Source organism: Malania oleifera, chromosome 10, assembly GCF_029873635.1.
Source record: "Malania oleifera isolate guangnan ecotype guangnan chromosome 10, ASM2987363v1, whole genome shotgun sequence".
In the NCBI taxonomy this organism is placed as follows: domain Eukaryota; kingdom Viridiplantae; phylum Streptophyta; class Magnoliopsida; order Santalales; family Ximeniaceae; genus Malania; species Malania oleifera.
Genome location: NC_080426.1, coordinates 40899780 through 40971868, shown reverse-complemented (window position 1 = coordinate 40971868; position 72089 = coordinate 40899780). Strand labels below are relative to the sequence as shown.

General features: G+C 35.3%; 2 protein-coding genes across 3 annotated transcripts; both read left to right on the top strand.

Moving 5' to 3' along the window:
- The first annotated feature begins 40828 nt into the window (after positions 1-40828).
- Positions 40829-42995, top strand: LOC131165878 (beta-amyrin 28-monooxygenase-like). The gene is made up of 3 exons (XM_058124021.1): positions 40829-41952; positions 42094-42281; positions 42472-42995. Exons 1-3 carry the CDS (start codon positions 40995-40997, stop codon positions 42769-42771), a joined length of 1446 nt encoding a protein of 481 aa, XP_057980004.1. The 5' UTR covers positions 40829-40994; the 3' UTR covers positions 42772-42995.
- Positions 42996-50448: 7453 nt separating this feature from the next.
- On the top strand, positions 50449-70420 carry LOC131165877 (protein AE7). 2 transcript variants are annotated; one of them, XM_058124020.1, is made up of 6 exons: positions 50449-50684; positions 52115-52245; positions 54051-54154; positions 54299-54365; positions 60216-60261; positions 69993-70420. In XM_058124020.1, exons 2-6 carry the CDS (start codon positions 52120-52122, stop codon positions 70091-70093), a joined length of 444 nt encoding a protein of 147 aa, XP_057980003.1. In that variant the 5' UTR covers positions 50449-50684; positions 52115-52119; the 3' UTR covers positions 70094-70420. The 2 variants fall into 2 exon arrangements, with proteins under 2 accessions (XP_057980003.1, XP_057980002.1); XM_058124019.1 differs by having other exon boundaries at positions 54266-54365.
- The last annotated feature ends 1669 nt before the right edge of the window (positions 70421-72089 follow it).

Here is a 72089-nt window from a genome sequence, read left to right as displayed (position 1 = left end):
GCAAAAGTTTGTAAGTACGATGGGTCTGCCTCTATTGGTCCGTACACCAGGGGCGCCGTCACTACAATAAAGCACATCGGCTGCCATTCTTCCACTGCCCCGTACAGCTAGCGGTAGCACTAACATATCATGATCGTGATCATATAACTACGGTACCGTGCTCATGTAAGCCTAAACCAAGCCAACCAAGTTCCGATAGCATATAACATTTTTTTCAAATTGTGATACGTAGCTATTTCATAATAATAATTGTCAAGTCAATATCATCATATCATTTCATAACATAATATGAAAATCTTTGGCCCTTACACCGGCATTTCGTATTTTATCAATCACGGCCCGTACACCATATTACACGTTAGATAAAATTCTCGGCTCGTATGCCGTCATATCATATAAAAGGCTCAGCCCATATGCAAGCATATGATATAGGAAAACCCTCGGCCCGTACGCCGGTATATCATATAAAACTCTTGGCCCGTACGCCAATATATCATATAAAAACTCTTGGTCCGTACACCAAAATATCATAGTAAAACTTTGTATCATTTTAACATTTTCCCAGAAAAATTAAATCATAATAAATTCTATTTATGCCACACAAAATGAGTATTACACATATTTAAAACATATCATCATTTACAGCAGTATTTTCCCAACCAGAGTACTACATGTTTTCCAAAATATATACATACGTCTGTTCCCCAAAATACCCTTAACTAGCTAGGGTATACAAAAATACTCTCAAAATGTACTCACTCTCCACTGGCAGGGCAGTACAGAAGTCCCTCTATCTGCGAGCCTGGTTTGCTTGCCTACCTGGATCACCTGAAAAATGTTTCAACACTGGGATGAGCGAACGCTCAGTAAGAAGAAATATGTTATTACTAGTGTGTGGCAAATGAGCTACTATATCATGAAAATATGTTTTCAAATAAACGTGTATAACTGAATATATAAATAAAGTATAAGTGATAAAATCCACCATCCCTGTCCCTATTGCTTAACATGTTAGTATCGGAGAATATTATTTAAAATACTTCTAGTATAAGTAAATATGTTCCCTGTTTCCGCAAATCTATACATACGTAATAATAACTAAAACTGTTCCCTGTGGATATCTGTGTGTCATGACTTACCCCCCATGACAGGGTTGTGCGGCCTCTAGGCGAGCTTTATCCTGGCTGGCCAACCAGGAATAAATCACTATACTCCATCGGTCAATCTGCCCACGTCAACCCATATCTGGATGGGGAGCATAACCTCTTTAAAGGCCTAGGTGATCGACCTTACCACGTATTATCTAAATAGGTGGTTGCACTCAAAAGTAACGTAATATCTGTAGGAACGGTACTGTGCTCTGTAGCTGCATAGTCCAATAGGGTCTGATATCATATAATATATTTCTATATATATATATATAACTAATTTACCATGATTCTGAAATACTAAAATAACCATGATACTGCTTAAACTGTACTATAATTCTGAGAACTGTTTAATTATAACACTGAAATTACATAATCATAATACTAATATTCATATAATCATGGTACTGAGATTCAGAAAATCATGGTACTGAAATATCGTAAATCATATCTTCGTACTATATTCATATTCACAAGCCACACGATACTGTAATACATAATTTTCATCATTTAATAAACTGTATAATATTTTAAAAATACCTAGCATAGCATATTTCCCTTACCTGACTACTAGAAAGCCCCTATGGGATTCTAGCCTAACACCCGCAGGGCCTCCTACATAACACCCTGAAACTAACATATGCGTGAACAAAATATCAGTATTTCTTCACTTACATCATTTCTTATAACTGTCATAAGGCCAAAAATAGGCTAAAAGGTCTTACCCTGAATTTGGGATGAAATCCAACTTCGATTCCCCAACGATTCGCTTCGGTAGACTTGTAGAGAACTTCACTAGAAGCGTCGTGGTAGCCCCAAATCTTCAATCCGACGACCAGCGGGGCCAAAATCGAAGAGAGAAGGGAGAGTGAGAGATGTAGAAGAGAGAGAGAGAGAGAGAGAGAGAGAGAGAGAGAGAGAGAGAGGAGCGTTAAAAGTGAATAAAAATCCGATTTTTAGCTATTTATAAGGCCAGATTCGTCGACGAGACACATCACCTCGTCGACGAGTCCTTCATTAAATTCGTCGAAGAAACCATGTATTCGTCGACGAAATTCAGAGCAGCCAAAAACCTTGCTCGGTATTTTCTCGTCGACGAAACCCTGTATTCGTCGATGAATTTTCTTATGCACTCGTTGACAAAACCCTGTATTCGTCGATGAGTCCAGGCAATTTCTAAATATATTATTATCCCCAAAATGCGATGTCGTCGAAGTCTACGGCCTCCTTCTATTCCTGTTTCCATTTTCCTCTATTTTATTTATTAGATTAATATTATTCTTCGGGTCACTACATAACATAACCCTCACCCCCTAACGGGATGATCAACACTGGTGTTGCTCACAGCTATCGTCCCATTCAAATCTAGTGTTCTTCCTCGTCAATCGTGTCAAAGGTCCTGATAGCGCTGAGAATCCCTCAACAAAATGACGGTAATACCTAGCTAACCCCAAGAAACTCCTGATCTCCTAGATGTTCCTTGGTCTAGCCCAATTCACTACTGCATCAATCTTACTAGGATCCATGGAAATTTCATCCCCTAAGATGACGTGCCCCAAAAGCACAACCTTCTCGAGCCAGAATTCACATTTGCTGAACTCTCGTGCTCCTCATAATTCCTCGAATAGACCAGTACATCATTAATAAAAATAACAACAAACTGGTCCATGTATTGGTGGAAGACTCTATTCATCAAGTCCATAAATACTGTAAGAGCATTCGTTAGACCAAATGGCATAACAAAAAATTCATAATGCCCATATCTGGTCCTGAAGACCGTCTTCGATACATCCTCTGCTTTCACTTTCACCTGATGATAGCTTGATCTGAGCTCAATCTTAGAATACTCCCATGTACCCTGGAACTGGTCAAATAAATTATTTATACGGGGTATAGGATGCTTGTTCTTGATTGTCACTTTATTAATCTCTCTATAATCTATACATATTCACATAGTCCCGTCTTTCTTCTTCACAAATAGAACTAGAGCTCCCCACAGAGATACACTAGGTCGTATAAAGCCCTCATCAAGAAAATCTTGTAACTAATTCTTTATTTCTACCAACTTTGCTGGCACCATTCGGTAAGGTGCTTTAGAGATCGGTGTTGTACCTGGGAGCAAATCAATAGCAAAATTTATCTCCTGATTAGGTGGCAAGCCTGGTAACTCATCTGGAAAAACATTCGTAAACTCCTTTACTACTGGTGTAATAGTGAGCTTCACTTCATTCCCTATCATTTCCTTCATAAATGTCATAAATCCCTGACAACCACTTAGTAGCAGTCTCCTCACCTAAATAACTGAAACTAACTAGGGTGGGGATTGCACTCGTGATCCTATAAACTTGAATTTTGGTTTTCCCGAAGGTCTGAATATTACTTCCTTCAAACGATAATCTATGCTAGTGTAATTGACTGCCAACTAGTCCATATCGAAAATTACATCAAACTCATGCATGTCTAGCACTATCAGATCGGCAGACAAAATTTCTCCTTGAATATTCACTGGATAACCCCAGAATACCCTACTACACCTCACTGCTGATCTGGTCGGTGCAGTCACTAATAATTCAATATTTAACAATTGTGTTTCTACCCCACACAATTTAATACACCCCATGGACACGAATGAGTGTGTGGCTCTTGAATCAAACAATACAATAACTTTAAAAGAAAGCATGCTAACCATACTTGTCACCACATCGTCAGCTGTCTCAGCATCACCTGGCGTCGAAGCGAAACTTTGGCTAAAGTCATATTCCTCTGTTGGCCGCCACGTGACGCCTGATAGCCTCCCTAGTACGGCCTAGGAGCATAAGCAGTATCTAGAGGTATAGGGCAGTCTAGCATTAGATGTCCCTATCTACCGCAGCAATAACAGACAGCTCTCCCTACTCGACACTTTCCCCAGTGTCTCCTCCCAAAGGTCTGACATACAGGAGGATTCTGCACTGTTTGAACCTCACGATCCCCAATCTCTTACCTCCACCCTCTGCCATAGTTTCCTCTCCTCCACTGACCCTGCCTACGACCCTGCTAGTAGCCTGAAGATGCAGATCTCTTCTTCTATCTTATTTCCTCTACATCCATATGCTCACTGACCTCTACCAAGGATGCTCTGTAGACTAACTCGGCAAAGTCTTGTATCTTTAGCACTACCACCTGCTTGTATATGCCTTTCCTTAATCCTCTTTCAAACTGTCTCGCCTTCCCTATCTCATCAGGAACAATATATAGAGTGAAGCGAGAAAGCTCTATAAACCGCACCGCATACTGCTGGACTAACAGCTGTCCTTGCTTCAGACTCAAGAACTCTTCCACTTTATCTTCCCTTACAGTAGCTGAAAAATATCTGTCAAAGAATAATTCTTTACATCGGTCCCATGTCATCGCTATCGGCGTCGTCCTCTGCTTCTCCAGAAGTCTCATAGCAGTCCACCACCTCTCAGCCTCCCCTATCAGTTTATAGGTGGTGAAGAGGACCCTCTATTCCTCCGTACACTGTAATATAGCCAGAACTTTCTCGATCTCTTGCCTCCAACATTCGGTGGCTACAAGATCAACTCCTCCTAAAAATGTCATAGGATTCATCTTAGTAAACTTCTTTATCGTGCACCCATGACCTGCAAATGGACCTCCCTGCTCTCTAGAGCTCCTAGCGATCTCAACCATAACCTGCTGAGCCACGTTGCGTAGTACTGCATCAGAATCAGTCCCACCTGCACTCGAGGGCCCTGCTCCATCACTGCCACTCGCATGGGCACTACCTCCTCCTGGATCCATCCTGAAAAACAATATACATAACTTAGAAACCATATACTTATAGTTTACACGCCTAACATAGTCTTAACTTCCTCAACTCATTCCTAACTCTAGTCCTACATTCTAGGAACACAACCCGACAATAGTTTTGTGACGCTCCGACCCTTAAACCTGGGTCCGACGCGTTATACCTGATAAAATCCCTGATAATCCATAATCCATAATATACGCAACGGAATACATAACCATAGTCTCCACATAATATAATACCAGAGTTTACTAATTCTAACTACCAATCATAATAAATTAATCATCCATCAGTATTCAAATATATGCATGTCTCCAAAACATTATCCACTAATATCAGTATGTTTTACAACTATCCTTTCATAACTGAGTTAAAGCATAAAGATATAAAACATAAAATATACATATCAGAATTAACATAAAAATATACTCTTTTTCTTAAATCTTCCAAAAAATGTTATAAAATCTCGAGCTCTCAAAGCTCGATCCTGAGAAATCCTAAAAAAAAATGAATTCATATTTGGGTGAGACACATCTCAGTAAGGGAAGAAACAATATATTAAAACAGTGTGTGGCCAACATGAGTTTATATATGACATATTATTTAACATTTGAAAATCGTTAACATAATTTCTGAAATCATTCCCTGAACCTAATCGAACACATGCAAATGTTTAACCCACGAGATTACCCGAGGATAGGGGTGATTACCCACCCATACAAGTAGCACCCCTCGGCTCTGATACCTAGGCAACCCAAAGGGCGCAGCTAAAGCATACCAGGGCACTCACCTTACTCAGTAAGCCCTCAAGTGTTAAATTAATCTCGTATTCACGTATTCAACAATAGTTTATCAGCAAAGGCCCCAAGGATAGGGAATTCTACCCGCCCATACAAGTAGATTCCCTCTGCCCTAGTGCGTTATGCAGCTACTGCCACATCTGAAGCTACTAGTGCACTCGCCTTACTCAGTAAGCCCTCAGGCGAAAGGTACGCCTCACCCAATCTTAACATGTTCTACGTACATACATACTTCTATTATCATAATACATCATTCTTTTCTGTCATTATACATTCATGCACATTCATTCCTGTTCATAACTTAACTTTGCATTTCGTTTCACTTTAAGTGGCTCTTTCCCATTTACATCATTTACATTTGTCATTTCATTTCATTGCCATTTCATCGTCATTTCATTACATAACATTTCATTTCATTACTTCGTACTACAGCTGGTCTTTAGCCATCATCAGTTAGTCCACGTAGAAACGTGCTAAATCTGCTAACACAACTCCTTTTAACTGTCATCAGTTAGTCTACACAGAAGTGTGCTAGATTTGCTAACATGGCTCTCTTTCAGCTGTCTTACATTTACATGGTTGCATTTAACATACACAGGCAACATTGTCCATATCATATTTTATTTTTATTACTTTACCTACTTAGCCTGCATCTCATACATTTAACATATATTTGCACAGAATCTCATGCCACACAATTTAGCAATAAAAATTCGTACACTGCCTGTAAAATAAGCCAACCAACATTTAATGTTTATATCCTGAAAATAGCTTTATATTTTTTACTTAATTATCCTGAAAATATTTCCCACTTTCATCAATTCATTTTTGCATATACGTATCTAATAAATAGCCCTAAACTCAAAAAAATATAATTTAAATAGTTGGCATTTTACCCATACTGAAACATATACACGTACATATAACACAATTTATTTTTCCATTAAATTCATAAAAATTTTGATTTAATATATACTTTTCCCCTTACCTGGTTTCTTGGACTACACCAACAGGGACTCCGAAAAATACCTGCGGTGCTCACCCGGACCCTGAATCAAAAATTCCTAACTCCAATAAATTATTCCTGTATAAAATATTATTTAAATATTTCCTAGGGTCATAATTCCTAAATAAATAGATATACCCTTAAATTTAGCCAAATTGCCAAATTTCCCAAATCCCACTCTCGCTTTGGAGTAGGGCCTCGAAAACCCCAATTGAAAAATTACCTATGTTAAAATGACGACAACGACGATTAGGACCCAGTGGTGGTGCCTGATCGTCGATTCAATAGTAGATTTAACGAGAAATTGAGAAATCGGGGAAAAATTACCTTTCCCCCGGAACAGTACCTAAGCCGTTCCCACGACAAATCCGCTCTAGTAGAAATGTCGGTGGCGGAATTAGGAACCCAACGGCACCTTCCGTTTCCCGATCGGTCGAATATTTATCAAGAAATGAGGGGACAGAGAGAGGCGGAGACGGAGGAGTGGAGAGGCGCAGAAGAGAGTACAGAGAGACACAGAGAGAGGTTGGCGCAGCATTCTGCTTTCTGCAGACTTCTTCTTCTTCTTTTATTCTTTTTTTTTTTTAAACCTTACTTAACTTAACTTTTATATATATATTACTTTTACTTTTACTTTGTATATATATAACTTATACTTTAACTTTTATATATATATATATATATATATATATATATGTTAAGCTTACATATATATCTTTATTCCATTATTTTTTTTTACTATTTATTTATTTATTTAATAACATTTAATTAATTCATTAATTAATTAAAAATAATTTTTTTTTCATACTATTTATTTTTATTTATTTATTTAATACATTAATTTAATAGTGTTTAACCAATTAATTAATTAATTATTGTTTTTTTTTTTCGGGTTATTACAAGTTTACTATGATTTTCTTGAAACCATCACCTCAGGAAAAACAGAGAAACCACCACTGAAGTCCTACCTCTAGACTATAGAACAAAACCTTAAATCATTTTCCTATGCTTTGGTATCGTTTTTGCTGCACTCTAAAGTCTACAGAACCTAGCAACGTAGGCTCTGATACCAAACTGTAATGACTTGTCTAATTTATCATATTGATTTTTTTTCCACATAATAATAATATCTCGGTAAACCATAACCCACCTGGACCCAAGGGTACCAGGGGTAACCTGAAATTCATCACCATTACCTAAGCAGCAAGAAACGTGAAATCATATACAATCAAAATACCATACAACCCAATAGCAGAGTTTACTACAACCATCATATAAATATACATATCTCAAAAATACCCAAAATAGTCTTAGGATCGCCACCCAAAAATCCGTCTAACCCTAGCAAGTACTTACCCTTCAAGTAAGATAGGACTATTGAACTCTAGCGCTACGAAACTTTGTCCGCTCTTCTATCTGGGGCTCCTAAAATGTTTATATAATTTGGGGTGAGACACCTCTCAGTAACGGAAAATAAACTAATACCAATGTGTGACAACATGAGTATTTTCGTGTTATACATATAATCGTATATAAACATACTTGGTACAATTATCTATGTCATATTTGGGAAAAACATGTATACAATCATATCATGGTGGAACATACTGAATTTTCATAAACATATTTCATCTCATATAATAATAATAATAAACATCCTGGAAGGATAGCTGGCTAGTATCATGTCTTACCCCCATATAACTGGGTTGTGCAGTCCCAAGGCGGGATCTGATAATGGCTGGCCGACCACTGCTGAATCAAAAGCAAAAGTCTCTAAGTACGATGGGTCTACCTTTGCTGGTCCATACACCAGGAGCACCAACACTACAATAAACTACATTGACTGCCATTCTCCCGCTGCCCCCGTACGGCTAGCGGTAGCACTAACATATCATGATCGTGATCATATAACTACAGTACCGTGCTCGTGTAAGCCTAAACCAAGCCAACCAAATTCTGATAACATATAAAATATTTTAAAATTGTGATACATGGCTATTTCATAATAATAATTTTCAAGTCAATATCATCATATCATTTCATAACATAATATGAAAATCTTTGACCCTTACGCTAGCATTTCGTATTTTAACAATCACGGCCCGTACGCCGTATTACATATCAGATAAAATTCTTGGCACATATGCTGTCATATCATATCAAAGGCTTGGCCCATATGCTGGCAAATGATATAGGAAAACCCTCGGCCCGTAAGTCGAAATATCATATAAAAAATCTCAGCTCGAACGCCGATATATCATATAAAAACTATCGGTTTGTATGCCGGAATATCATAGTAAAACTTTGTATCATTTTAACATTTTCCCAAAAAAAGTAAATCATAATAAATTCTACTCATGTCACACAAAATGGGTATTACACATATTTAAAACATATCATCCTTTACAGCAGTATTTTCCCAACCATAATGCTAATATATATTTATTTTCCTAAAATTATATGCTATAAGATTATACATATATTTTCATGAAAACAACTAGCTTAATTTATCCCTTTACCTGATTCTTGAAGAGCCCCAAAAATATACCAGTCCTACACCCGTAGGGTTCCTCGTTCAACACCCTGAATCAACATCTCCCAGAACAAAACTTCAGTATTTTCTTGACTACTACAATTTATATAACTATGGGAAAGTCAAATACTGAATAAAAAGTCTTACCCTAAACTTGGTATGGAATCCAAGCTGACGATCCACTCCTGCAAACTTGAAGAGAACTTCCCCAGGAGTGTCATGGCGGCTTCGGATCGTCGATCCGATGAAGAACAGACCCAAAAACTTAGAGAAAAGGGTGGGAAACCCAAGAGGAGAGAGAGAGAGAGAGAGAGAGAGAGAGAGAGAGAGAGAGAGAGAGAGAGAGAGAGAGGAAGTTTTGTGCGTGAATTTTCAGCCAAAAAATGAAGTTTAGGCTATTTATACACTGGCCTTCATCGACGAGCCACGTCTCTTCGTCAACGAGGTCAAAGTAAATTCGTCGACAAATACTTACCCTCGTCAAAGAAATTCAAAACTGAGATATATCCTCTCAGTATCTTCTCATTGATGAGACATGTCCCCGTTGACGAGCCCCTCATGTGTGCCCGTCAGCGAATCCCCTGTCTTCGTCGATGAGAGCCTGTTTAGATATTAAAATACAATTTCCTTTTCCCCCTTCTCTCATTATTTAAATACCATAATTTCTCCGGGTCACTACAGTTTGAGGTAAGAGATCTATGAATAGGTGGCAGTTCTGAAGGAGTAAGACTTTTCAAAGTTGGCTGACAGAGCCACTGTAGCAAGAGTGAGCAGGCAGAGGGGCACTAGGATACCGAGCCAGAGAAAGAGGCCCACGTCTCCTGGGTTTCAGGCAAGTACTAGCCAGGGGCCATGGAGGGGAGACTGGTATGGCGGAGGTCAAAGGCAAGTGATGGGAAACCATCGATATCAGGGCGAGCAAGCTTATCCTATCTGCCCTAGATGTGACAGGAGGCACATGGGAGATTGCCGAGTATGAGAGAATGTCTGCTATCAATGTGGACGGCCTGGACACATAGCGAGAAACTGCCAAGCTCGACTAGTTAATTTATCAGTTCCTAGACCATTTCGAGAAAAATAATTAGGCACCCCAAGAAGGCTAGCAAAGGAACACAGCATCGGTGAGGGTCTATGTGATGACACCAAGAGACGTTGAGGCTGCGGGTGATGTAGTGACAAATACTATTACATTTTAATCATATAAAACTATTGTTTTATTTAACTCAAGGGCCACACATTTTTTCGTGTCTATGGGCTACGTCAAATTATGTGGAGTAGAAACCCAGTTGTTAAACACTGAGTTATTAGTAGCTAGACTAACAGGGTCAGTAAAGAGGTGTCAAAAAGTGCTAAGAGGCTATCAAGTGGGTATTCAGGGAAGAGTATTACCAGTCAATCTCGTGATATTAGATATGTAGGGATTTGTTATAATTTTGGGCATAGACTGGCTAGCCACTAATTACGCTAGTATTGATTGCCATTAGAAAGAGGTGATATTCAGGCCTCCTGGAGAGCAGGAACTCAAATTCGTGGGGTTTTGTGTGCGCGCCCCACCACAGTTGGTGCTATCTATTCAAGCAAGAAGATTACTCTAGGGCAGTTGCCAGGGGTACATAGTTTGCATAAAGGAAATGTTAGAGGGAGAATTGAAACTTGTTGATATTCCAATAGTTAGGGAATTTTTAGATGTTTTTCAAAAGGAATTACCTGGTTTACCACCGGATCATGAAATTGAGTTTGTTGTTGATCTATTTTTAGGGTCGGCGCCGATTTCTAAAGCACCCTACACAATGGCCCTAGATGAATTGAAAGAACTGAAGGACCAGTTGCAAAAACTATTAGACAAAGGGTTTATCAAGCCTAATGTGTCGCCCTAGGGAGCGCTAGTTTTATTTGTAAAGAAGAAAGACAGGACAATGAGGATGTGTATAGACTACAGAGAGATAAACAAAGAGACAGTAAAGAACAAGTATCATCTTCCCTATATTGATGACTTATTTGATCAGCTCCAGGGAACCTGGGTCTACTCTAAGATTAATCTTCATTCGAGATACCATCAAGTAAAAATTAAAGCAGAAGTTGTTCCAAATATAGCTTTCCAAACTAGGTATAGCCACTACGAGTTTTTGGTTACACCCTTCAGATTAACCAATGCACCAACAGTGTTTATGGACCTAATGAATAGGGTATTCCACCAACATTTGGACCAATTCATTATTGTTTTTATTGATGATATTCTAGTCTACTCAAAGAGTTTTGAGGAGCATGAAGATCATCTTAGGATGGTGCTACAAGTGTTGAAAGAAAATTAGTATGCTAAGTTAAAAAAATGTGAATTCTGACTGAAAGAAGTTACCTTCCTTGGACATGTGATCTTCGGGAATGGTATTTCGGTAGATACGAGCAAGAAAGAAGTGGTGATGAATTAGACAAGACCAAGGAACGTTCAGGAGATCCAAAGTTTCTTAGGTCTAGCGAGGATACTACCGGCGGTTTGTAGAGGATTTTTCCAGGTTATCAAGTTCTCTAACATGGCTCACAAGAAAAAGTATGAAGTTTGAGTGGATCGACTAATGTGAGCAGAGTTTTCAAGAGTTGAAGAAGCAACTCGTCACCGCACCAGTTTTGACCATTCCATCAGGGGATGGAGATTATGTGATTTACAGTAACACGTATCTGAGAGGATTTGGGTGTGTATTGATGCAACAAGGAAAGGTTGTGGCATACGCTTCTTGACAACTCAAGGAATATGAAAAGAGTTACCCAACGCATGATTTAGAGTTGGTTGCAGTGATGTACACCTTAAAAATCTGGAAGCATTACCTGTATGGTGGGAAATGTGAGATCTTTACGGATCATAAGAACTTGAAATATTTCTTCACACAGAAAGAGTTGAATATGAGGCAAAGGAGATGGTTGGAGTTTATTAAAGATTACGATTGTACCATCAATTACCATTCAAGAAAAGCGAATCTAGTAGTTGATGCCTTGAGTTGGAAATCAGGGAATGCCTCTATGTCAACAGTGGTGATGTAGCATTAGATTGGAATGGATTTGGAAAGACTTGGGGTAGAGCTAGTAGAGGAAGATCACCAGGCATTTACTGCTAGCCTAGTACTTTAGCCAACTTTACTGGAGAAAATTAAGATCACTCAGATGCGCGACATACAACTAGTACTTCAGCCAGACTATTTGTACCTACAGATACTAAAATTAAAAGAATCATCTTGGAGGAGGCGCATCGATCCTTGTATACAGCGTACCCAAGAAGAACTAAAATGTATAGGGATCTTTGGGAATCCTTTTGGTGGAGCAATATGAAGAAAGAGATAGCTAAGTATGTAGAGTAGTATTTGACGTATCAGCAGGTAAAAGCTGAGCACCAGAGACCGGCACAATAATTACAGCCACTCCACATTCCTGAGTGGAAGTGAAAACATATTTCTATGGATTTTTTTACAGGATTGCTGCCAGCACTTCATGGTCAGGAGGCTATTTGGGTAGTCGTAGACCGGTTAATAAAGAATGCCCACTTTCTTCCCATTAAAGTTGGCTACCCCATGAGTAGGTTGGTAGAGATATATATATAAGAGATAGTAAGACTACATGGAGTGTCGTTGTCCATCATCTCTGACCGAGACCCATGGTTCATATCGCAATTTTGGAAAAGTTTGCAAAGAGCCATGGGTACATAGCTGACATTTAGTATGGCCTTTCATCCTCAGACCAATGGATAAATGGATAGGATGATTCAAATACTATAGGATATGTTGCGAGTATGTGTATTATATTTTGGTGGTAGGTGGATCTAGTACATGCCACTAGTAGAATTTGCTTATAAAAACGGCTATCAAGCTATCATTAGGATGGCACTATATGAGGCGTTATATGGCAAGAGATGTCGATTCCCGCTATATTGGAATGAAACTAGTAAGAAACAGGTTTTGGGGCCAGAGCTGGTCTAACAAACTTCAGAGAAAATCAAACTAATCAGAGATAGAATTTGAACAGCTCAAAGTCGGTAGAAAAGTTTTGCAGATACTCGTCGGCGAGAGTTGGAATTTGGTGTAGGAGATTATGTATTTTTGAAAATTGCACCAATGAAAGTGGTGATGACGTTCGGGAGGAAGGGTAAGCTGAGCTTTAAGTACATTGGGCCATTCGAGATACATGAAAGAGTGGGTCTGGCTGCCTATAGGTTAGCCTTACCACCATTTCTATCTAGAATTTATGATGTATCCCATGTATCTATTTTGAGGAAATACGTCCCGAATCCCTCCCATGTGATCAAATATGAAGCACTGGAGCTTAATGATGTCTTATCTTATGAAGAAGTGACAGTGCAGATTTTGAATCGAAAGGATCAGGAACTGCGCACAAAAAAAATTCCACTAGTGAAAGTACTATGGCACAATCATGCCGTCAAAGAGGCTTCGTGGGAATTAGAGGAACTGATGCACCAGCGATATCCACATCTATTCAGTGGAGATCAGAGATGAGATGTTAAGAGTAGAATAAATAGCAGTGTATGTATTTCTTTGACTTGTATAGTATAGGGTAGGATAGTTAGTGTTTTTTAGTTTTAGGTTATAAATGGTTTTGGGAGAGTTTTCTTTTTCTTTAAATGATTGTAATCTCCCAGAACTTTTTCTTGTAACCACAGTATTCATCCGCCATAAGTGAGGGTAACTAATAAAATTGTAATGAGTTTTCCTCAGAGATTGGTATATAATATAGATAGCAAATTTCGAGGATGAAATTTTATAAAATGGGAGAATGTAGAGACTCGAAAATATAATATTAAAAATAAATGAGAAAAAAGATAAAAATGGTTTGGTGAGGAGAAAATCAGCGACGATTTTCTGGAGTGTTAAGAAAACCATCGACGGTTATATAGTTTTACCGCAGTTGGGTAAAAGGGTAACAATGAAAATTGGGTTGGTTAAAGACAAAATCGGCGATGGTTTTTTGGGAGCCTATGAAAATCATCGACGGTTTTTGTCAAAGATAGAATGCTATATAAGGCTGCATGGTCATTTTTCTTTGTAAAAATTTTAAAACCCTTACTCTCTCTCTCTCTCTCTCTCTCTCTGCTACGAACCTCCCTCTCTCTCTCTTCATTTTCTCACTCTAGACTCGCCCCATCGACAATCAGACTCCGTATTTAAGGCCTAGTGGTGATCCTCATCATTTTGACCTAAGTAGAATTATGTTTTGAGGATCCCAAGCATCATCCCAAGCTGAGGTGAGGAAGTTGTTTATGAGGTTGATTAGTGTTTAATTAGTTTAATGGGTGTATAGGTCTAGGAATGTGAATATGAACATAATTATAGGGTGAACTAATAAATTGGGATTTGTGGAATATAGGGTTTTGGTGTGAACGTCGTAGACATGGGTTTAGGGTTCCTATCGGCGTTTCCTCAGGAAATGAGGATAAATAGTTAATTATTGATGTTTCATTGATTAAATAGAGTATGTGGATCCGAGAAAAATGTAAATGTGATATTATACTAAGGAATGTATGATTTCAAGGTTTTTGAGTTACGAAGCCGCGTGCATGAGTATAGTATTTTTAGTAGGCTTTTCGATAATCAGGTAAGGGGAATAAGTTACGCTAGTTAATTTTTGGGAATTTTATCAATTAAAGTACAACATGTGTTTATGGGATTTGAATTTTATATCCATTATATGTTTGTGAAAATTCAGAAATTTGGATTATAGGAAGGTTTTACAAATGATACATATATTATTTTTATATAGCAAGAAAATACAGTTTTTCTCGTGCAGATTATAGTATAAGAGTTTCAATTAAATTGTGTGGTATGAGAAATAGCAGATATAGTATACAGATTTAATATAGGAATTTTTACATCTTTTTACAGAACCATGATTATATACAGCTTTTACAGAACCATGACATAAGTTATTACAGAGCTATCATATACAGTTTATACAGAATTACGGTATTATCGTTTATTATAGACTCATGGTAAAACAGTAATATACAAACATAGTATTATATAGTATCAGATCCCTGATGGACCAGCACAGATTACAGAGCACGGTACCATAGTTAACATAGTATAAATAGTGCAACCACACATCTCAGATAGAGTGTGGAATAGTCGATTGTGCCCAGAGGAGAGACATGGAGCTCCATGGCAGGACTAGGTTGAGGGGGCCAATTGTACTCAGATATTTATAGTTTGACTTAGCTCGGTAGGCTAACTAGAGTTAAGTCCTGTCCACGAGCCGCACAACCCGAGCATGCAAGGTTAATTCATGCATACAGTTATCCATCTAGGGAAGCTTTCACAATTAAATAAACAAATGTATATAGTTTTTACAGAGAACAAGATCTATCTATTACAGTTAAAAGTATGTTCAATAGAAAACTTATTTTAAAAGGCATAGGTGTGAGTTATGATATGTTTTACACAGAAATGTTATCATAGTTATAGTTGAATTAATAATTATGTTATTAAAACTCATTTGCCACACACTGGATGTAACTTATTCTATCTTACTGAGAGGTGTCTCACCCCCAGAATTCTAAACATTTCAAGTGATCTAGATAGGTGTGCGGAGCGTGCTCCGAGATAGAGGGGACTTTTGTATTGCCCTAGTTGCATGGTAAGTTTTTTAGTTGGGAGTTGTATTTTTGGGTATGCCCCTAGGGCATTGTATTTGGTTTTGAGAGATGTATATTTATATTTTGGGAATTACTGAAACTCTAGTATTGTAAATAAGTTTAATGTATTTTTATGCTTTCCGCTGCATAGATGGCCTATTTTGTGAATAGGTATCCTCGGTACCACTTGAGGTCCAAGACGTGATAGTGGATAATATTATGGGTATCAGAGTAATGTTATTTTCTTTTAGGATATATATATATATATATATATATATATATATATATAATAAAACAAAATAACATTACTCTGATACCCATAATATTATCCACTATATATAATGGTAGTAATTTTGAGGTCGTTACAATGTGTTTGATCTATTACATACACAAATATATTCCGCTATGCAATTTTGGTTTTTCACAATAAATTGGTATCAAAATATTGTTGTAATGGCCTCTAAATCTTCATCTGGGAAATTTGACGTTGTCAAGTTTGAGGGAACCAGGAAATTCGGGTTTGTGGGAGAGAAGAGTGAAGGATCTTTTAGTGCAGCAAGGCATGGGGAAGGCCTTATATGGAATTCAACTAGAAGGTATAAATGAAGCAAGTTGGAATGAATTGGAGGCAAAGCGAGTATCAACCATCAGACTGTGTTTGGCTAATGACGTGTTGTATCACGTCATGGATGAGCATTCTCTGGCAACATTTTGGCGTAATTGGAAAATCGGTATAACTCTAAGTCTTTATCGAACAAATTATTTCTTAATCAAATGTTGTATTGGCTTAAGATGGTGGAGGGTTTGGATTTGAGCCAACATATCAACGCATTCAATTAGATAGTGAGTGATTTTATGCATGTTGATGTAAAGTTCAAGGAGGAAAACAAGGCGCTGATGCTATTAAATTCCCTACCTGCATCTCACACTTATGAGAATTTGGTTACAACTCTTACATAGGGCAAAGAAAGCCTAAATTTGGAGAGGTGATAAGCACATTGCTTGGTTTTCATCAAAGAAAAATGGCCAGCAATGAAGTTTCGCATGGTGAACGGCTTGTGGTGAAGAGTAACCAAGAATGTGGAAGACGTAACTCCCGAAGATCCAAGAAGAGGAAGGACATAAAGTGTTTTAAGTGCGGTAAAATTTTGGCACATAAGACCATAATGTCTGGAGTGAAAGCAAGGGAATGCTGAAAATCAGCAGGGTAAATCAAAATTTGCAAATGTAGTGGAAGGAGACTCAGGAAATAGTGATGGTGATATGTATGTGTTTCATAGGGTTTGGAGTGCCTCGCGGATTATTCTTGGATCCTAGATACCGGATGCTCTTATCACATGAGAGAAAATAAAAAATGGTTCAACACCTATAGGTCAATTAATACTAATTGTCTTTTGATGGGAAATGATATTTCATGCAAAATAATTGGTATTGGAAATGTCAAAATCAAAATGTATGATGGTGTTGTGAGAACCTTATGTGATGTAAGGCATGTACCGAATCTAAGGAAGAATGTAATTTCATTAGGCATTTTAGATTGTAATGGATATAGTTACAAGTATGAAATTGGGGAAATGAAAGTGTATGAAGGCAACTTGATGGTAATGAAAGGAGAAAAGGTAGCGGGAAATATCTATGCACTATAGGATATTACAGTTGTAGGTGGAGTTAAGGACTGCACGTATTCAAATGTTTGGGAATCATTGAGGCTAGCATCACAGGACAGACGTATTAAAGGTTTTGGTTTATCTCATGTGGTACAAGCCTAAAGTGTTTAGGTTTAACTTGTGGTTGAGGTAGAGAACCAGACTAGGAGAGAGATCCTCAGGTCATACATTGGGACTGAGTACCTTGGTTTCGTTTAAGGAGTTTTGTGAGCATAGTAGGTTATACGCAAGGATTGCATGGAACTTCTTGGTGAAGTCAGTGAGTATGGCGCGTTTCTTGTTTAACCGATCACCAAAGGTAACACTAGATGGGAGAGTTTGTAGAGACCCAAAAAATTTAAATAATAAGAAAAACACAAAGAAAAGCTAGAAGATGGTTTGGTGTAAACCAAACCATCAATGGTTTGGTGGGGGGCCAGAAAACTATCGACAGTTTTGTGTAACCACGGCCCAGTAATGGTAAAACAGTGAAAAACAAGAGGGTTAAAATCTCAAATCATTGACGGTTTCGTCTGGCAATGCTTAATAAAAGGAAAATCTTGCAGCTTGTTTAGGTTTAAACAAAATAAATCTCTCTCTCTCTCTCTCTCTCTCTCTCTCTCTCTCTCTCTCTAAACCTACGAAAAACCTCTCCCTTCTCTCATCGATTTCTCTCCGATTTCATTCTGATTCGACGATCAGACATTACCACAAGATCCTATTAGCGTCCCTTAGCAAGTTAATCGGAGCAATTTTATGTTTTAGGGTTTCCAGGCACCACTCCAAAGTTGAGGTAAGGATGATGAATTTGTTAACTGTTTAGAATTTAACTATTTAATGGAGTGTGTGGACCTAGGAAATGTGAATATGATTATAATTCTGGGGTTGTGCTGATTAAATTGGAAAATGTAGTTTCAAGGTTTTGAGCTCCAATCACTGTAGACATCGGTTTAGGGATCCTAGCAGGCACCTTCTCAGTAAGCAAGCAAGGGGAATAAATTATATTAGATATTTTTGGGAAATTAACCAATTGATTTAAAGTATGTGAAAATGAGAATATTGTATATGTTTTGGAAAAACTATGTTATGGATATTTTCCCTATGATTATTATATTACGATTATCAGTCTAAAATTGTGTGGCATGCTGAATATGAAATAACAGTTTTATACTGTAGATGTGCTTGATACTGAGATATATGAATTGCACTGAGAAATGATGTATGAGAAACACAAATATGATTTTATATAGTAAACAAAGTTATGAGATATACGGATATGTTTTTTTTTATATATAGATATGATAATATGAGATATACTAATATGTTTTATACAAATATGAAAGATATGAGAAACCCAGATATATTTTATATAGATTTGATGATATGAGAAAATACAGATGTGTTATATAGAAATGATGATATGTGATATACATAGAGATGTTTTATACAGAAATGATGAAATGAGAAATATACAGATATGATGAGAATTATACAGATATGATGAGATATACAAACATGATGAAATATGAATACAAAAATATGGAAATGAGAACTCTGAAGGACTAGAGATGTACAGAGAGCACGTACCGTTGCTAGCATATGTGTTAGTGCAATCACACGTCTTGTATAGAGTGTGGCGAGATAGTCGAATGGGCCCGAGAAGAGTAGAGTTACCCCCTAGGGTCCAGACCAGGATTGGGTAGGCCAATCGTACTATAGATGCGTTTAGTTTTGATCTAACCTGCTAGGCCAACCACGGTTAGGTTCCACCTACGGGCCACACAACCCAGTCATTTAGGGTGAATACATGACGATGTGACATGAATATCCTCAGGATAGTTTCTCATTACAGACGCGATAATTGAATGTTACAATACAATGAACAGCCATAAGTTACAAACGTGTTGTGTTATATGTTTGTGAATACTTATGGGCTAAAATATGAATTGAGAAATGAAATGAAAAATGATCAGCCATGACTTACAAGCGCGTTGTGCTATATACTGGTGGATACTCATGAGCTAGAACCTAAATATGAGAAATGACATGAAAGTTTATGAAACTATGATATATATATATATATATATATATATATATATGTTTATAAGTACATATCTGTATGTTTTTCTCAGTTGATATAATTATATACAGACATGATGAAATATGAATACAAACATGATGAAATATATAGATATACATACATGATGAAATATGAATACAGAAATATGGAAATGAGAACCCTGATGGACCAGAGATGTATAGAGAGCACGTACCATTGCTAGCATATGTGTTAGTGCAATCACACGTCTTGTATAGAGTGTGGCGAGATATTCGATTGGGCCCGAGAAGAGTAGAGTTACCCCCTGGGGTCCAGACTAGGATTGGGTAGGCCAATCGTACTATAGATGCGTTTAGTTTTGATCTAACCTACTAGGCCAGCCACGGTTAGGTCCCGCCTACGAGCCGCACAACCAGGTCATGTGGGGTGAATACATGACGATGTGACATGAATATCCTCAGGATAGTTTCTCATTACACACGCAATAATTGAATGTTACAATACAATGAATAGCCATGAGTTACAGACGCGTTGTGTTATATGTTGGTGGATACTCATGGGCTAAAATATGAATATGAGAAATGAAATGAAAAATGATCAGCCATGAGTTACAGGTGCGTTGTGCTATATGCTGGTGGATACTCATGAGCTAGAACCTGAATATGAGAAATGACATGAAAGTTTACAAAACTATGATATATATATATGATTATGAGTACCTATCTGTATATTTTTCTCAATTGATATAATTATTTAAATGAATGTGTTATGATATAACAAAACTCATGTTGCCACACACTGTCAATAATTTATTACGCCTTACTGAGAGGTGTCTCACCCATAATTTAAACATTTCAAGAAATCAGGATAGACGAGTGGAGTGAGCTCCAAGATAGTGGAGATCTTGTTACCCTAGTGTTTTAGAGTTGGGGATATGTTTTGCATAACCCCGAGAGTATTTTGTGAATTTTTAAGGATGGATATGTTAATGTGTGGAGGTTATAGCACTCTGGTATTGTATATGGGACCCAGACAGTTTATGTACTCCATTGCATGGATAGTATATTTTGATGGACAGACTACCTAGTACCCCACTTCAGGTCAGGTCATATTGATATATGGTATCAGAGATATTTGATAAATGATTTATTATTGCTTATAAAAAAAATGGTAGAAAATCGAGTCATTACAGTTGCAAGTGAATTGTGGACAGGTTTTACGGTAGACTACTCGAGTGTGAGTTGATGTCCACTGGTGCACTATTCTAGTGATGGAGGATCTAGGCTTGGTGTTATGTTCGGACAGTACATCTTTATGTGGTATAAGAAAAGTGGGTGCAAGCTGGGTGATCCTGTGGCAAACAAAGCGGTGATCAAGGACATGACTTTTGGTGAGAAAGCCATGGGGCAGCGTACTCAGGTAAAGGAAAAGAAACAAATGCCAAAAAACTGTGGTAACAGCAAACATGTAATTCAGGTAGAGTTAGATACTCAGGGCAGAAATGGTGGGAGTTTTATCTCAGGTCAATAGTATCATAGTATAAATGGGCATGTGATATAGGTGGATCTGCAAACTCAGGGCAGAGATGACACTATTCATATTGTAGGGAGTTTCAACTTGGGAGACCAGCAAGATAACGATAAACCCAAATGCACTATTTTACCACCACTCAGGTACAAGTTTGGCATTCTGGTGTATTATGCATTCATTATTACCAGCAACAAGGTTCCTACTATTTTTCAAGTTGCAGTGCACAACAAATGAAAAAATATATGGATCAGTACTATGATGGAGGAAGTGGAGTTATTACATAAGAACCAGGTATAGGAGTTGGTGAGGCTTCCAGTGAGGAAAGGGGTGATAGAATGCAAGGAAGTGATCTATCTGTTATGTGTGAATGACATATTATTGACTGGGAAGGCTTTGATTGAGGTTAATCAGTTGGGAACTCTGTTGAAAGGTTTTGACATGAATGTGTTGGGAACAGCAAAGAAGGGTCTTGGTTTGAAGATTCGCATAAACAAAGCTATAGGGAGATTAGTATTATCTAAGGGTGGCTTTGCGGACAGAATTGCAGGGAGACTTTGTTTGTTGTTTCAGGTAGGGTTTTATGTAGAATCGATGTGAAATATCTAATGCTCGGTACCCAATGATGGACTGTGATGTCCAGGATATGTCAAAGGTCCCCCTATGATGGTGCAATAGGGTGTTTCGGCAAGCAATAGAGTGGTCCGTCAGTTGTGACATTTGTTGAAGACTGTGCAGTGGGCTTTGATGATAGAAATCTTACAACAGGTGTTGTATTTACTGTTATGGAAAGACCTTGTTTGAAGCTTAGGGTGCAGTCTCAAGTTATTACATCTACAACTGAATTGCGGTTCATAGCAGAAGTCGAAGCTATCATAGGCAAGTTCAAGCCTTGTTTGGACTTGGTGTTTGTCTCTAGTCGCTAAACAAGAGGTGGTCCCAACCTAACGTCCCAAGTTCAAGGTGGAGCAACGGGTTCATATTTTCAGTTTCTCCTAAGGGGCATATGTTCACCAAGGTGGAGATTGTTGTGAATTGTGACTCACATTCTGAGTGGAAGCATACACAAAGGAGAAGCATAAAGGAAATCAAGCATTAGTAGGGGAAACCGTCGACAATAAGACTATAATTGCTGACGGTTTGGAGCAAGATTTCATACAATTAAATTTTACCTATAACCGTTGACCGTTTGGCTCAGGACACCCAACGCAAATTTCAAATTTTGAAAGGGGGATGTTATTATGGTTGGGGTTTGGAGGAAAAACCTATGGGAACAACCCTATTTATATGTCATACTAGATGTATTTTTAGAGAAATGGTTGTAAGAGCAGAGAGGATTGATGAATTGTTCTTGTAATTTGGACAAGAAGATAGTGAATCCTTGACGTTTGCTCCCGTGGATGTAGACATTATCAAATCACATAATTCCTTGTGTTATTTTTTGTTCTTGATTTCATATACTTGTTGTAGTTGTGGATTGTTCTATATATTCATCATTTACTACATTGTGTGTTTGATCCTTTACGTACACAAATATATTCTACTATGCAATTTGGGTTTTTCACAACAGGTGCCCTTGATGATTCATTCCTTGTCTTAAAGCTTTTTCCTCCACCACACCATATAAGTTCAACCCCATAGATTGGTGCCCTTGATGATCCATTCCTTGTCTTAAAGCTTTTTCCTCCACCACACCATCTGATCTCAACCCCATAGACATCGCTTTAACTTCTTCTTATTGATTCCACTCTCCTGTGTCCCTTAGTTGAATCCGGCGGATGTGCATAGAATATCATTTGGTAGTCGGAACTTCATCATTGCAATCCTAAGTGCCACAGTTTTATGACCTTTTTGGCTTGGCTAGACAGTCGTTCTTCTTTGTATATTTCTATAAATTTGTTTGTTTAGATCAATTATCCATATCGAGCTTGAATACTGGAAATGCACAAGATAAGGATTAAAGTTAGGCGAGCATTTCCAGTATTCAAGCTCGATATGGATAATTGATCTAAACAAACAAATTTATAGAAATATACAAAGAAGAACGACTGTCTAGCCAAGCCAAAAAGGTCATAAAACTGTGGCACTTAGGATTGCAATGATGAAGTTCTGACTACCAAATGATATTCTATGCACATCCGCAGGATTCAACTAAGGGACACAGGAGAGTGGAATCAACAAGATGATCCAGATTCACCTGAGGGGACGTGAGACATAGGAAGCTAGAAGGAAGAAGACAATATGGATCTAGATAGATTTCAATTTTATATGTATTAAACCTGAGGGTAAATTTAGCATTTACATTTTTGTCAACTAAAGCTACCAGATTTTGAGTTTTGTAATTTTAGGAGTAGTTGAATTTTTTTTTTTTTTTAAATACGGCCCGGACCAAAACAACTTTGTCAACGTGGGCCTAGCCTAGTAATATCTGGCTCGGGGTTGGACCTGAGTAGGCATATATTTTGCTAGTTTGGGCTTTTTGTCTTAACAAGCCCAACACACGGCCACCTGTAAGATGATGAAAATTCCAAGTGGGCCGATTAGTTTGGCAAGGCTAGTATTATTAAACTACTCCTAAAATACAAAGGAAAAATATTGGTATTTTTTCAAGTGATAGCTTAATTTTTTTAATACCTATATTACCCTTTGAATCTCATTCATTTAAAATTTAAATCTCTATTATGTTCCAATTTATAATATAATGCCCAAAATATCCCTTTTAATTTTTTTTTTATTTCACACAATACCCCTTCTAAATTCTCTGCCTCCTGATTCTCTTCACCTTCCAACACTTCACCTCTCAATTATTTTCATCTTCTTCCTATCATCATAAAAAACTAACTCTTCTTCTCTTGCCTTCCCAACACATTATCATTAACTCATTTTCTCACATGCTTATGGACCTATTGGCATTTTAATTACAAGCTTACATTGCAAAAAAAAAGTATTAATGATACATGAGCAGAGGTAAACTTTTAATCAGCTTTTCTCTTAATTTTCCTTTTCTTTGTTTTTTAGGTGCTAGGTTGTATTCTTTTCATTTGTATTGCACATGTGAATTGAACCCCTTTAATCTCCTTCCAATTTATTTTTTGTTTTTTTTTTTTTGTCTGGGTTTAGAAATAGCAAATAAAGTATTAAGAAACAATGATAATTAAAAGAATTAAGATCCAATGAAGTCCACTAACTTTTAATCTCCTTCTACGAACAATACCTAATTAATTAATAATTATTCCCAAATTGAATTTAATAATCTTTAATTAACTCCTTTTAAAATAAATGAATAAATGTACAAAATTGACAAGAGATAAAAATAAAAAAAAAAATCTGAATGTGACTTAGGAATGTCTAATAAGACCTCAAAAATAGGAGATCTTGTTAGAAAAACCCCCCTCAGAGCTGATACAAGTGAGGTCTAAAAATACCTCATTGCCATTTTTTAAATCATAAGGACACCCCTCACACAAAAATTAAAAAAATCATCAAAATATCTTTCAAAAATTATTCCCAAATTTTATAGAAAATCTTCTATATTTTTTTAAAAATTATATTTTTCTAAAATTTTATGGGTTTTTTTTTTAAAAAAAAAATCCTTATTTTATGGCTTTAAAACAAACCAAAAATAATTTTCCATTTTTTCTGACCTTCAAAATATTTTTTCAGATTTTTTCTCCAATTTTTCTTTATTTTTCTTTATTTTTATTTTTTATGAATTTTTATTATTTTTATTAATTAAAAATAAATAAATAACTAAAATAAAATAAAATAAATTAATAATAATAAAAGAATGAACTGGTTTGACTAGTTCAAAATTGGGTCAACCGGTTTAGGGAGTGGGGGCAAAGGCCATTTGTCAACTCAGAGGGAGGACATCCCTAGTAAAATATGCATACAAAAACACATTCAAACCAAAAACATAACTACCTTAAAAACCCTAAAGTGCCTAAAACACCCTCATACACAAAAATCAAATTCTCCAATTTAGAGCATCATCACCCAAATTATTCAATAAATCGCAAAAACATACACTGACTTACCATTTATCAAAGTCTTGATCATCACTGTGGAGATTTCAAGCAAGGGAATCATCACGCTTGTGTGGCAGAGGATTGATACCCTTGATGATCCATTCCTTGTCTTAAAGCTTTTTCCTTCACACCACCATCTGAGTTCAACCCCATAGACACCGCTTTAACTTCTTCTTCTTCTTCTCCCAATATTGTCAAAACCGAAACCCCCATGACCAATCGTTCAACCCACTTCACCTCCATCCCAATGAATCAAACTTCATAGCTACAGCTCCACCTACAGCTGTGGTACTTAGTAGTGTATAGATATTTCCTACTAATTCCTGCCCCTTCATCACTGTTAAGACACCTTTTACTCACCTTCATTACTCTACTTGTAGACTTGTAATTAAACTCATTACAATCTAAAGTATCTAATGAAATCAAATTCTTTCGTAAATCCGGTATATACCTAACATCACACAATGTTCTAACAACATCATTAAACATTTTAATTCTTATAGTCCCTATTATGACAACTTTGCATGATGCATTGTTACCCATCATAACAGAACCAGAATTTACTTACTTGTAGGTGTTGAACCAATCTTTGTTAGATGTCATGTGATAGGAGCATGCCAAATCTAGAATCCAAGAATCTGTGAGTTTAAATGAACGGGATGAAACAAAAAGCATATCCCTGTCACCACTCTCTCAGTCTACTTCTTCCACTACATTCGTTGATTTTGATCGACTCTCTTTATTCTCTGCATTCCCCTTCTTCTTCTCTAGATAATCTTGTTTTATGTACCCCTTTTTCCCACACTTAAAACACCATATGTCCTTCCCCTTCCTAAATTGGACCGAGCTCCAGAATTTGCTTCTCCCACATTCCAAGTTGCCCCTTACCACAAGCCCTTCACTTTGTGAATTCTCATCGCTGGCTTTCTTTCTCTAATGAAAACCTAAAAGAGCACTTGTGATCTCCTCCAATTTGAGAGTTTCCTTTCCCCACATCAGAGTTGTAACCAAATATTCGTACGTAAGAGACATAGGTAGGGAATTCAGCAACATCAACGCCTTGTCTTCGTTTTCAAACTTCACATTAACTCACTTCAAATCACTGATCTGATTAAAAACGTTGATGTACTGGTTCATATCTGAACCCTCTAACATCTTAAGCCCATATAGTTTCTACTTAAGATAAAGCTTGTTCGTCAACAACTTGGGCATATAATGACTTTCAAGTTTCAACCAAACTACCACCGGTGATTCCTCATCCATGACATGATGCATCACATCATTAGTCACACAAAGCCTGATAGTCACCACAACGTTCGATTCCAGTTCCTTCCAACTGATGTCATCCATGTCTTCCGACTGCCTTCTATATTATGCCTTCACTATACCTTGCTGCACTAACAAGTCATTAACCCTCCATAGCTATAGTCCAAAATTTCTCAATCTGTCGAACTTGACAATGTCGAACTTTGCAAAAGAAATCCCAGCCATTGTAACCAATAGTTCTGATACCAATTGTTGTGTGAATGAATATGTGCAAAAACGATAGTGTAATGCAGCAATCACAATGAACAATACGGAAACACACATAGATAATGAAAACAATAAATGACACAAAGATTTAACATGGTTTGGCAAAATGCCTATGTCCACGGGAGCAAGCGACAACTGAAATTCACTATCGATCAAAATCAGGGTTACAACATTGTATTTATGCTAACACTACGCATACAGAGGGATTAAAAAATTCCCCAAATACCCTTGTATCAATCCCCGAAGGATTTGCCTTCGTATCCCCAACTTATTGATCTTCCCAGTTCAAATTTTAAAAAAAGGATCGAACAACGGTTTTCTTCCTAATAAGCTTCTACCTGAAATTTTTTATGTAACCATCAAACCATCGATAGTATTTCTTCAGACCAACTTTCTTGTTTTTTCCCAACCTGCTTTTTCTGTACATGTGTTCCACTCGATATGAGCCACAAACTACAACAATTTTTAAAATAAATAAACTATATCCATAATGAACCTTCCTCTGATCTTGGAAGTTATGTCTCGCATGGCTTTAAGAAATCGGAGGTGAGAAAGCTTTTTATATTTTGCAAGTCTCCCAATATCTAAAGGTCAAGTAAATAAGACATTCAAAATGGAGAAAGCACAATAAACAATTAATCACCATAGGGATTGTTGGAGGTTGTTCTTTTGCACGCCTTTGGAGATCCTGAGATGAAGATAGCTTCTATCTTTTACTGAGCTATCCAATATTTAAAGGTTTGGTAATTGAATAAAATGGAAGAATCTAAGTCTTGATTGGTTGAATCTTAGACTAATCAGGTACCGTTTATTAGATGGGTGTGAATGACTACTAGTACCTTCCATTTGCATAATTATACTCCTAAATCTTGCCTAGTGATGCAAACCATTGACTACTAATTTTTTTGGACCTAGACATTGTTTAGAGACTAATAAACTAGTAGAATATTAAATAGGTGCTTTAACCTCATATGGGGTAAAAATCAGGTTTGTGGTGAATCCATTATATCATTATTAACCCATTTCTCAACTATATTCACAATTCCTTTTCATTTGATTTCGAGTTTGTCACTTAGTTGAGGCAATTTAGAGATTCGACCTCCTTTTTCAAGAGTTTAACCCTCTAGAACTTTGCAACACACTCCATGCACGAAACCTCCCTTCCTACATAAACCGAACCTAGTGGGGTGTGTGACAAAGTGGGGAGGGGAGGGTGCAGTAGGATACAATCTATTTAAGTCGAGGCATAGTGTTATTACATGAGTGTATTTTGAGAATTTCACATAAAGCTCACACGTACATACTTGTGGCTTAAATTCCTAAGAGTAATTCCATGACAAGATAGTGGAAGCTTCGTAAGAGTTTAGTGGATGTAGGCATGCTGTCAAATCACGTAGTTGTTGTGTTTCTATTTTCTTTACAATTTCTTTTCCAATTTGTTATATGTGTGCATAACTACACTGTTGTGCAAAGAGAACACCAATGCGCAATGGAAACACAAATTGAATCGGAACGTGTAATGTAGTAATCAACGATGAACAAAACAAAAACAAATCAATCACAAAGAGAATAAAGGAAAACAATAAATCACACGTCACAAAGAATTTACGTGGTTCAGCAATGTACCTACGTCCAGGGTGCAAGCGGCTAATTTTCTCTATCGATCATCAAAAACTACAATCAAGAATTACAAATATTGTTTATATATTAACCATATGCGTACAGAAGACTTAGAAACTATCTAAAATACTCTTGTAGTAAATTCCGGAGGAAAATCCTCCAAATCCCCCAATCTACTAATCTTCCTGAATTCGTGTTTAGCGCTAAACAATACCGTCAACAGTTTCAGCACAACCGTTGATAGTTTAATACCAAGGCTGAATCTACAAACTAAAACTGTCGACGGTTTTTCGGAAGCCGTTGACAGTTATCTCCTGAGGGTAAACCATTGATCGTACCGTTGACCAAACACTCGGCAGTTTCTTCCTATAGGCTACTTATTTATTCTTTGCTTCACCATGTTTTCCCAGTGCATGCGTTCCACTCGATATGAGCCACATATCCAATAATAATTTCACAAAATTAATTTAATAATGCATTAAGGTTTAGTTTGACCCTCCTTGTGACTTTTTTAAAGGGCATTTTAAAAATGAACCGGTGAAAAGAAACTTTTTGATATTGTTTTTAATTTTAATTTGTAAAGAAGTCATTAGAAAGATATCAAATATTAATATGAAAAAGGATTAGAAAGAAAAAGGTGGCTTTTAGCATTGGTAAAAAAATTGTAAGGACCTAAAAGTATTTAAAATAACTAAAATAGATATTTATTTTTTTAGAAAATATTATTAATGCCTTAATAGTTTTGCAATATTAAAAAAAAAAAAAATTAAGGATAGCAATAAAATTGAATAAGTTATTGGAGAGAAAGTTAGCTTTTAGCTTTTAAAAATCTTAAATCTATAACTTTTAAAAGCTCCCTAAAAAGTTAAAAACAAATTTTTAAAAACTGAAAAAATTGTTTGCCAAATATATTCAACCCAACTTTTACTTAAGAAATGAGAAGTTAAGATAAGAAAAAGGAGCGAAATCACCTAACGTAATTTTTATCCAAGCCAAAATATAATACACAAAGTATTACATAATTTAGAAGCTTTAAATTTTAATCATGAAAATCAATTTAGAAATGAAGATGCTGTAATCTATTATATAATTTAGGTTTTTCACTTGGCTCCCCTAGTTCAGGTAAAAGAAAAATAATAATAGTTAACTTAAAATATATATATATATATCATCTCCATTGGCATCACGAGTGATGAGAGCATTTGATCGTCATGATGTTGATCAAAAGTAATACAGATTTAAAATTAAGTTTAACATTTGTGGTCAATGAAAATAATTTTTTGACCAATTAAAAAATTGTCTCATTCACAGCACACGCAATTGAAAAATATGATTTCATTGGAAAATGACTTAATTAACTAAGCTAAGACCAAATTATCACTTTCGTCGCCAAAATAAAAAATAATATTTTGAAAAAATATATGATCAATTTTAACTTAACTATCTTCTCTTTAAAAAGAAAAAAGAAAAATAGCAAGTCTTTTGCTTTATGGCATTAGAAATATTCTCATAAAATGATATTTTCAAGATTCTCATTCTTGAGGAAATGATATCTGTCTTGTTGAAATGTTTTTGTTTGATCCACATTTTAAGAATCTTAAGAGTATACATAAATTGTCCAAATTAATGTTTGATTCAACGTAAAAATCCCGATAGGTATTTTAAGAAGATGATCATTATACCCTTAACATGTGTGTAACGAACATATAAAGAGTAATTGTACTTTTCAACACCAAAACCTATTAAGAATATGTACTTATGTCACGCCCGGAACCTGCAGATGGGTCTCAGGTGTGAAAATAGTAACCTAACTTGTTTCTGTATCAGTTAAACATACATGATATAATACTGAAAGAGGGTCCGACCCCGTGGGGTATACGGAAGCCCTAAAAACATACACATACACATTCATACTCGTCAAATACATTGCGGAAAATGTTCAATCTATCCATATAACATACCATACCAGAGTCTATACAACACTAGGATATACATTCCCATAATTACAAAACATACTCCGGGTGTCTACAAAAACCATCATGACAACCCGGTTACAAAATTCGTACCTAACTAGGTACTAACTGTAGCTAAATGACACCCCCGCTTTCGGATGCTGGAATGTTAGTTTCGACTACCCGAAAGACTTGAAAACATTTGTATATACATTCGGGGTGAGACACCTCTCAATGAGGAAAAAGCACGTTATATCAGTGTGTGACATACCAGTGTTATTTTACATAAAACATAACACCATTCAATACGATACAGTTTCGAAACATTTCCATATAGTTCCACACAATTCCAGTATTTTCACAAATCCATTTCAGTACATATGATACCCAAACATACGGTCAGTGTCGTCACACTCAAGCAACCGAAACTCTGTGAAAACCGAAGCCTCACAGCGATACGTCGCCAATACAGTGTAGCTCACACCCATCGGTGATCAGTCGGAACACATAGACGATATTTCACACCCTCGGATATAGAGTCGGACACTCTCGCCCACAGAATGAACCGGTACATGGAGCAGCGTACGGTAGTTAGCCGCCACATAGCTATTTCAGCGTACGGTAATTAGCCGCCACTAGCTGATTTCACAAAATCTGGAATCATTTTGGAACCCATGTTCCTATACTTATAAGCGTATGGTAATTAGCTGTCACTAGCTGTTTTACAAAATACCTGGAACAATGACATACAACCATACATTCCACACTTATTTGGTATACCGTAAATCATATCGTTTCCCAATTCAAGTGTACAATTTATACAAATATGGATACGGTCACCTCAATAATACAGTTTAAATACAACATACAAATTTTTCAAACAAAGTAGAGATGATACTTGATATCCTCGATTTTCCCAAAAACTGTAACCTGAAATCCCGCATTTTTACCTGATGAATTTTTCCAAATAAGTAGTCAGAACATACATATGATCGTAACCTACAGGTTTACTGATCTCGATTTCAAAAATAAACTGATATAAACAGAATCCCCTTACTTTAACCCAAAATCGAACCACGAACTCTATGGCTCCCAAAACCACGAACCGAGACACCAAAACCTAAACAATACTTCCTTACAACTCGTACTACTACACATATTTCGAAACAAAAATGGAAACCGAACCTTACCTCGATTTGGGACCAAAACCCGAAACTACTCAGAACGAGATTCTAATCTGCTATTCGCGAAGAGAATCCTGCCCTGATCTATGCAGTAACGTCGGATTTACGAATCAGGCGACGAACGGCTAACAAATCTAGAGAGAGAGAGAGAGAGAGAGAGAGAGAGTGGTCTACAAGTTCTAGAGAGAGAGGGAGAGGATTTTTGAGATTACTTAACTTGGAAGTAAGGAAACTACTTAACTTGGAAGTAAGGAAACTGGTATTTATAACCCCTTTGACTCAGCCGCCCTCGTTGACGAATGGCATCCTCGTCAATGAGGCCATATAGATAGCTTGTCGATGAGACAAGGACCTCGTCGACGAACCTGATATTACTGGTTTCCTGAAATCCCTCAACTTCTCTTCATCGACGAGCCTCCGAATTTCGTTGATGAGTAGCACTTAGACTTCGTCGACAAACTCTGGCTTCGTCGACGAACTCTGCTCAATTACCAATTTACCCTTCTTTCATATAATTAATCCATATATCACAGTTTAGGTTCTTACAACTTAATTTATCAAATCTATGTCCTAAATTTTTCTACAACCACAAATTTAAAATATTTAATATTTCATAATCGATTCATTGAAATAATTGAGGATAACATAATATCTAAATATTAGCCATTATATTATTTTTTTAATTTTGATTTTATTAAATAAATTACAAATATCAATTAAAATGTTAATTAACATAAGTATTAACAATCTAATAGATATTTTAAATATTCTCTGATTAAAAATTTAATTAAAATTTTCTTATTAATATTTGTAATTGATTTTTAAATATTAAACTTGAAACTCGACTTAAACTCAATCGATTTCATAATTGTTAAACTTGAAACTCGATTTGCCTACAAGTTCATGAAACTTGAGCTCGACACGATTATAAATTAATATTAGATACATATATAAATTATAACAAATATATATAATGTACATATAATATTAAATTTATGTATAAAAATATATATCATATAACATATATAATATAAAAATAATAAAATTTAAAAGTTTAATTAGACTCAAAATTCAACTCGAATACTATTACTGAATTCAAACTCAACTCATTAAAATATTTGAATAGTTTAAACTCAACTTGAATTTGACTAAAAAGTGAGTCGAACCAAATTAAAGAACGATTAAGTCAAAATAGGCTAGCAGTAAAATTCACTAGTACCCCTGTACACACCCCATCTCATTTTCTCCATCCCCCTCCCTTCTCTATCAGCCTCTTTTTGTCTCTCCTCATTGCAGAGTGTCATGGGCCAACTATTTTCATACCTTTGTGAAGGACCGTGCGGCACTAGCTAAAGCACTCTTACTTAACTAGTCAGCCTATCATTTACCAACATTCACCCACGAAACACTTTCATTAGCATTCAATCAAATGGCAGCGGAAACAGTAAGCAATCATGAAAGCAATGAAAAGCAAGCAGTAAACATTGAATGTAATGACCTGCTGTTTAACTGGATTTTTTTTTGTTTACTGTAACATTTATAATGCTCTGATACCAAATTGGATTAAACTCAATCATCAACCTAAGCAGCGAGAAGCAGAAATCAAATAAATATAACCATATGTAATTATATATAATACTAGAGTGCTAAAATATTTCCCAAAATATACATATATGACTGTTTCCCTAAAATACCCTCAACTGGATAGGGCTATACAAAAAATACTCCCAAAATACTCACCCTACTGTCAGGCCAATACTAAGGCCTCTCTATCTGTGAGCCTAGTCTGCTCGCCTACCTGGATCACCTGAAAAATGTTAAAGTAATGGGATGAGCCAATGCTTAGTAAGAAGAAATATGCTATTGCAAATATATGGCAAATGAGTTACAATATTATAAAAATATGTTTCTATATAATCATGTATAACTTGATCTGTAAATACTGTACAAGTAAATAAAACCACCACCATTTCCATGTTGCTTAACATATCTGTATTTTAGGTTACTATTCAAAATATTTCTAATGTATATATATATATTTTCTATTCCTTTAAATCTGTCTAAATATAGTAATAACTGTAAACTTCCCTATGGATAACTGTGTGTCATGATTTTACCCCTCATGACAGAGTTGTGAGGCCCGTAGGCGGGATCTATCCTGGCTGGCCGACTAGAATAAATCACTATACTCCCTCAGTCAGATCGGCCACTCCTTAACCCATATCTAATGGGGAGCCGGTCCACGTCTGGGCCCGATCGACCTACTACCACATATTATCTGAATAGGTGGTTGCACTCTGAACTGAATATATGTAGCTACGGTACCGTACTCTGTAAACTGTAATGGTCCAACAGGGTCTGATACTATATAATACATCTCTATATACAACTAATTATTTTACCATGATTCCGTAATAACTGTATTAACCATGGACCTGAAATAAACTATAACTATGTCAACTGTATTTCTGAACTGAATTGTAATTTGTAAGTCATGGTACTAAAAACTGTATAATCATGGTTCTGAAAACTGTATAATCATGGTATTCTGTAATTATTATAAAGCATATCCACTAGCTGTATATTCTGTAAAACATATTCTGAAAATATTGTAAAACTTACTTCTGTGCTATATTTATATTCTCAAGCCACAGAGTCATTTAATACATAATATTTATAATTAATAAACTGTATAAAGTTCCGCTGTGAATAACAATTTGGTAAAAATATACATTTCATGATGGAAATCATTTTAGAACTACCTAACATAACATATTTCTCTTACCTAATTTCTGCTAAAATCCCCCTACTGAGACGGGTCCTACACCCACAAGGTTTTCCACTCAACACCCTGAAAACAACATTCACCAGAACATATCATCAATATTTCTTTACCTACATCATTTCCTACAACTACCAGAAGGTCAAAAATTGATTAAAAGACCTTACCCTGATTTTAGGAAGAAATTTGACTTGATTCCATTGACGATCCGTCCTAGTAGACTTGAAGAGAACTCCGCCAGGAGCGTCGTGGTGGTCTCAGATCGTCGATTCGGTGACTGACAGGGCTGAAATCAAAGAGAGAAGAGGGAGAGGTCGTAGGAGATAGGAGAGAGAGAGTATGCGCTAAAATTCTGCGTAAAAATTGAGTTTAAGCACTATTTATATTGCGGGATTCGTCGACGAGCCACGTCACCTCGTCAACAAGTCCTGTAGAAAGTTCGTCAACGAACCTGCATCCTCGTCAACAAATTTCAGACTTCCCAAAAATCCTCTCTCGGTATCTTCTCGTCGACAAGATGGGACCTCGTCAACGAGATCCTGAAGAACCCTCGTTGACGAAACCCCTATGTTCGTCGACGAGGCCTGGGAAATTTCTTGAAATTTTCACCTCCAAAATGGAAGCGTTCGTCGACAAAGTCAGCTACCTCCTTCTGTTAATGATTCCATTTCCCTCCCTCTTTATAATTTAAATACCATTATTATTCGAGTTGTTACATTGAATCTACGCAATTCATTAACAACACTTTCATTGACATTGTGTATTTAGCGAGGGAGGTAAGTAGGCTAAATACGTTGACAATAGCTAGTAAATTTTACAATGGTTGATGAACACTCACCCTTTCCTAAAGAGATTTTTATGTAATTATTATCCAAGTATACAAGACAAGCGATCGCAAACAAGTATAATGTCCTAAACAAGCTTAGCTCATGACACGGAGATATGTCTCTCTCTCTCTCTCTCTCTCTCTCTCCTAAATGCGAACAATGTGTGGTGCCATTGAAGTAATCGGAGCGTCAAAGCAAATGGAGAGAGATATGATAATAATTAAGGTGGTCCAAGCTCGATGGATCGCAGAAGATCCGAGAATGTCAAGGCACGTTGGTGGAGTTTTTTCCCGTTTTATTATTAAATTGAAATAAAATATTAAATAATACTCTATTTGGAAAAAAAAATTTCTCAATCTAATGCTCACATAATCTTGCAGCACCAAGCTGTGGGATTTAAAGGTGCAGTGTTTCTGGTGGTGACACGAGGCAAGGTGGGCGAAGCAAATCTCATAGGACCAAGTTGCGAGATTTGCTTCGGAGATGATACGTGAGGTGAGGCGTGGCAAATCTCGCAGCTTGGTCCTGCGAGATTTGTTTCCCCATTCAGTTGCCCTTTCTTCTCCAATTAAATCTCTCTGGTTCTTCTTGTGAGATTTACCAGGCATATATATATTTAAAATTAAAAATGCATTGTACCCAATTAAAAAACAAAGTATTTTAATTTGAAGTTAATAACTCAAAATATGTTTTAATTTATAATTGTAAAAAAATTATAAAACACCAAGGAAGGCTTTTGAATATACTTCTCAATTTTTTTTAACAATTGAATTAGTAATTATTTGAAAAAAAAATCAAAAAAAATAAGTATTCTTTAAAATAAATATACTAAAGATACTTATAATAAATAAAATTACTTTTAGATAAATATTTTTCTAGATAAGTATTTTTTGTAAAAAGTTCTTTTCATTGGAGCCTAAACTATTTAAATATCAAGAACGAGTTAATTTTTTAAAATATTCCTATTTACTTTATAAAATTTAAAATTTTAGAATTATTTATTCATAATTATAAACTATTATCATAAAATTGGAGTATTAATCAAAAGAACTTGATATTTACAAATATTTTTTTAAAAAAAATTAGAAGATATTGATAGATATTTACGAATCTAATTTGACTTACTTAAAAATTGGCCCCTAGTTAAATAAAAATTTTAAAAAAATTATTTCGACTTATCTGAGTGGGTAAAATCCTTAAAAATCATACTTCACTGAAAATATAGCCCACACTCCTATTATTTTGAGAATAATTTTTTATCTATTATTTGTCATAAACTCATAAAAAGTTCACATTATTATTTATTTTATATTATCAACATAAATTAAAACTGAATTTATAATTAGTCTACAAACCAATCAACAAGTAGTAATTAAGTGATCTAAATACACTTAGAAAAATAATAGGTTGGTACCGAATTTATGAAACCAAAGTTATTATTATCACGTCCAGCAATTTCAGACACTTCTAGATGTTGTAATACCATTCAAACTTAAAATAACAAAAATTTTCTATCCATTGTCATTTTGGATTAAGTCTTCTGCACTTTACATGTTGCAACAAATCTACAGCATTTACGTCAATTACACCGTACATAGGAGGTTCTTCCATAAACTGGGCGTTGTATGTGGCATCATTCGTTTCACGGGGGGTGGGTCGACATCATCGGGGAGCTCATTCGTCCCTTCCCCAGTTTCTTGCTCATACGTGTCATCTTGTAAATTAACATCATTCGTGAGGTTTATCCCCTCGTTTAACACGTTGTTCGCAATGGCGAACAACGATCCTGAACGTTCTATGGAACTTTTTCACAAACACCATGATCATCTGTGCCAAGAATAAGTCTTTCATACGTCTGCGGTTCGAATGACTATCTCGGACATTCATTCAATTCCACGACAGGCATCCCACCAACATCCGCACTCGTGTATGGTTCAATACCTTCATCCGCAGTCATATCATAATGACGTGTGTGTTGGGTGTCTTCTTCCGCTTCAACCACATGCTCGGCAGACGTTCCCAACAAAAATCTCTCCGTGGTGACACCCATGTGAGGAATGGTTTCGATATATAACTGCACAGTTAAATATGTCGTACACCGTGTAACGACCTGCTTATCTTAATATATAATAAAACATAATAAATAAAATAGTCAATTCGAACCCGTGGGTAGCGGGAACACCAGTTATACACAGCGAAACTTAGGCAGCTGTAAATGTAAATTACATTCATCAACCATAAATTACATAATTCCAAAGTCTACTATATTCTCAAAGATACTGTATTTATATATACAATTTCCAAAATATCAAAATAAACCTAAGATCTTATAATAAAAATTTCCTGATCCTAGATCAGAACTTACCCTTTTAGCAAGGAAGCTCAACTCACTCAATGGCGGTCCTCACCCGCCGGTCTCTCCGGATTTCCTGAAATAATTTAAACTTGGGGTGAGACACCTCTCAGTAAGGGTAGATAAATTAAAATCAGCTGTGTGGCAAAATGAATATTTAATATTGTAATACATATACTGTACATTTCTCATACCCTAAAACATAAATCATAATATAGTTAGACAAACATATAATTTCATATTTCCAAGTAATCACACTAATTATGTATTATCTGATATAATCTATAATACTGAAAATTACCCAGGATGAATAGCTAACTGATGTCATGTATTACCCCTCATGACGGGTTGTGCAGCCTGAAGCCGGACCCGACAATGGCTGACCGACCACTGCCGAGTAAAAAATGTCTGTAAGTACGATGGGCCCACCACACCCTGGTCCGGACTGCCAGGTGGACGTCAACAACTCTACACTGAAAGCCATATCGATTATCCATCTCTCACCCCCTCGTGGGGTGGTTAGAACCTATCTGATCATAGATATCTAATCTATAGGTTACGGTACCGTGCTCCTAAAAATGTATTAAACTAATATTCGGGTTCTGATAACATATAGTACATAATTATATTTTGTTTATCGTAAATCAAATAATAGCATTTTCTAAATCTTACTTTAACATAATAATTACAGCCTCGCGCCGAAAATATGAATAAATGCGGCCTTGCGCCAAATAACATGAGTAATTGCGGCCTTGCGCCAATCATCAATTACAGTCTTGCGCCGAACATATCATATATTCTGAAATCATAATTTACTGTGTTTATCATGTTATTGCTGAAAATATTTGTTAACATGCTTTATCTTGTAAATCTAACTTAACATGGTATAATTAATATATATATATATATATAATAATAATAATATTCATGTCACACGAATTGAATGAAACCATATATTTTGTTCTGAAAACACATTTCCTATACAATTGTAATATTTTTCCAAACTTACATTTTCTTAATTTACACATATATAATCACATGCTTCCTAAAAATTTTCCTACAATTAAATAATAATAATTTCAATGAAAAATAACTATTTAATTTATCCCCTTACCTGACAACTGAAAAGTCCCTCTATAACATTGGTCTTATACCCGTAGAAAACCCTAAACAATACCCTAAAGATGATAATTTTCATAACTAAATTTCAGTATTTATTCGAGTACATCATTTCCTTCAACTGTGGAAAGACCAAATTTCGAATAAAAAGTCTTACCTTAATTCAAGGATGAATTTCGACTAACTTCCACCAACGATCTGCTCCGGGAGATTTGAAGATAACTTCCCTAGGAGCGTCGTGGTGGCCTCAGATCGTCGATCTGGCGACTAACGAGGCCGAAATTGAAGAGAGAGGAGGGAGAAACCGTAGGGAGAGAGAGAGAGAGAGAGAGAGAGAGAGAGAGAGAGAGAGAGAGAGAGAGAGAGAGAGAGAGAGAGAGATTTCTGATTATCTGTGTTAAAAATCTGAATTTTTGCTATTTATAAGGCAGGATTGGTCGACGAGACACGTCACCTCGTCGGCGAGTCTTGTAGAAATTTCGTCGACAAACCTGCACCCTCGTCGACGAATTTCAGATTTCTATAAATCTTTTCTCAGTATCTTCTCGTCGATGAAACTTGTCTTCGTCGATGAGGCCCTCTTATATTCTCGTCGATGAATCTCCTATGTTTGTCGACAAAAACCTGATAAATTTCCTTGGTCGTTGCATCTCCCGTGTTCGTAGTTTGATGCTGCGAGATTACGTGAGCATTAGATTAAGAAATTTTTCTCAAATAGAGTATTATTTAATATTTTATTTTAATTTAATAATAAAACGTAAAAAAAAAACTCCACGTCGGTGCTCTCCGTGCGCATCACCAGCCCAATTCCTATCCAAATCGTCTTCATTCATTCTTTTATACAAAAAAAATTAAAATTAAAATGGCGGAGACAACAGGCGGCAGGCACACCCGGCGAGGGTGACGAGCCGTGTTTTGTTCTGGTCCAAACTCTGACCAACTGACCTAATCCAATCATTTCTAACATGTACCCCATATGCATCACATCTCTTCAAAATTCAATTTAATTATTTTTAAATTATGGAATCTTCTTAATTCGCCGCACTTGGAATCAATTTTTATAATAACCTAACTGATTAGATGAACTATTGGGTGATAGTAGTATAATTCTTATTTAACTCAATTAAGTCATAAATTATAGGATTAAATTATTAAAATTCATATTTATTTAATTAAGAGACGAATTTTGTGCCGATTCAGATCAAATAATTCTTAGTAGGTAATTAATAAATAATCAATTATTCTCATTCCTAATATAATTTTTTCTTATCATCTAATAAATTAATTAATTTCGTAGTATAATAATTAAAATTATAATTTGGTAATTGTTAAACATTTAATAATCAATCATAAGATTATAATTTTCTTTATTTTTCAAATCATGAATTAAGGAAATTTTTGTTTTGATCATGAAAATTGATATTTGAATTTGAATATGAATGTAGGCATAATACAAATTAAGAGACGTAAAAGTAGTGAGCATGAGAAGTAAAGTTTATACTAGTTGGATTAATGTCTAATACGCGTGTGTATGTGTCTATATATATATATATATATATATATATATATATATATATGAAATTATCAATGAATTTACACATTAATTTTTGGATATCCATTAGATAAAATTTGAAATCCGCTAACCGACTCATTTTAGAGGTGGATAAAAAAATTTTAAATCATATTTGAGTCATTTAATATGCGAATTAGTTATGAGTCGGCTTAAACGAGTTAAATTCGATTTCAGCTAAAGAATTTTTATCTCTTTTTATCAAATCTACTAATCATCAATTAATATTTTAAATTTTTTGAGATTATGGTATACTTTTCGCTCAAATAATTAACCATGAATAAATGTTTAAATTAAAATTTTAATTGGTTAATTTAAAATGGATTTTTTTTTTTTTTTTTTACCTATTACACATGCCCAAATCCCACGTTTGCAAAATTGTTTCTGATCTGGTTGGTGGAACTCGGATGTTTGAGTGGTAGTTTTTCAAGCATTGTTTGGCTTGCTGATTGCTTTGGAGGAGTACTCCCCTCCCCCCTTTTGATTGACTGAGTTTGTTTGTTTGTTTTGTCATCTTGACTTTTAGGTTTTTTGATGTATTGAGTTATAGTTTTTTGATGCCTGAGTTATTGTTTGGCTTTCTCATTGCCTGCTTAGCAGATCCCTGCTTGGGAGTTATTTTTCAGATTAAAAAACACTATTTATATTCTGATTCAGCACTTTGGTTTAAAATATTTCAGAATCTAATTTCTTACAAAACGTGATACTTTTTCCATAGCTTGACTGCAAAACCTCCCTTCTCCTCTGCCTATTTAAACCCTGCCCAATTGGCTTCATCTTCACCATCACCATCACCATCTCCATCCCCATCTCCATCTCCATCTTCAATATCTCGAACCTTCCACTTCCATCCCCTTCCACACTGAACGTTACATTATTACAACACATGGATCTCTCTTTCCAACTTCTGCTACTTCTCCTCGCACTGCTCTGCACAATCACTCTCTACCTCTTCCACTTCTTCAAACCCGCCGCCGGCGCACCCAATCTCCCTCCCGGCAAAATGGGGTTCCCTGTCGTCGGCGAAACTCTGGAATTCTTCCTGGCACGCCGCAACGGCACCCCTGAAAAGTTCGTGAAAGAAAGAATGGAAACATACTCCTCCCACGTCTTTAAAACCTCCCTGTTCGGCCAAAACGTCGCCGTCCTCTGCGGCGATGCCGGCAACAAATTCCTCTTCTCAAACGACACCAAAATCCTCGCCTCCTGGTGGCCGCACACCATCAGCAAAGTCCTCTCCTTCCCTTCTTTCGTCGATCGCTCCTTAACCGAAGAATCCAAAAAACTCCGCAGCATTCTCCCTGAATTCATGAAGCCGGAATCCCTCCGCCGTTACGTCGGAATCATGGATTCCATGGCAAAGCAGCACTTGCAGATGGAATGGGTTCCGAAGGGAGAGCTTAAGGTTCATCCAATTTCGAGAAAGTACACATTTGCTCTGGCGTGCAAGCTGTTCATGAGCGTCGAAGATGCAGCGGATGTTGACAGAATCGCTAATCACTTTGCGTGCGTGAGAGATGGGCTGATGTCTTTGCCGGTGAATTTTCCGGGAACGGCCTTCAACCGGGCGATCAAAGCCGGAAAGATTATTCACAGGGAGCTTTTGGCGATCGTGGGAAGGAGGAAAATGGAGTTGTCGGAGAAGAGGGAAACGGTGGCTAAAGACCTCTTGTCTTGTATGCTGCTTGCGTCCGAGGAGAATGGGAAGTTTGTGAACGAAGTGGAAATTGCTAGTTTGATTTTTGGGTTTCTTATCGCCGGACATGATACTGCTAGCACTGCGATCACTTTCATCATGAGCTATCTTGCTGATCTGCCTCACATTTATGATCAGGTCTTTGAAGGTAGTTCTTATATTTTAAAACTTTTTTGTAGTTGTCTTAAAAACATTTTGGCTTTTGATCGAATTTGGTCAAACTTTTGATCAATGCTTTTCAAGTAATACGAACTTTAATTCTAATTATTATGTGCTAATTAATCGATAGAACAAATGGAGATTGCAAAAGCAAAAGGTCCAGAAGAGGCATTAAATTGGTACGATGTTCAGAAAATGAAGCTTACTTGGAATGTGGTAAATGAAGTGATGAGGCTTGCACCCCCTTCTCAAGGAGCTTTCAAAGTGGCAACAACTGATTTCACCTATGCAGGTTTTACCGTTCCGAAGGGTTGGAAGGTAAGTCTTAATTCTGGGTGTCGAGCAAATTGCTTTTTGAGTTTCTTTTTTCTTTGTGGTAGAAAGTTGTAAGGCAATGAGCTTGCATATATCGAATTTTTACCTATTACATATATATATATATTAGTGCATAGTAGAAGAGTTGAGGCGATTGTCGTGAAGCTTTCGCTTATAATCTATTTTCTTGCAGGCACATTGGAGTGTTCATTCGACAAACAAAAATCCAAAGTACTTTGAAAATCCTGAGAAATTCGATCCGTCGAGGTTCGAAGGAAAAAGGATTCCACCATATGCTTTTGTGCCGTTTGGGGCAGGGCCTCGAATGTGCCCCGGAAGAGAGTATGCTCGACTAGAAATACTTGTTTTCATACACAATGTGGTGAAAATATTCAAGTGGGAGAAACAAATTCCGAATGAGAAGATCGTCTACACTGCATCTCCTACTCCAAAAAACGGTCTGCCGATCCGCCTTTGCCCCCATGAAAAATGAATTAATCACACCGTCAATATTTCAAAACTTCTTCATTCTTTCAAACTATATATGTATGTATATGTTCATTGTACACTTAATAATTTTCATGTAAACTATTGATGGCTATGTGTGCCCTTGTTTCATATTTCATGTATATTGATGTTATATATTCTCACCAAACTCCCATTTCATTACATAGAAATGTTTGTAAATGCCAATTTGTTTATTGATTGCATGTTTTAGTTTTATTTTGTGCATTTACTATTGTGTTTGTGATGTTTATTGTTAAAAAATAAATTAATTATTAATTGATAGCATCCATCTAATTAAGTCAATCTAAAGTGAAAATGAATATCCTGAAAATCATTAACATAACTTTTTTGAGGAGGTCAATAACAAAGTATGCTTTTTTTTTTTTTTTAATGCCATTCAATCTTGATATATTTAATTAAACGGCAAAAGGTTCTTTAGAAAAAAAATATTAACACATGGTCAATATTATTTTAAAATGAAATAACAAATCCACAATGCAAAATTGTAAAAAAAAAAATAAAATAAAAAAACCATAAATGCCTATTGCGGTAGGGAATGAAATTAGAAATCGTTAAACAATTGTTAATTAATTTGTAACAAGACTATTACTAAGGCATTGATTGTGTGGTGGCAATGGTGGTAATTAGTGTGGTGGTAACGATTGACGGTGGAGATAGATGGTTACAATTAGGGGTGAGTATAATTCGATTTTAACCGAATTAATCGATCCAATTCAGTTGATTTGATTCAATTAATTTGTTGTTCGATTCGGTGGGGTTTCAAAATGGGGTAAATTTGGGTTTTTGGTTTTTGGTTCAACTATGGGGAAAATGTAATTCGGTTAATAGAATTATCCGAATTTTAATTAATTAATAATTAAATATAATTATTAAATTATATGATTAAATGATTTTATGTAAGGGTTCCAATCTTCCAATGTTCCACTGGGTCATGTCCATTTCGGCATTTCCCACCTTCCTTTTCGACTCTTCCCTTCCCAAGTTCACACTTCGCAATTCAAATTTCAGAACTTCACCGCACACAGCGCCACAGGGGCACACTGGCAGTTGGCACTAGCACTCCCAGTCCCAATTCCCTTCAGCTTCCACCTGGACCACCTTCCCTTCCCAGTTCCTTCCCAGCTCGCAGTGCCCATGTAGTTAGCGACTCGGCGGCACTCCTAGTTCCCCGATGTTGGTGTTGGTAAGATGTTCCCTAATTCCCCAACGTCACTCCCCCCTTCCCAGTTCAGTTAACTTTCATTTTAATTTTAATTTGGTTAAATTCAGTTAACTGAATTACCCGATAATTCGGTTCAGACGGGTACGGTTCGGTTAAAGAGACCAATTCAGTTAGTTCAATTATGGAGCGGAGTTAACTAATTTTTTTGATTAATTTGGTTGATTGACCAAATTGGCCGAACCAACCGATTGCACACCCCTACTTACAATGTCCGAGGGTTGGTGATGGCGGGTTGAGCATATAGTAGTTGATAGCTATGAGTGGTAGCCATTGGCGCATGTTGATAGTGGGTGGTGATTGTGAAGCAATACAGTACGACTTACAGTCACAACATCCTAGAGGGCCTGCTCCTGAACAAAGAGAAGCGGATCGAATCTTTGGATCGCCTTAATCAAGAGGCGATCTACTAGTTCATTGGTCACTAAACTATATCTAAGTCCAAGGAAACTAGTAGTCGATGGTCTGTGTTACAAGGTTTGGATTTGGGAGTATGGTTATGTAAATGGAAGATATTAATACCCCTTTTGTAACAATCTGATTTTTTATACCATATATATATATATATATATATATATATATTCCACATATATAAACTGTAAATTTTCACTGTTCTAATACCTTCTAATATAAACCATAACATCATCACGGACCAGGTAAGGACCGTGGAACCTGTATAACCATAAACTACCTATGCAGCAGAAAGCTAAAAGCAAATATCCACACCAAATATATACAATACCAGAGAGTCATTATCTCTCCAAAATATGCATACTTAACTATTCCCAAAATACCCTCACCTGGATCTAGGGACTATTCAAAAAGTGACTTCCCAAAATACTTACCCTCCAAACAGGGCATTACTGTAGTCTCAAAAAGTGACTTCTCAAAATACTTACCCTCCAAACAGGGCATTACTACAGTCCCCTTTACCTGCGAGCCTGATCTGCTCGTCTATCTAGTTCACCTGAAAAATAATGGAATACAAACGATCTCACAAAATCAGGTTTGTCGACGAGCACCTTCTTCTCGTCGATGAGTTTCAAGCTCTAGAAACAGTCCTCTTGGTAATTTCTCGTCGATGAGACACGCGTCCCCGTCAACAAGCCCAAGAGCCCTACTCGTCGACGAGCACCTCTACACTCATCGACGAGACCCTACTGAAACCCCTTTTTAAAATTTCTTTTCTCTCCTTTCTTTTATTATTTAATTACCATAATTATTTGGATCTTTACACCTTTGCACCCGTCCAGCAAACGGTACCTAATTAGTTTAAGATTAACTTCAAAATTTACTAGTGAGGACTTTAATTCTTCTACGTACTTATTCAATTACCTAGCCTTTAAATATTGGATAGTTCTACATAAGATCGAGACTATCCTCACTTCAGGATCTTCAAAAGTGTGCAAAAGACACAACTCCTAATGATCCTTTCGATGATTATTTAATATATTTTTTCTTATTTTAAAAGGTGTTCATTACTTGACCTTACATGCTTGGAGGACTTGCATAAGACAAAGACCTCCCGCCTCCAATCCTTAAAGGCATGCAAAGGCACAACCTTCAATATTGGAGGAAAAATCCTTTATGGTTTTTATTCAATATCATACAAACATAGGCAAGAAAAAGGCATACAAGTAGGAAAACTAAACATATATAAACAACATACAACTAATATTAAAATTGATGTAAAATTTGCATGCAAGGTGTGCACCATCATTCAAAGAGTCATCTTGCATATCTATTGTTTCACACATCTCTTCCTTTTATTTTTCCACAAATAACTTCATTTTCCTTCAATTTTGCAAATTCGGAGAAATGGGAGTAGGGCCTTTGAAAGTTTTGCCTACCATATGAGTTTCTTTTTTTTTAGTTTTTTTTTTTATTGCTTATTTGACTTGAATTTTCTTGGGAAAATTTTTCTTATATTTTCCTTTGAACCAGAAAGAATGAACTGCCTAACCTAAGTTATGGGTCCATTTGGTTAGGTTTAGAAGTAGGGCTTAGTTGGCTATGGGCTCAAATTAGGATTGGGCCTAATTGACTATGGGCTCAAATTAGAGTTAGGCTTAATGGGCTAATTTTAATTGGTTATAATTTGGGCTTGAGTTTGAGATTGGGTCTGGGCTGAGCCTAATTATATTTTGAGTGGGTCCTGGTTTCCAATGTTGGGCTTAATGGGTTTGGGCTTGGTTGAATGGGCTTAGATTAAATAGGCTTAAGTTGGTTAAATGGGTTTGGACTGATTTGGGCTATTGTGCTTGGGTTGGTTTGGGTCTGAGATTGAGCTTTTGGGCCAAGGTCATAAGTTAATAGGCCTAGGTTCAATGGGACGTAGATCTTAGATTATAGATCAATCATTTAATTTGGGTTGGGTTGACCCAAGTAATGGGCTATGGGTATTCAAACTTAGGTTAACAGATATGGGCATTTAGATCTTCTGGTCATTGCGTTAAATCATGCACAGTATTTTCTATTTAAAATGCTATCCATAGAATTCAAAATTCGATATTTTGCTATAAATTAACAAAGAAGTTGCTACTTACCTTTCACTGAACTTCTCCTTTTAACAATTCTTTCCTCCCTTTTGCTTGAATTCTCTTTCTAGAATCTGAAGTATTTTGAATTCCTCACTCCAGAACCCCTCACTCTGCAACCAGAAGTTCTCTGAACTCTTTCAATTCCAAACTCTAATTTTGAAGCTTCAACCCTTCTGAACTCCTTCTGCTGCAATATGTTCCGTAATTCTTCAATTTTCCAGCAACTTTCTCAAATTTTGGATTCACTCTAAATTGTTTGAATCATTGTGATTGTGTTACTCACTTTGTATGACTGTCTGTGTGACTCAATCGTTTGTCTTCCAACTCTTAGAAAGCCTCTATTTGTAGGCTTGGAGATCCAATTAGTTTAATACTGATTAAATCAATTAGTACTCAATTTAATCAATCAACATTTATCTTAATTTTATCACACGATGTAAGCAATGATTTTCAGCTTAAAAGCTACTTTAGCCCCAATATAAATACTATAATCCTATGTTTGGAGAGACTCTGATTTAGAATTGTATTGAATTTGAATAAGATGATGTATAAAATTATATTAAAATTTTCGAATCCACCCAAATCCAAATCCAATGTCAGAAATCCATGCTCCCAACAACTAAGGAGAATTGATAAAATATTTAGGTTGTATTTTACAGTATAGAGTTCGTCTTAAATTTAGATTTATACAATTTTTTTTAAAAGTAATATAAAATCATATTGAACTTTTAAATTCACACAAATCTAAATTTAGGGCAAAATTTATATGTTCAAACACTACCTTAATGTTATTGTGTGTATCATCCAATCAATATGTTGATAAATGATTATATGAAAATAAAATTACGAGTTTGCGTTAGTGTCCACTTAAAATTTCCCAAATTGCCTCATTTACAACATAACCTCACAAAGATTAGGAAAAAATCGAATAAATTAAATATTTATCCCTAGATTCAAATTCCTCTGTATTAAAATGTATTTTCAATTTTATTACAAATTATTTTAAATTCTTTCAAGAAAATAACATCAAGTTAGTCTCATCTTCATCAAGAGCTAATTAGGATAAATGATTTTACTTAAGGAAAGGAAAAAAAAAAAGAAAAAAAAAGAAGCAAACTCATTTTCCACTATATTTTTTTTATTTATATTAAATACCACTAAAAAATAAAAAAACTATTTTAATATGACTAAAAATTAACAAAAATCAAATGTTAAGAATGTATAAAATTAAATTTTTATTTATCGATATGTCTTTATTTTTTTTCTCTTTCCTTTTTTGATAGCCAAATATGAAAAGGTGGAATTATTCCTTTTTAAAAAAAAAAAATATATTATTTTAGTTTCAAATAGTAATCTTCATAACAAAACAATGTCATTTTGTTGAATACTTGACAACCCAGCTAATTTAATATGTTTCTATTTATATGGTCTAAACCCCAAACACAGCCAGCTCTTGGAATGGTGCTTAACTGCACTCGAAGAAGGAGGAGGATGACATGAAGTACAAACACATGAAAAAGAAGTTAAAAGAATACAACTAATTAAGAAATTCTTACTGAGGAAGATTGAATTGTATTTGAGAATACAAATTTTACGCTTTTGAATTCGATTTATATCGATTTGGACTCCATATAAATTTAAATTACGTTTTATTTAAAGTCACACAAATTTAAACCCAAACTTGAGATGTTGAAACATAAGGAGTGAAAGAATACCATACCCAAAAGAAATAGCAAGTTCGACGCACATAGACAGCTATTGAACAAAAATAAATGCATCGTTGAATTGTTTAATCACGACAACGTCTTCTGTAGATTTGCCAAGAACACTTACCTCCGGCCTCCTCCTCCTAAACAAAAATGTTTTTTGTTGAAATACTTAAAGAGAAGGGAGTCATCCACCATAGACGCCAAAAACTCTGAGTCTGCTTTGAATGTCTTCATATCTTTCTCAATATATTCTTCTCACTAAGAACTTGGAGTTGTGTGTTGTGCAAATTAATGCACAAAGAAAACAAACGTTCTTACAAATGCAACAATCAACAGTGAAATATATAGAAAACACAATTACACTGATTATATGAAAGTAATGAAACAATGACACGAACAATTACGTGGTTCGGCAATACTTACATCCATGGGAGCAAAAGACAATGATTTTTCACTATCTTTTGTCAAAAGATATATGGATTACAACATACTATTACAGTCCATTTGGAAGTTAGAAAGTATTAGGGAAAGAAAAGGAAAACATGAAAAAATTTACTTTTTTATATTTGGTTATCAAGAAAAGTAAGGGACAAAAAAAAAAAAAAAAATACCAATTCAATGAAGAAAATTTTAACTAGACATTCTTAATATTTTGTTTTTCTTGCTTTTCATTTTTAATGGTATTTACTGGAGAAAGAGAGAGAGAAAATATAATAAAAAAATAAATTTTCTTCTTATTTTCTTTTCCTCAATTTCCTTTTATTTCCTTTTCTTTTTCCAAACAAAATTATTGATCTAGCCTAACCTTTATGTTGCGTTTAATTAGAGCATGAATTCAGGACCTTAAATTTGAATTTAGATGAATTTGGATAAATTTTAATATAAATTATATTATATCTTAATCAATTCATAACTTTGATTCATACCCCCAAGGCTCAATCGACTCTTTTAAAACTTGAAAACATTGGAAAAAACAAAAAGTATATCAAATTATATGAAAAAAATTTAATTTTATATATTCTTAGCATTTAATTTTTCTCAATTTTTATTCATACTAGAATAATATTTCATTTTAAATGAAATTTAATATAAATAGAAAATATAGTAAAAAAAAAAATTTCTTCTTATTTTATTTATTATTTATTTTTTTCAAGCAAAATCTTTAATCCAAATTTACCCTTAATGTTTCTTTTATTTAAAAATCATGAATAGCTCGCTCGCATGGTGCTTTAATTTAATAATTAATAATCTATATATTAATTTTTCCCATATAATGTACAATAATCTACCAAGTTGCAACCAAAATTTCAATAGTTGCACCAATTATTTGCATGTGTTGAAGATCTCTAAAAATGACCATCTCAAATTTGAATTATAGGAGAAGAGGTTATGGGTATAAAATGAGCATATCTCTTGTCGCGTAATTTATGTTTTTCAGAAAAAAAATTTAATATTTTTATCTTTTTTTTTATTTTATGAAATCACAAAAAAATTTACATTTCTATTTAATTTATGATAAAAAATAAGCTTATGACTGTATCGCTATACACTCTCTATTTTAAAAATATTTTAAATTACAAGAAAAAGTAAAGAGTTAGCGAGGTTTGAAGTAGTTTTAAGTAGTTATAAATAAAGACATTTTGAGATAATTATGAATATTTATAGAAATATATTTAATATAATTTTGCAAATATTTTAAAATACTTATAAAAATATTTTATAATAAATATGATGGTTGTAAGAATTAATTTAATATTTTTTTAAAAAGTATCAATTTCTTTTTCCTTAGATGCTTTAAAAAAAAAAAAAATTCAAATTTGTATTCTCCAAACACAACCTTCCATATGGATGCCCACGTCCGGCACTCTTACATGTAAACTTGAGAAAGTGGATCGGGTTAGATAATTCGTAGTAAATTAGGCGGATTATCAAGTGAGGATATTACAATCCACATTCGACTCATTTAACTAACGGATTTATGGTGGTTTAGATTGGATAATTCGTGGCGAATGACGGATAATTTGCCATTCTTATTCCTAATATAATTTTTTTTTTACCATCCAAATTGATTTGATGTCTAACAAATATGAGCATATGAGATTATTTATGAATTTAAATATTAATTGTTAATTATTGGATTAAAACTTAAATGCGTGAGCGAATTGATTAAGCTTGTTGTATATAACAAAACCAAGAGATAAAATAAAAATAAAAAGGAAAATTTGGGAGTCGAGAATCGCGGACACAACCGTCGGAGCCCTAGCGCCAGTGCAGCCTTGAACCGTTAGACCTCCCTGGCTTCCCCTGCACCATCAGAGCAGGGAAAGCAGGTTGGGTTGCCAGAACCGCCTCACACCAGACGGAGAGAGTCGCCGGAGGAAGATTTTCCTTCTTTATTCCGAGCCGACCGGTATGTCGAGTTTCTATCTTCTCCCTCTCCCCTCTCTCTCTCTCTCTCTCTCTGAGCAGTTATCCCTGTGTATTTTTTCTTTTAATTCTTGATGAGCCATCGCCAATCATCAGCCATCTGCGACAAAGCCATCGTCAGCCATCAGTTACTCTTCATTCATTTCTATTTTGCTTGTGTTATATTTTTTGTTGTTAGTCCAATGTTTCTTATATGTTGATTCCCTAATATGAATGTAGCTAATGCATTTATATTTGTAGTTTGTAGATGGAATTTATTTGAAGAATGTGCATGGATGATGCCTATATTTCTTTCCACATTAAAAGTACCTCAATATTTGTCGTCTAAAAAGGGAAAATATGCCTTTACATATGTTTTACAATTTACAATTTTTTAACAATTGTATCCCCGCGGCACCGCCTCATAATTGCCGAAGCACTTTGTTGGTACCATGTTGTGTCAGTGTTGGAACCACTGTGTTGGTTTCTTTGAAAAGGAAAAGCATGTCTAAATATGTATTTTTTTAAAAAAATAATTGTATCCCTGCTGTATCATTTCCTCCTTTCTTGAAAATTGTTGTATCCCTGTGTCATATTCATGTCATTCGTTGGTATTGGTGCTTCAGTAGTTCAGTACTTCTGGCCAAAAAAGTGATCTCAATCTCCATGAACATTTGAACCCTTTGAATTCACCCCCATTCACCTCCAATTTTTCTTTTAAATTGTTTTCGTGCTTGGTTTTTTTGGGGATTTTGCAGAACTGCTTAATTGAAGTTCTGTTACAGTGAATAAGTAATTTTGCTTTCAAACAGAAAAGAAGGTTCAAGTGGACTACATAAGCTAAACGAACTAACCTGTGCCAAGCTTTTTTATTTCATTCTATATGCCAAGTGAAATCAACTCTAGCCTTGGGGAAAATTGAGAAGCTGAACTTGATCAAATTGTCTGCTGTAGTTTGAGCTGAGCTTTGACAACTTTAGTATTGATAAAGCCAAGCTCAAACAACATAAGATTTGGGTTCGCTTTCCGCTTTACTTACTTGCGGCCCTTGATTTGCTCTCTCCTCATAGCTTGTTGGTTAAGTGGTGTTATGCACTTAGAAAATTGATATGTGTAATTTTGAATCAACAGAACTTGCCTATGTATTAATACATTGTTGTTTACTTCTTTTCCCAATTATTTTCTTTGTTTTTTGATATCAAATCAACTTGAATTTCAAAGTATTTGAAAAGAAGAATAATTTCTAGGGGAACTTGCAATATTCTGGAAATTACCCTTTCATTTTACTATGGATTTATGTCTGAGAGTTTTTGTGACATGTCCTTTGTATCCTGAATACATTTCTAAGTGTGGATCTAGTTTGCTTTTGTTTCATTTTCATACTGATTATATTAAAGTAGACTGAATTAACTATAATTTTTTATGGTTGAATAGAGGAAATGGTCTCTGGGTTGATCAATGCCAATCCTGTTGTATATGAGAAGAAAGAGCGTAGGGTTCGAATTGCACAAAGCATTGTGGATGAGTATGCTGTGGAGCCCATTGACCAGCTAGAAGTATTTGATATCCTCTCAGTTTGATTATATTTGATGCTTAATTTTTAAACTCTTATTTTGTTTGTTTTAAGCTTTACAGATTACTTAAATTTTTTGTGACATTGAAATTTGAAAGCATGCTGACTTTCTTATTCTTATGAGTTTTTAAGCAAACAATTTTATCATTGGATGGAACTCTTATTGGGCACAATGTTACATTTCAAACACATTCAGTTTCCTACAGAAGTAGAAAAATGGCTGGAGTGCAAGAATAGAGTATACTTTATATTTAAGGAGCATGATTAGAATCTAAAGCATTTTTTTTCGAGTAATTGTGAAATTTGAGCTTTGTGTCATGATCCCACATCATGCTTGTACTAACTTCTAAACAATAAAGAAAAAATAACACAAAACTAACAAAGTTTTGAATTTGACGTAGACATACTAGTTTTCTAAGTATTGTCTAAAATAGGTCTGCGAGGCATCCTAAATGGTTGTTTCTGTTCTTTGTCATACTCCCTTGACAGAAAGGAACTTAATTTTAGAGAGTTTGACTACGAATACCCTTTATCAACTCTTGTGAGCATTATCCTTGGTCAGCCATGTAGCATGCTAAGCTGGGTGGCTTCTCATTGAACCAAATGTTGCCAAAAACAACTCTAAGAAGAATCAACAAACTCATATTGAATTCAGACCATGATATTAGCGTCCAAGCTGATGCTTTACCTGTGTGATACGCATTAGCAGCAAGTTTAGGCCTAACCTTGCCATGTTGCTCATGGATGTGATGAACTAAGGAGTCTGGAGGCTTAAAAAATACATTGGCATTTAGCTGTAAAGGAACAAGATCAACTGGTGTACGAGGTTGGAACTGATAAGCACTCAAAAGGACTCTTATTCATGGATCTATTCATAGAATAGTGTAAGAAAACTCAAAAGTAATTAGCACCAACTTCTAATAGTGAGAAGAAGAAGGAAGGAGGAAAAAGAAGGGGGTGTTGTTAGTATAGAGAGGGTCAACTACCTGTTTCACGACCTATCTATCTAATGTATATGTGCCCTACATTTAATTAAAAATTACAAAATTATGCATTAACTCCTAAATAATAATTTAAAAAATAAAAAATAAACAATGTTTTGAACTTAATGCATACATTCTGGTTTTCTAAATCTTTGCCAAAATTGTGTGTGCTGGAGATGCATCCTATCCTACATGGCTTTTGCTGTCCTTTGTCATACTCCCTCGGCTGAAAAGAACTTAACTTTAGTGAGTTGGACTCAAAAGACCACTTTTAACAGTCCTTGAGCACTTTTGCAAGCATCATCCTTAGTGTGCCGTGTAGTACACTAATTGGGGTTGGTTCTCCATTGAACCAAATATTGCCAAAAACCACATTGAGAGGGACCAACAGGTTCATGTCTAATACAAACCATGATATTATCACCCATGTTTAATTCCTAGGATGCATATTAGCAGCAAGTTTAGGCCTAACCTTGCTATGCTCATGGATGTGATGAACAAAAGACTTTGGAGGCTCAAAAATATTGGCTGCTAGTGTAAAGGAACAAGGTCAATTGGTATGCAGGGTTTGGAACTGAGTACACACTCAAAAGGACTCTTTCCCATGGATCCATTCATAGAGTTGGTATAAGCAAACTCAACAGCTTGTAGCAATAACTCCCAATTTCCTTTTTTTTTTGTACCGCTACACAACTAAGAAAATATTTTAAACCACAATTAACAATCTTAGTCTAACCATTTGTTTGGAAATAACAAGGACAAGAAAACATTAAATTAGTGTATGAGGATTTTCTTTTTCTTAACAATCTTAAATCATATTAGAGATATAAAGGATCCAGAGCATCCTTATTCCTTGGAAGAGCTGAAAGTAATAACGGAAGATGCCATTGAAGTAGATGACAAGCATAGCCTAGTTAGGTAAACACAGTTTCCTCTTTTTTTTTTTCTTAATAATCTTCTGCATTGCATTTCTAATTTTACAATATTTCTTTCTTCAGTATTGAAATTCATTATGATGCACTTTTTCAGGGTGACATTTACTCCCACAATTGAACATTGCAGTATGGCAACGGTGATTGGCCTTTGTTTGCGAGTGAAACTTATGCGCAGCCTGCCTCCTCGTTACAAGGTATGGCCTTTTCCCCTTATGATTACCTTGTTGAAGCGCTGAACACATTGGTTCTATATTATGTAATGAAAACCATTTTAGAATATTAGAATTTGACATAATTGTTTTCAAATAAATTTTGGTGGAGTGCTGGGATGTTTCACTGGAGCGCTTCTTCATGTTAAGATGAGATAAAATGTTAATATGGAACATTTTGCAGAAATATAAAGCCTGTCTCTGCCCGTCAAAGGGTTGTGATTAAAATCCCTTGTATGTCTTGATAGAAATTGACTAGTTGGCTTATATTTTGTGGGCCCATGCATGCATCAAGATTCTGTGTTTTATTTGTAGAAAAATTTTCGTTTAAGTCCCCCTTCTCTTGCATTATATTTTTTCCCACAATTGTTTTTGCCAGTTTCATCAATGGATTCCATGTAGTGGTGGTACAGCATAGTTGTCAAAACGAGATTCAAATCGTGAATTGAAATTCCAATTTTGGGAATTTAGAATCGAGAATCGAATCGAATCGTAAGATTTAGTACAAATTTCCAAAATCAATTCTAAATGACATGCATATTGCTTTCCCTAAACAAATGAAAAGTAAGAGAATGATTCAGGAAATATTAATAAAAAAATGAACTTTATGTTGTTTAAGAGGAGTCAAGGAAAAAAATAATAAAAAGTTGAACTTTTGGTGTTTATCAACAATTAAAAAGTAATAATATTTCATGCATATTCTTTCTTGGTTAAAAAAGGAAAAAAAACAATTAACCTAAAAGAATGATAATAATTGAGAAAAATACTAAAAATACCAACTTCTGAATCTTAACAACACAATGAAACAAGAGTTCCGCCATAGCTAGTGAGTGTTCTTACGCTTCTTCTCAATGGTAGAACACTATGCTCCTAGAATGAAGAATGATTTTGTGAAGACAACATACGACCTAAAATTCTATTGTCTCCACTTTTTTAGTGAAAAAATGACAGACAATGAATGGACGGCAATTGTGTAAAAATAGAAGCACTAAAGAAAGAAAAAATAATGTTGTTTTGTGAACTTCAAACTGGTCAGGCTTGTCAGGATATGATAGGTCCAGAATCATGTTGAATCAATAGATTTGATCTCATTGCTAAATTCGCGAGCTGAATCAATAGATTCCGCAATGATTTAGTTGCTTTTAGTTTCGCTAATAAGGTTCAAATTTGATTTGGTTTAGAGCTGGTTTGAATCGTATGAAAATCAAATTGCGAATGGTAAGATTCTAACAACAATGTGCGACAACATTTGAGCTCATTCTACCCTGGCAAATGTATTTAATTTTTTCCCCTTGTTTTAATATATCTTACTTTGTTGTAAATAAAGTGTGCAATGGGCTCAAACTTTAATATGTTTTTGAGCTAGCACAATAATTTTGGCAGCAACTTTGGTGTTTTAAATCACATCTGAATTCCCATAGATGAGGAATCAACACTTCTGAGAAGGGCCATATGTTAGATACAGGTTTTCACGTCAAAACTTTAGCTTCTACTGCAATTTGCAGATCATCTACTCAATTTTCAGTTGAGTTGGTGATCTTCATAAGATTTTCCAATTTTCACAGTTATTGAGCTGGCAGGAAAAAAATTTGCAGCAATATAGGTGTTTAAATTCACCTCAGAATCTCATGAAAGAAACAGATGCTTAGAACAGTTCCTGTAATATAGCTATAATGTCCCATAGATCAGGAGAAATAAAAAAATTAAAAAATTTCATTACTTTAGAGAAAAGCCATATGTTAAGAGGCTTGCACGCCATCATAACTATAGCTTATTGCCATTTCACAAATCATTCACTCACTTATCAGTTGGCAGTCTCAGTAGGATTTTCTCATGCATTGATAAATGTTATAGGATCTTTCCCTCCCTCTTAGGGAAAATGAGCCTTGTTTGGGTTGGGATGTTGTCTCACATTGAAAAACATTCTAATGAGTTATTTATTTCAATGAGTTCACCAAGGGCACTTGGGGCCAAGGTACAAGGCACAGGTACATGCCCGTAGAAGATGAGGTGCCCATTTATTAAAAATGTGTAAAAAAAATTCTCAGATAAATAAAATATTTAGTTTTTGAACAAATTATTGCTAATAACTAATACCAAAATAGCGCATGTGAACTCTTCCATAATCCATATGCTCTTGAGAACATAATCAATGAAGTCAATGACATGTGACAAAATGTTGCTAGATAGACAAAAAATTCAATGTTTTGAGTTGCCCATCCTTTACAATATTGAAACAGGTATTCTTTCTTTTTCAATAGCCCTACAATTTATATCCCCGCATATCATCCAAAAACTAATGAGAGGCATTAGGACAATGATCTTTTCTCTTCACAATTCCCTTAATCAGAGATCCTGAAAATTGATTTCAACTTTAAAAACAGCCTCTTTTTCTTTTCCTTTTTTATTTTTTTTCCCATTACACTACATCCTCCGTTGCAGTGTTAATGATTTCTTATACAAACATCTGATGAATTTAAAAAAACTTTTCCAGCTCCCAATTGTGATTCCCTTCTCAAAGAAGACAACATCCCACATTACCACTGAAAAATGCATATAAGTGCTCAGCAGAGTTCTTATCTGTAGCCAGCATAAGCAAATCTCCAGCCAACATAAACAAATCTGTAAATTTTGAGAATAAAAATAAAATGAAGACAAGTACAAAACAAAGAAACCTCTTATCCTCTATGTACTCTCAATCCTTTTCTTGAATTTATTCTTTTTCTGTTAAAAAATAATTTGGAAATTGCCTCCTTAAAAGGAAATCCCCACTAACTATCATGACTAGGTATTTACCACACCAAAAAAAGCTTGATCAAAGAAACACCCCCAGCCCTTCTGGATATTTTTCCGCATCGTCACCTCATTAGGTCCCCTCTTGTCCTTAGTTATCCTTCTATTATGATCCACCCCATATTTTACTGCTACAACTTCTAGAGATTATTTTTCTCCACCATAAATCTCAAAATCCATTTACTGATTACCTAACAAGGGCCCTTAAAAATGGTCATGCTCTTGACTCCTTGGTCTCCATTATGGATAGGCTGTTTCACCACCTCTCACTAGATGGTACTTGAGCTCCTCCCCAGAGCTGCTCTTAAAAAAGATCCTCTTGATGGGGATTAATTTTGTTGTTTTTTTAAGCACTTAAATTAAAAATTGGATTAACTATGATGACCCTATTTTTAACCAAAATTTGACCAAGATCTTTTGAAGCTTTCTGAGCACTTCTTTTGCTCCTATAAAGAGGAGTTGTAATGTTGATTCTGCTGGGGCTTGTTTGAACCTAGGCATCTTAGTGTATGCCTAATGCTAGTTGCCTTGCGGCCTTGCCTTAGGCTACATCAGGAACAAGCTTTTGTGCTCGAGTGTATCTTACATCTAGATGTCCTCATGTTCCATTCATAGGGTTAGATGCACTCAGATTGATTCCTACGAGTCTTATGTTCTAGTTTTCATCTCCTCTATTCAATCATGCTGATGTATGGTTCCTATAATGAGTTCTAACATGGGAGCATGGTTTCCCGGACTGCAGAGAAAGACCTATTGAACTTATAAACTTGTGCTTTTCTTGAAACGATGAGTGCTCTCTTTTCTTTTCTTTTTCTTCTGAAAATGCAGGTCAAAAGCACTCAAATGTGCATGTTGACATTGAAATACTAGTTAATAGTACAGTGGCTATGGTATACTCGAATGTGCATGTTGACATTGAAATGCTAGTCAATAGTAGAGTGGCTATTGTAGACAATTGCCAGTTCTCACTCAGATGATCTCTCTCTCTCTTTCTCTCTCTCTTTCAAGTGAATGGTACTATGGCATCTTCTTCTGTAGGCTATGTTGAAGAGACCAATTCAGTTTGAAGGAAAATCCTTTAATCTGAGATTGGACATGGTCGGGAGATCTTTTTTCTATTTGTGGTCGAGAATAATATTTCTCGTAATAGGCGGGTTAGGTTTTCTAAAGAGGCTGTAATCTGGTTTTCTGATGGATTATCAGTTTTCATTTGGATGAAAAGGAGTTATCGCAGTTCTCAAATGGGTATTATTCCGTATTGGAGGTCACTTAGGTGGAAGAAGGTGGCAAAGTATTTGGAGTTAGGTCTGGGGTGGAAAGGTAAGAAATTTTCTGTGTTTTGCCTTGGTGGTGTGAAAAGCGATGGGTGGTAAAGCTTCACGAATGATTTCTGCAAGTTAGCGAGGAATTTTATAAGGACTTCAGAGGTGTAGGTGAAGATAGCTCTTCAGGTCTCAGATCATGGAGATGGGTGGAGTTGGAAGAGAAGAAAGCTGAAGACAAAGGTTGCAGTAGCTGAGTCCAATCTGTTGATCGGGATGTGGTGGTTGGGAAAGAAAAGCTGTCGGCGTGGGGATGCATTTCAACTGAAGGAATATGGGGCATCAATGAGAAAAACATTGCAATTGAACATGCCTATAGCTTTGGTAAGAACAATTTGGGTTTTTCTTGGGATCCAAAGGGTCGCTCTTCTCATTTGGGCTTTTTGAGAAGGGCCATGGTTGTCATCAGGTGACCTGGGCGCTTCCTTGTTGGATCCTGTTAATGAGGAGGTCCAAATTTCTGCTCCAAATCTCAGAAGCAGAGTTTAGAGAATGTGAACTTTCAACCCTCTGTTAATGGTGTCCAAATCCACCTCTCCAGTTCTTCAAGATGTGTGTTGAACTGACCTAGCTTTGGAGCAAGTTCAGGATGCTAGCAGCCTGGTTCTGAAATATATCATGGCGTTAAAAATGTTTCTAGTTTTGATGAGGGACTAGAAGGTAGTGCAGAAAGAGTAAAAGAGAAGATGTTGGGTTTTTCCTTTGGGTGGGGGTGGGTTGGAATCTAATGTTTTAGGTTTTAATTATGATAAATTTGAGGGTAACTAGGTTTGTGTGGGTTCAGAGATGAGGAAGGTATATGAAGATAAGAGAGAAAATTCTGGTGAGTCAGTGCCGAAGTTACTAAGGAGGGATTCAAAAGGAGAGTTAAGTATTGTGGAAGACCTACATTGCTTAGAAGAAGGTTGTATTTAGTGATGGAGCTAGTAAAGGAAAGGAGGTAAAGAAATGTGGGGAACCTTTCAGATATTGATAATTATGATATTAGTGAGTGTGATTGTGATGGGAGGTTGCTGTTGGATGAGGTTTGAGAAAAATATGGATACATATATGATTCTTGTGAACTAGGGGATTTATCTTATGTTCATCCACTCCCCATTGGAAGGGTTGGAGGGAGTTTCTATTTTGGTAATGGTAGGGATGGAATTCATCCTACACCCATGAGGAGACTCCTAAGAAGGTGTTAGAAGTTCAAGATCTATTGGATAAAATGAAATTATAGATGTGTGATCTTGGAGGAAATAAATTACGTGTGGATGGTGGTAAAAGTAAAAAGATGAAGGTTAGAAAGGAATTTGCGAATTTGAAAAGCACAGTAAATTATGATGGAAAGGGATTGAAAAGGAGTTAACTTGGTTAATGCTGTTTATTTTTTATTTTGTTGTTTTTTGTTTTTGTTTTCTTTCTTTTTTCTTTCGTGTGTTTTTTTTTAATTTTCAATTGGAGGACTTCTTGTCCCTTTACTTTGTACCTTCTTTTTCTCCATCTAATACATCTTATTTTTTATTAAAAAAAGAAAAGCCCTTTCCCAATTACTTTGTGGAGCGCACTTGATATTGTAATTGAATATTGTCTATTGGACTGATGGCTATCCCAACTACATGCTTTACTAAGTTTTGTCAATGATCCTTAACACTTTAGTGTTGCTTGTGCCCTTAAAGATGTCTTGTTTATCTCTTCGTCCTCCTTATCTCTAGTAATTCCTCTACATTTTGTTTAGGTGGATATTAGGGTAGCACCTGGAACTCATGCAACTGAGGCTGCAGGTACTCTCTCTCTCTCTCTCTATATATATATATATATATGTTTATATATAAAAGCATATTTTACTATGATTTTACTTTGAAAATGCATCTACAAAGCTCCCATTGTCTTTTGAGTTCATGTTGATCTTTTTTTTAGTTCATTTTGATATTACAGTTAAAATAACTTATATTGTGAATGAATGAAAGCATATGTGGAAGCATATGTGGATACATACACACACACACACACACACACACACACACACATATATATATATATATATATATATATATACATATAAGCATATTTTACTTTGAAAATGCATCTACAAAACTCCCACTGTCTTTTGAGTTCTTGTTGATCTTTTCTTAGTTCATTTTGATATTACAGTTAAAATAACTTAGCTAACTAGGGATTGGACTATAGAGGATGGGATAGGTGCAAATACTCTTTGGAGTAGATTAGCTAGCTCTATTAAAAAGATAGTAAAAGAGATTTTAGGTGAATCAAGGGAAATATTCTCGAATAGTAAAGAAAGTGGGTGGTGGGATAAAGATGTCCAAAAAACTATAAAGACAAAAAAAATTTGGTATAAAACATGACAAAAATGTAGAAACATGGATAACGTTGAATAGTATAAAGAGGCAAGAAAAGATGCAAAAAAGGCCGTTAGTGAGGCTAAATACATATCATTTAATAGTTTGTATGATAGATTAGATACAAAAGAAGGGGAAAGAGATATATTTAAACTTGCTAAAGCTAGAGAAAAGAAGAGTAAGGACTTAGAAAATGTAAAATGTATGAAAAGTGAGGATGATATTGTCTTGGTTAAGGACGAAGACATAAAAGAAAGATGGCGAAGTTACTTGAGTAAGTTGTTTAATGAAAACCAAATAGAAGGTTTAAACTTAGATTTGACAAATGCGGAAAAGACTAAAAATAGGAAATTTATTCACAAAATTAGAGTTAACAAAATCAAGTTTGCACTAAAAAAGATGAAAAATGGGAAAGATATAGGACTGGATAACATCCCAATTGAATTTTGGAAATGGTTAGGTGATAACGAAATTATATGGTTAACTAATTTATTTAATACAATTATAAAAACTATGATAATTCCAGATGAATGGAGGAAAAGTACTTTAATACCTATACATAAAAATAAAGGAGATATTTTAAATTGTAATAACTATCATGGAATTAAACTTATGAGTCATACGATGAAACTATGGGAAATGGTAGTTGAACAAAGATTAAGGCTAGAAACGAAGGTCCCAAAAAATCAATTTTATTTTACGCTTAGGAGATCTACCACAGAAGCTATATATCTTTTAAGAAGATTAATGGAAAAGTTTAGGAAAAAGAAGAGGAACTTGCATATGGTATTTATTGAACCAGAGAAAGCATATGATAGGATACCTAGGAAAGTTCTATGGTGGGTTTTAGAATAAAAGGGTGTATGTAGTAGATATACTGATGTCATTGAGGATATGTACGATGGAGTAATGACTAGTGTGAGGACTATAGATGGAGAAACTAGAGAATTTCTAATCACCATAGGTGTACATCAAGGATCTACTTTGAGCCCTTATCTTTTTGCTTTAATGATAGACCAACTGACTTAGAGTATTCAAAATGAAGTTCCATGGTGTATGTTGTTTGCAGATGATATTGTATTGATTGATGAAATTAGGGGCAAAGTAAAGGCTGAGTTAAAATTATGGAGAAAAGCTTTGGAATCTAGAGGCTTTAGGATAAGTACAAATAAGATAGAATATATGAAATGTAATTTCAATAATGGTAGGAGGAATATTGGAGACAAAGTTAAATTTGATGATGATGAAATAAATAACACTTATAGATTTTGATATCTTGGATCTATTATGCAAGCTGAAGGAGAAATTGAAGATGATGTAATGCATAGAGTTAAAGCAGGTTGGGTAATTGAAGAAGTGCTTCAAGTGTGCTTTGTGATCATAGAATACCCTTAAAATTAAAAAAGGAAGTTTTATGGAAGGTTATGAGACCAACTATGTTATATGGATTAGAATTTTGGGTGGCGAAGAAACAAAATATCCAAAAAGTAAAAGTTGTCGAGATGAGAATGCTTAGATGGATGAGTGATACAACATTGAAAGATAAATTAAGGAATGAACATATTCATAGTAAGTTAGGTGTAGATCTTATAAAAGATACGATAAGGGAGAGACAACTCAGATGATATGGACACTTGCAACGTAGACCACATAGTGCGCCAGTGAGGAAGAGTGAGTTAGTTATTGTGGGGGGTTGTAGAAAGAGTAGGGGTAGACTTAAAATAACTTGGAATGAGATTGTGAGTAAATATTTAATAGTCATGAATCTGTCAAAAGAAATGACCCATGATCGTATAAATTGGCGGGAAAAGATTCATATGGCAGACTCCACCTAGTGGGACTTAAGGTTTGGTTTTGTTATTGTTGTTGTAGTTAAAATAACTTATATCATGAATGAATGAAAGCATATGGCTAGCTTACAGACCTGCAAGCTCATCTTGTAGAAGCTGTAGTGCTGACTTGGGTTTTCTTGCTATGCTGCCTTGATCACCTTTTATAAGACTTTTTTCCATAGGCGACTTAATTGGTTCATCTTTTTCATTTTGGTGGTTCTAGATTTTGTAGAAACTTTGCAGGCACATTTCCTTAAATCTACTTTTATGCAGCAGTTGGCGTATGATGTTGCTAATAAATGTGATTAGAGATGCTGATAGCAAGTATTCTTTCTTCGATAACTTCTGAAGAGAAGATGACAAGATTTCTACATTTGGAACGTAAGACATTTGAGTTATTTTTGGATTGTTGATGAGGTTGAGATGTGGATCATAGACAGTCAGTGTGAACCAGTAAAAGCCTTTTAAAAAGGGTGTGTAATGGGTAGTGGAATGCAGCTTATAAACAAGACTCCGCTCCGCATCTCTAAACGTTGCCTACACTTTAGCTTGAGGGCATGTGTAAGTCCTATCCAAAAAAAAGGCTCTTCATTGCTCAATGGGAGATGCAGTGATGGAAAGGTCCAGTTGTTCATAAGGGTGCTTTCAAATCAGTGAGGTATTTTCTTAAATATGGTTTTCAATTGACAAGAGATGCCTTTTAGAATTTGGATTAATGTTCTTGAAACTTCTAAAATGAACAGTTAGAGGCTCTTTGTGATCGAGCGAGGCAAATAATTAGGCTGAGTTTGGGATGCAAGACTGTTCAAAATGGCAGAAGCAAGTGTACACTGGCCATCTGCTAAATTGTCATACTCTTTTGTACAGCAAATGGCAAATCAATAACCTTGAATGCATGGGTAGAGAATATGAGGACTGAAGGGCTTTTTAAGGCCATGATAGTTGTTATATTGAGATGAAGTAGTGCCTTGTATGTTCAACAGAGAATCAACAAAAAAGTTGAGTTCAATTGGGGTTTGTACACTCTATTTGACCTAGAATTCCATAGAGCCCTTTTTAGTTATGTAGAATAAGCTTGGATGTTTGGAAATTGCATAAATATAAGGGTTATAAAATCTTTTATATTCTTAAATTTATCGTGGTTGGGTATTTTGAGTATTTTGGCTGTGAGGAGTGCAGGTTTGGCACTTTCTTGCCACCCTGGGTGCCTTAGGTGCCACTTAGGGGCCCAAGATGGTGCTAGGGTCCCCCAGACAGTGTCTTCCCTGCCTTTTTTGACATTATCCTTGTGTATCTTCATCTTGAGCTTCTATCTTGCCTTCTAATTCCAAAATTCTGATCGTTGATGATTTTATTGTTATTTTGGGCTGTTAGATGGTTTTTTTTTTTCCTAGCTAAAGGACTCTATCCAAAGAGGAACTCAGAAAATTTCTTTTGTGTCTGTGTGTAGGATATTTGAGGTGATTTGTTGGAGTTATTAGGAGTGGTGAGGAGGGAGAGATATCAAAGGGTTGGTGGAATGAGTTGTGGCTGAAGTGTTCATCCCTGAACTCTTCCAAATTTTGCTGCTTGTTTGGTTTGATCTTCTTTTATATTTGGAATTTTTTTCACTTCCGGCAATAAATATGCTTCCAAGTGGCCAATTTTTTATTTTTTATTTTTTTACAAATTAAAACAATAACAACAAAACCAAGCCTTAAGTCCTACTAGTTGGGGTTGACTATATGAATCATTTTCTGTCAATTTATGCGATCATGAACCATTTCTTTTGACAATATCAGAGCTGTTAAATCCTTACTCACTATTTCATTTCAAGTTATTTTAGATCTACCCCTATCCGTTCTACTACCCCTCCCCCCCCCCCAAAAAAAAAGTAACTTACTCTCTCTTCCTCACTGGCGCATTATGTGGTCTAGGTTGCAAGTGTCCAAACTATTTGAGTTGTCTGTTCCTTATCTTCTATAGGAGTTACACCTAACTTACCGCGAATATGTTCATTGCTTAATTTATCTTTTAGTGTTATATCACTCATCCATCTAAGCATTCTCATCTTGACAACTTTTACTTTTTGGATATTTTTATTTCTTCGTCGCCCAACATTTTGATCCATATAACATAGCTGGTCTTATAGCCATCCTATAAAACTCTTGTTTGAATTTTAAGGGTATTTTATGATCATAAAGCACACTTGAAGCACTTCTCCGTTTTACTCAACTTGCTTTAACTCTATGCATTACATCATCTTCAATTTCTCCTTTAGCTTGCTAATAGATCCAAGGTATCGAAATCTTCAAGTTCTATTTATTTCTTCATCATCAAGTTTAACTTTGTCTCCAATATCCCTGCTACAATTTTTGAAATTATATTTCATATATTTTGTCTTATTTCTCCTTATCCTAAAGCCTCTAGATTTCAAAGCTTCTCTCGATAATTCTAACTGAGCTTTTACTCCGCCCCTAGTTTTATCAATCAATATAATCTCATCTGCAAACAACATACACCATGAAACTTCATTTCGAATGCTCTTAGTTAGTTGGTCCATCACTAAAGCAAAAAGATAAGGGCTCAAAGCAGATCCTTGATCTACACTTATGGTGATTGAAAATTCTCTAGTTTATCCATCTATAGTCCTTACACTAGTCATTACTTTATCGTACATATCCTTATTGACATCAATATATTTACTACATGCACCATTGTTTTCTAAAATCTACCGTAGAACTTCCCTAACTACTGTAGTAGATCTCCCAGGCATAAAACACAACTGATTTTCTGAGACCTTCTTTTTTAGCCTTAATCTTTGTTCAACTACCCTTTCCAATAGTTTCATCGTATGATTCATAAGTTTAATTTCACGATAGTTATTACAATTTTGAATCTCCTTTATTTTTGTCTATAGGTATCCTCCATTCATCTGACATTTTCTTAGTTTTTATAATTATGTTAAATAAATTAGTTAACCATATAATTCTTTTATCACCTAAGCATTTTCAAACTTCAATTGAGATGTTATCCGGTCCTTTAGCTTTCCCATTTTTTATCTTTTTTAGTGTAAACTTAACTTTCGTAACTATAATTTTGTGAATAAATCTCATATTTTTTGTCCGTTTTTCATTTTTCAATTCAAAGTTTAAGCCTTCTATTTGGTTTTCATTAAACAACTTACTAAAGTTATTTTGCCATCTTTCTTTATGTCTTCGTCCTTCATCAAGACAATATCATTCTCACTTTTTATAAATTTTACATTTCTAAGTCCTTACTCTTCCTTTCTCTAGCTTTAGCGAGTTTAAATATATCTCTTTCCCCTTATTTTGTATATAATCTATCATACAAACTATTAAATGATTTGTATTTAGCTTCACTAACGACCTTTTTTGCATCTTTTCTCGCCTCTTTATACTTTTTAGAGTTATCATGTTTTTAAATTTTTGCTAAGTTTTATACCAAATTCTTTTTGTCTTTACGAATTTTTGGACATTTTATCCCACCAACAACTTTCTTTGCTACTCGAGAATCTTCCCTTTGATTCACCTAAAATCTTTCTATCTTTTTAATAGAGTTAGTTAATTTACTCCAAAGAGTATTTATATCTATCCCATCCTCTATAGTCCATTCCCCATCTTTGATAATTTTATCTTTAAATTTTATTATATTTTCTCCCTTTAGGTTCCACCGCCTAGTTATCTTATACTAGTTTATTTTATCTTTTTTTTTTTCTATTTTTTAATATATATATATATATATATATGTATATATGTATATATCTAACACTAAGATTTTATGTTGTATGGTTAGACTTTCACCTGGAATAACTTTACAATCCTTGCATGATAAACGATCTACCATCCTAATTAAAAAAAATCCATTTTACGTCTATTTTGTCCACTTTAAAGGTTATTAAGTGTTATTCTCTCTTCTTAAAGCAAGTATTCATTATAATAAAATCATATTACATAGCAAAGTCTAAGATCTCCCCAAACTCATTTTTGTCTCCATATCCATTTCCTCTATGTATCTACTCATAACCTCTATTATCTCTTCCAACGTGTTCATTTAGATCTCCTCAAATGAATATTTTCTTAGTCCCTGGTATGCCTTGTATAATACTCTTCATGTCTTTCCAAAATTGTCTCTTGAGATTTTTTGCTAAGCCTACTTGAGGAGGAGCATAAGCACTAATTATATTTATTATCTCTTGGCCTGATATCATCTTGATTTTTATAATTCTATCCCCTCCTCTGTTTATATCAACAATGCTATCTTTTATGTTTTTATCTACAATAATTCCTACTCCATTCCTATATTTTTCTTTTCCAGTATTCCAAAGTTTAAATCCTGATCTATCAATTTCTCTAGCTTTCTCCCCCACCCACTTAGTTTCTTGGAGGCAAATTATATTAATTTTTTGTCTAAGCACCATGTCCACAATTTCTATTCTTTTATCCGTAAGTGTCCTTATATTTCAAGTTGCTAATCTATTCTTAGTTTCCTGAACTAGCTTCTTACCTATCCACGTTCAAAATGATGTAGGAACCCTCGCCTATTTGACATTGTACCTGGGTGCCGACGTGGCGCATTGCTTTGGGGCGATGACCTAGCACACCGTCGTCCACTTTTCGCTACATCCGAATGGTACAAGTACAACGCGTTGCTCGTAGGGGATGCCCAAGCAAATATTTGGTAATGATTCATATCATAGTGATTTGACAAATTTTATGTTGACTGTCAGCTACTTAACAAAACCCTCCTCCTTTACCCGAGCTTAAGGCTGATTGTGTGTGAAAAAATTAGGACATTAAGTGCATCATAGGCAGGGTTTATTTTTTATTAATTATTATTATTTTTTAAAAATTACTTCTCATTATAAGAAGCATGCCTTAAATTTTTAGTTAGTGATACGTAATTTACTTTTATTTGCATGATTAAGAGTATGGTTAGGATTTTCTTATTTGCTTATGTTTCTTTTAATTTATTTGAATGAATAGGGTTTTGATTTATTGTTATGGTTAATATTTGCTTTTTATTAAAACAAAATAGGTTTGAAATGATGGGCCTGGTGGCCAATTTTGCGTTCCTGCCACTTAATTTATTTAATTTAGAGATGATGACTTATATTATCTTTTGAACCCTTGGAAAGGAATTTGAATAATTTTTCACTCAAAAAATCATATTTTCTAAAAAAATCACATTTTTTTTTTATATAAAAATAAAGAAGAATTTTTCAAAACCAAATTTATTCTTTTTATTTTGGGGGTTTATTGGTCGGGTTTACAAACTATTGAGTTCACCTTGGGGTACTGATACTAGATTTCTTGTCTAACAAGTAGGTAAGTTTTAATTCTTATTTGTGTGCGCGCACTATGTTATCATTCATATACACACTGTATTGGACAACACTAGCTAGGAAGTTGTCTCAGACTCATCATATCCTGGGAAGAAGGTCCCTTTTTTTCGCCTCCTTTTTTCGGAAGTTCCTTACTCTATTCCTTGACAGGATTAGCGGGACTCTCACTTGGTTCGGTAGCCCCTTACTCTATTCCTTGACAGGAATAGTGGGACTCTCTGGCTCTTATCTCTGTGTTCTTCCCCCAGGCTAACAGGGCCTTATTCGTATTTATAAAAATCCCACGTGCGCATATACCTGCAAATAGTTTCAACTCCCATTATCAGAGCGAAGGGCTTCAATTTTGTTGTGACTATGTGATCGTTTTTGGACGGGTGTCTTGTGAGGGTTTCAACCCCAATGTCTAGCTCTAACATCTGATCAGTTTATCATATTGGCACACACATACTTCTAGATTGGCATGGGCTTGTAGGTTCACATGTCATTGGATATCTTGTTCGTGCTTACTGAAGGAGAACCATTAAATCCTACATAGCCCTTGAATATAGTAAACCCTAAAACCCACACCATTTAGGTTTGTGTTGTATGTAAGGTATTATATCTTCTTGTTGTATGTGTATGATTACATCATGTTTCTGTATTGGAGTATCCTTGGTTGTGCTGTATATATTTGGTAGACATTGTATTGCTCAGCTCTTAACTAATATTTTATAATTAAAATAGTGACGTGCTCTTCAAACCAAGCTCAATAGCTATGTCCTAATTATTGAACTTTTCTTGAGAATACCAAAGATCTGCATATTTATTAAATAAAGTAAGGGCATCCCCACCTCAAAAAGATGATTAATTTGTTGGGAGACAAGTTTTAGCTCTAGGTTTATGACATTTGGTGCTCATAAAATTGTTACTTTCCTCAAAATGCAAGGCTTTTATTCCAGGATCAAGGATTCAAGCATTGATTTAGAGAAGGGTGAAAGAGACTTCATTTTTTATTTTTTATTTTTTATTTGCATTGAAACACTTTATGGACCTTTAAAAATAGATTTGGCTACTTGGCACACTATACAAATGGGAAGCTATACACTTGTGGGATGGCTGGCCATCTCATCACTCGTTCTGAAAATGAAAATTATTGGAGCAGTTGAGTACAAGATATTTGCTGAACTGAAGGAGCCACTCTTCCTGTGCCCAAGAATAAGGTGGTAAAGCATGAAGGTTAATACGGAACATTGGAGGTTCGAATCCTGGCAGAGGCAAAGTCATGGTGCGCTTTGTCGCTCCTCCGGGGGTCCCGTCCGCATGTTGTAAAGGGGGTTACACGGGAGGAGAGCCGTAGCCTGAACGTCTGGCCCGAGTGTGTATAAGTTGTGACCGCATCTGGATTTGTAGTGAGTTAATCAAGCTTGGAGTTGCACCAAGTGGTTCCTAAATTTCCAAGCATCAATGATGGTGGAAAAATTTCAAGATGCCGTTTTTAGTGGGTTAATCAAGCTTGGAGTTGTCAAACCACCCTCTCAAAGTAAAGCATTTAAAACGAACCCCATCCAGCTAACTGAAAATCAAACTTGGTCCAAATGCCATTATTATGGTGAATTTCACTCAAAAAATCATCATAAAATGAGGAATATATTGTCAGATTTTTATTCGTGCTTTTTGTTTAAATAGGTCCGAGTTCAAGAGTTTTTTGTCGAGATATTGCATTATATGCTTATTTTCTGTGCACATGCTTTGCTCATCTTTCCATGTTTACCTAGCTAATGTCAATTTTCACCCTGCACACTAATCTTATTATATTGAGAGATCATTTCAAACTAAACATAGTATTGTGTTTTTTACAGTTACTCCCTTGTATTTACAATTTTAGAAATTGAAAATATTTTCAAATTGCAAACTAACAAAAAAATTTTAAATTAATAATAAAACAAAACTGATTAACTAGTTAAATTACACAATTTTATTCTCACTATTTCTGCATTCAGTTAATAAACAGCTGAGCGATAAAGAACGGGTGGCAGCAGCATTGGAGAACCCCAATGTGGTGGATATGGTTGATGAATGCTTGGCTCCATCATATTGTTGAAACGAGCAGTTTATCCACGACATATGCAATTGGGTATTCGTTCTCTGAGACATACACACAACTACTCCCGGTTTTGATTAGGAATGCCATTTCTTATCCTTTATTGTCATCATTTCTTAGCTCTACTCGTGTTTGTATACAAGATTTAGGAGTTTTTAAGATGGAAAAATATTTTCGAACTGTAAAATGGGTGTAACATTAGAGTAAGGGATTTGCTTTACCCTTTTTTATTGAGATTTTTTTTGCTTCAATGGCTTGTTTCATTTTTTGGATGCAGATGTTGGAAATTGTATTTAAATAGTAAAAAATGAACCCTGATTGTAGAAAGCAAATGTCTCAAAAATCCTCTCTCTCTCTCTCTCTCTCTCTCTCTCTCTGCATGAAAGACGTCTCCTCCGGGATGGTTTGGTAGATATCTTTACTATCATCTTTTTCCCGGATGCAGCTTGACTGTTGGATGGTCTACATAATTATCCACCAATTTTTTACAGGCTAGAAAGAAAAGAACAGCAGATTCTTGGAGTAGGAACCCCTGTTACCATTTTCTGAATTTAAGATGCTGTTTTGAACAGTATATATGGCTAGCAATCATAGATGTTCAAAGTACTCCACGGAGGCTTGAAAAATCTTTAAAGCTTTAAGCATTGGAGCCTCCCAATGATTTGTTTGGTGTGTGCAAGAATAAAATATAATTGAATGAAATTAGCCTTGACGTAATACTCTGAAAGCCTTGATGTGGAAAACAAAGACATCAAGCAACACATGACGTTCAAGTTCTGCATACGGGCAAATTATACAAATGGGATCCTCGTGTTGATCTTGCTTCACTGCTTATTGTTGTTGCTTATTAATCTTGAGGCACATCGATTCAATGTACATATTAAGATTGTATACAAATATATTTGATATTTCAAAAATAAGAATATAGCAGTAAAGACATTTTCTTGACCTCGATGTCCTTGTAGACAAGGCTATTTTTAGGGTTAGGAAATGATAGGGTTCTCCAAATTTAAGTTGTTAGTTTGAATAATTTATATGGTAAATAATTATGGAAGTCTAAGAACTCAAATCCCTCGACTATGTTTTTGATTTTGATTGGGAGGGAGCATAAGATATAATTTGGATTAAGAGTTTTCTTTGAGGAAAGGAAAAGAAAATAGAAGGAAATTTTATTTTTTATTGTATTTTGTCTCTATATTAAATAATGTTAAAAATACAGATTAATTTTTATATGATTAAAAATTAAGAAAAGTAAAATATTAATGATGTGTTAGATCTTATTCATTGAGTTGCTATGAAAGTATATATTTTGTTTTCATTTCTTATTTTCCTTAATAACTAAACACAAAAAAAAATAAAATAGATTTCTTTATATATATATTGTTTATATAGGAATTCCAGCCACCAATGAGACCTTCGGATCCTCCAGTGCGGCACCAAACCTACGGATCAGCGTCATTTGCCTCCAAATCTCGCTGATTAGGGTAAAGTCCGAAATGCGGACACAGCTTCTGTGCATCAATTGGATGTTCGGCCAACCCGACTCTCGGGACATATTTCCATTACCATCCACGGTTCCCGTTGGCTCACAGAGAACTCTCACCATCCACAGTTCTAGCTGGCTCACAGAGCGAATTCTCAACATCCACGGTCTCCACTGGCTCACAGAGTAAACTCTCACCATCCACGGGTACCGTTGATTTCGTGAGTGTATTTACCTGAAATTAAACCCCCGATACTCCTTCTTACTTACCGATGCCTTTCCACCGCACTATGCCTATGGGGGCATATTTCTTTATATTTGTGTGTATGTGTGTGTGTGTGTATTTTTATTTATTTTTTAAATATTTTCTTAGTTCCCAAGAGAGTTTAAGGCTGTGTTTGGAACTAGAAAAACACTAAGGAAAGGGAAGGAAAATATTAAGGAAATCACATTTTTATGTTTTGTTACCAAAAAATAAAAATAAAAAAGAAAAGAAAAAAGACATTAAATCTA

Excerpts from the sequence above, each read along its gene's own strand:
- LOC131165877 (XM_058124019.1), top strand. The coding sequence starts at position 52,120 with ATGGTCTCTGGGTTGATCAATGCCAATCCTGTTGTATATGAGAAGAAA. Across the intron at positions 52,246-54,050 it reads ACCAGCTAGAAGTATTTGAT|CATATTAGAGATATAAAGGA; the intron begins ATCCTCTCAGTT and ends ACAATCTTAAAT. Across the intron at positions 54,155-54,265 it reads GACAAGCATAGCCTAGTTAG|GGTGACATTTACTCCCACAA; the intron begins GTAAACACAGTT and ends GCACTTTTTCAG.
- LOC131165878 (XM_058124021.1), top strand. The coding sequence starts at position 40,995 with ATGGATCTCTCTTTCCAACTTCTGCTACTTCTCCTCGCACTGCTCTGC. Across the intron at positions 41,953-42,093 it reads TTATGATCAGGTCTTTGAAG|AACAAATGGAGATTGCAAAA; the intron begins GTAGTTCTTATA and ends ATTAATCGATAG. Across the intron at positions 42,282-42,471 it reads CCGTTCCGAAGGGTTGGAAG|GCACATTGGAGTGTTCATTC; the intron begins GTAAGTCTTAAT and ends ATTTTCTTGCAG.